The following is a 72,089-nucleotide window of genomic DNA, read 5'->3' on the forward strand; positions in this document are numbered from 1 at the left end:
CTTTATTTCGTTTGAATTTTCTTCCTCGATAAGGTCTCATCATTTTTCTGAACCGTTTGGCAAACAATGCTATTTCCTCGTCATCGTCATCGTCATTCGAATCACTCTCATCTTTTGTGGATTTGAGAGCAACTCCAATATTTTTCTTTTTCTCCTTCTCCTTTGGTGTCTCGTCAATCTTGTCGAGGTCCACCTCATCTTCGAGCATCATTTCATGAGTGAGGAGTGACCCAATTAGCTCTTCAAGAGTTAAGGACGTTAAGTCCTTAGACTCGATGATTGTCGTCTTCTTTGATTGCCATGATTTTGGGAGGGAGTAAACTAACTTCCTCACAAGCTTTTCATTTGAAATGATCTCTCCATATGATTTGAGACCATTGACAATCGTTGAAAATCTATCCGTCATAGCTTTGATATCTTCATTTGGTTTCATCCTGAAATTTTCATAGCTATGCATTAGAATACTAATTTTAGATTTCTTTACCTCATCGGTACCTTCATGAGTGACTTGAAGTTTGTCCCATATTTCTTTGGCGGTTGTACACGATGAAACTCTTCCGTATTCATCTGGTCCAAGAGCAAAAAAAATGATATGGATGGCTTTGGAGTTGAGCTGGAATATTCTTGTCTCTCCTTCACTCCACAACCTTGGATGAGTGAGAGGTTTGATGTATCCTTCTTCTACGGCATTCCATGCTCCCATGTCACTTGCTTGAATGAAGTACATCATTCTATTCTTCCAATAGGAATAGTTAGCTCCATTGAAGAAAGGAGGCTTGTTGACGGGCATCGAATCGAGACCGGAGTCGAAGTTTGAAGCGGAGGCCATTGATGACTTTGATTATCGATATAACTCTTCCTGAATCGACTCAAGAGGTGATTAAACCTTAAAATGAGTTAGGCTTTGATACAAATTGTTGAGTTAATCGATTGACGGAATCGGCCAAGAGGGGGTGAATTGGCAATAAAAAATTTGGTGGAAGCTTTTGCAGAAAATTGAAAGAAATTGCACAGCGATTTAGAGTGGTTCGACTTTATCAACCAAAGTCTACGTCCACTACCTTAGCTATCTACACTAAGGATTTTCCAACAAATTCACTAATTTGTTCTATCTTTTGAGGCCAAAGAGATAACCTTACAACTCCCTCAAGAATATACCACAATTCTTAAGAACACTCTTTTCTCAAAGAGAAATACAAATTTGCAAACTTACAAGAAAAACCTCACAAGGAAAATATGTTTGCATAATTCTAGAACAAAGAAAGAACACTCAAGAATAAATACAATTGAGCACAATAAGTGTTCTTGAAAGCAAAATGAATATTGAATGAAAAATAGGCTTGAAATGCTCAAACTTGAGGTTTGATGCTTTCTCTTTGATTCTCTCTTGATTCTATTTGCTTGATGTTTCTTATTGTTGATCAATGGCTTCTAAGCTTGCTTAAATACACCTTGAATCACTTCTGAACGTTGGGGATGATTAGAGAAAATAATATAGCCATTTTAGTGTGAAAACAATTAATAAAACAGTTTGGAGCGTGGGGGGAATCGGTTCCCTAAGTGTAAAATTCAAATATTTTGACCGTTATACAAGGGGGGAATCGGTACCCCCTGGGGGGGAATCGGTTCCCTCCGAGCATTCTGGATTTCTCAGAGCCAAACCATTCAGGGGGAATCGGTACCCCCTTGGGGGGGAATCGGTTCCCTCTGAGCAATCTGGAAATTTTGGCTTTGAAATGGTTCGAAATACTTTGTAAAATTATTTTGGAATTGTTTTAAGATTAAAACTTAATTTTACACTTGAGTAAGGATTAAAAATGATCTTTGAAATATTTGGAGTAATTTTTTGATATTCGAATAATTCTATCGAATATACTTAGAAAATCATTTGGAAAAATCTTAAAATTCATTTAACTTAATTTGTTATATCGAAATATCAAAATGTTTTCAACAGATATGAAAAGAGTATGAGAACTTGAAGAAAAGATATGATATATGTTACAAGGAGATTTTGATTTGTGGATGAGTAAAGGGATAAGGAAATTAAATGAAAAATGAAATTAAAGGGTTAAGTATGATAGAGGTTATATGAAAGTGTAAATGATAAATTCGATATAGAAATACGAAAAGTGTGCAAGGTGATGTGAAAAGATTGTTTGACTCCATAAAGTATATGTTTAATCACAATTGAAGAAGATTTAATGTCGTGTTTTGGTCAAATGATGATGGAATAAAAGTTTGGTATTGTGATAAGGTAATTATAGATTAATGAAGAAATAGATTTATTTATGATATGGAGTGATGAAAATGGATGTTACGGTCTACGTGATGAGTAACATTGTATGAATTTTAGAAAAAAAAATCAAAGGGAAATGCATAATCAAATGAGAGAAAAGAAAGAAATGGATGAGGTTACTAGTTACTGTTCATATGATAAACGACAGTAGATGAATGAATAAAGGAACAAGTTAGTTGAAGAACTAAAGGAAGGAAATATTAAATAAAGGAAACAACATGAGAACATTAGAAGATATGTTCTTATCAATGTGTGCAATGAAAATTCGAGGAAAAATTTTCTTAAAAGGAAAGAAGATTTGTAACATCCTCAATATTAGGTTAGTGACTAAATTGTAAAATTTTATAATTTGGGGATAAAAGTAGAATAGTTGAATAGTTCAATGATTTATGTGGAGATATTTCCTTAAAGTTGTTAGTAAATATTAAAGGAGTCAAATGGCAAATGAGTCATTTAACAAGGAAAATAATTAAATAATAATTAATGGGTATTATAATACCCATGTGGAGCATGATTGAAGAGATAAGTTCCAGACAATTATCTTCTTCATCTTCTTCTCTTCTCCACGTGAAAGCTCAAGAAAAGGTGAGTTTCTTAATTAGTTGATTGTTTGTTGAATTAAAGGTTGGGTTTTTATCATTAGATGATAACTAAGCTTAAGGAAAGCTTAAGTTATCTTAAAATCAAAAGATAAAGGAGTTATGACATATTAAAGAAAATGAGTTTTTAAGTGAAATTTTGAATAAGAAGGTTTAAATGAATTTGGAGGATAAATTTGACTTGTCATCTATTAGAATAAGAAGTTAGAAGTGTTAGAATTAAGTTTGGATAACATGGAAAATTTGGTATGATTCTTAGCCCTAAGAATTTGGATGAAATATGAAAGATTATAAGGGGTTGGAATGATAGGAATTGGTTAAAGTTGTTATAGATGAATTTAGTAGCATAATAAGGATTTTATACATGAATATTTGGGTGAAGTGTTGATGATTTTTTGATGAAATAGTCTATTCTGGGAAGGTGCATCGATGCACCATGAGTGTGTACCGATGCACTAAGATAAATTTTGAAGGTGCATCGATGCATTAAGGGGTGTATCGATGCATGGGAATTTCGAAGCTATTTTGTGTACCGATGCACCCATTGTGCATCGATACACCCCTAAAGGAAAAAAAATGGAATCTTGGTTTATTAAACTAGCTTGATTTATTAATATCAAGTTATAAGGTTTAGGCTTTTGATAATTGTCTCGAAAATTATGTTTATGTAGATATTGAGCCTAAACAAGTTCCAGAACAATCAAAGAATTAGGATCGAATTAAAGCAAGGCTAAGGTGAGTGCAATTTTAATTGTACTTATGTTATTGAACGAACATTGGCTTGCGATGAGCCAGTGATAGAGTTACTATGGTAAGAAGTAACTCCTAAAATGTTATTTGATTTGTGATTATGATATGTGCATGAATACATGAAAATGGGTATAGTATATTATATGTGACATGATATACATGCTTATATGAATATGCAATATGTATTACATGTTATATGAAATGACATAGATGTTTACACATACATATGGTATGTGACAGAAGAAAAAGTAAATGTGATCACAGGAGAAATGACATGAGTACATGAATATATGAAACATAAGAATAATGCCCATGGTATATGAAACGAGAGCTATAGGTATAGTTGGCGTGCCAAGAGTTGAGGGTTCTACGTGGTCCTTCGGGACATATATGTATCATTTGGAACATTTACAGGGTCTTTTGAGACACATTTGATCCATTGGAATATGTATATGGTTCTTAAGGAGTGGTCATTCGGGACAAATACATTATATAGGTCATTCGAGACAAATTCATATGCCCCTAGTAGGACCCTATACGAGCTATGGTGACATCACAACCTCAATGTACTCGAATACCTTGAGTTCTCAGTAATGTACATGGGCTTACAAAAAGGTATAAAAGTGTTTGCATTATTACATGTTATCATACTATTATTATTTACATGGAATCATATGTGACATGATTGAATGAGTAGATGATATGTTCATATGGATATGAAATGCATTATTTTTATTATATGTTTTATGTGCCTCACTAAGTCAATGACTTAGCGTGTGATTGTTTCACACGTAGGTTTCGAGAAGAGGAAGATTGATAAAAGTTATGCAAGACAGGTTAGTTTCTCCTTTCCAAAGATCAGATCAGAAGAGAATTGAATAGTATGCATTTTGTAATAATGATAGTGGTTGGCATGTAAATAAAGGTTTGAAACGATATGTTTTAATCGGTTTTGTTAAAATCATATGATAGAGTTTTGTAATATTTTAAACATGTTTATGTAAATGGCAAATGTATAATAATGAACGGTTAAATTTTTACGAGTTTTATGAACGTTTTACGAAAGTTACTGTAGTAGTACTGTAGCAGTGCATCGATACACAATTGATATTTGAAATTTTTCATTGTTTATGGTATTGTTTATACCGTACAGTACTGTTCACAAATACATATTTTTTTTCAGATTTTTATAATGAAGTATAATTTTAATAGAATATTATTGTATTTTCTTAAAATAAGTTCAAATGTTTGATATTTTATAATAATATCATTTTAAAAAGTCAATGTGACATCTCATACTTGTATTCGGGTCGGATACGAGTTGGGGTGTTACACCAAAGACGTGTTGGTTGAGTTTTATGCTCCTTGGTAAGCATTTGGTTTATTTTCCTCATGCATGTAACAAGTTTTGCTGGTGAAATTCTTCTGCTTCAATTTTATTTTTCTACTGAATGTGTTTTAACTTTTTCCTGCTAGGTGTGGCCATTGGAAAATCCTTGCCCCTGTAAACATCTATATATTTGCTTTATAGAGTTGGCTGAAGTAGCAAACTATTCTAACCCTTTGTTTCTTCTTTGTCTATATAGACCTATGAAGAGGTAGCGACATCATTTAAAATGGATGATGATGTAATAATAGCTAATCAAGATGCCGATAAATACAAAGATTTAGCGGAAAAGTAAGTGTACATTTGGCCAATAAGTTAGGATTTCCTTTATAAAAGGAGGATTCTGTTGATGCATATTAATGCCTATGCTTTATGAGTGCAGGTACAAAGTAACCGGATTTCCGACATTGAAATTCTTTCTCAAGGGCAACAAAACTGGTGAAGATTACAATGGTGAAAGAGATTTGAAAGCTTTTGTTGCTGTAATCGATAAAAAGTTTTATTGTTATACATATTAAGGCCTAAAAAATAAGGAGTGGAGTCCCCAACTTCTATGCAGTTGCTTTGGCACTTGGTGACTTGGAGTATACTTAAATGCTTAATTTATAGAAGTTTTGCTTCTTATAAGAATAGTTCTTCATTTGCAAAAATTTTGGTCAAAATAATCCTTTTGCTCTCATTTGATGCTTTATCTATGTTTATCTTCAGTTTAGTAATTTTCTGTTTTCTGATGACTTTCAAACATGAATTTATGTTATCAAGCTGATAATATTAGTAGCATACTAGCATTATGCTTGTTGGGTTTAGAAAATGAAATAATGTATGATTATATATTGACAACAAAAGTTTACACATACTGCTGGATCGAAAAGCTTTGCTCGTGTAGCTCATGAACATGTATTATTTTTTTCTTTTTATTATGATTATGACTATTTTAAGTTGGTAGCATATAGTAATTAACATTTTTTCTATTATTTATTACTTTTTTGTAAGTATTAATTTATATTCTACATTATAGGAAATCACTTCCGAAAATAGAGTTGACGAATAAAGCTCTTCGAAATGACACATACAAAAAAAGATGGCTCTCCTATGGAGCAGAGAAGCAGAGAGAGCAAAGAGAGAAGCAACATTTCAAAAAAAATATGAAGAACTTCAAAATTAAATTGAGGCTATAAAGCAAATGGTGCATCATAATCAACTGAAGAATTCATCATCCTAGGTGTTTTCTTAGGTTAATGGTTTGTTTATGTTTTTGAAAATTGTTGAACTACATTATATTTAACTTGGATGTTTGTAAACTTTAATTTATTTATGTTTTTATGTATTATTACTTAATTCGAATCATAATTAAATTTAAGATGGTTATTGGATATTGTTACAGCTTAAATTTGGGTAATACAAAATAGGAAGAAGATATATTGAAAATTAGTTTCGATTAACGGTGTTTTAGGGGCAAAATGCCACTAACGGAGTGCATATTTGGTGGCGATTTTAAGAAAAACGTTGCTAAATTACCAACCTATTACGGCGTTTGTGCCATAAAATGTCGCTAAATGTCGAACCTGTTGTGACGTTTGTATACTAAAATGCCACCATATAAATTGACCTTTAGCGGCGTTTTAGTATACAAACGCTGCTACATAACTGGACTTTTAACGGCGTTTATTAGTAGAAAATGGTTGCGATATTTGTATTAGTGGCGTTCTTTGCGGCGTTATTTTTTGCACCTGTAGTATTTTTAGCAGCGCTTTTAAACGCCGCTATAGGATAAAAAAACAGTTATAAACCAATTTTGCTGTAGTGAGGTTAGATTGTAACATTCTTTATCTTGTCAAAAAAAATAACAAAAGAATAATTAAGTGGAAAGTAAAAAAATAATTTAAAAATGTTATATCAACTTTGCCGTTAATTTTTTTAATGATAGAGTTAAAAAAAAAGTAATGTTAAGTATCATTTTTAAAAAAAATTAAATGACTAAAATAAAAATGAAATAATAGATAAGTGACTAAATAAATAATTTAACATCTTTTATATGTAAATTTACAATTTTAGAGCCTGGACAAGAAAGGTCCTGGGCAAGCGCCCCTTTTGCCCATGCAGAAGGACGGCCTGAGCTTGAACATTATCTTCTCCATCGTAAACAAAAAGTACATAAACAATAATATTAAGAAATGGAGTCATGATGAACTTCAAAAACACCAACATGAATAAAGCCCATAACGATTCTTTAAAATTAAAAAAAGAAAAACATGATGATTAAAAGGCAGTTCAACAAATATTAAGGGTAATCCATACCCCTTACAAGTCTTTTATGCTTAATTCAGTACCTAATAGTTTGTGCTTTACGGCCAATGGCTCAACTAAATATTTGATGAATATATTAACTGCAAACCATCATCGTACTAAAATCCGAATTGAAGATAAACTCAAAGCTTAGCAATTATCCCGTTTTGGACAGGCTTGGTCGCAATGTCGTCCTTCAGCTCCAGATCGGCGGCGCTAGGAGGAACGTCAACCGCCGGCGAGCAATTAAAGAAACCGTGTGGCTGCATTATGAATATAAGAGGGTAAGTTTTAAATGTCTGGGAAAAATCAACGATTTATCAAAAAAGGAAAACGTGAAGTTACCATGAGCATGAAACCGATGCGTTCCACCGGCATAACAGGCCAGTCTTCCAGCCGAGGAACGTGCGTCACACCAAAGACATACCTGCACATAATTGCCAACATAATCCGGGTCCAAGTTCGATTATTGCTATCGTTCTTGAGAAAAGCACGATTCGGAAACTAACCATAGGACTATATCAGCTTCTTCCAAAGATCGATTCTGCTTAACCCAAGTAGCTAATCCCTCCCCAACACGCGGATTTTGATTCGGAAACTCCCCTCCAGGATACATTTCGTCACGCGAATAGGCTGTGACCCAAAGATTGTGTTTCAAGAAAGCTGCTCTTCTAAGAAATTTTGCCTCAGAGCCAGCCAGTGGTAAACAATTTGAACCAGGTACCAGTTTGAAGCCTGTCAGCTGCCCAGTCCTGTTGACATTTCGTGTGTTTCGAACCTAAAACCTCGAAAAGTACAGTTGAGGGATCAATTTATTTGAACATGCATGTACAAAAAACATAAAAGAAACCTCTTACATGTAAAAGGTAGTGCAATTTGGGCAAAGAAATGTTAGAATATTACTTACAATCCAGTGGCGTGCAGACAAAGGATCACAATCACACATTGCCTGTAGTTCGGATCGGAGTATTTCCTCTTCAGCATAGAATGCATTGTTATGAACATTACTCTTCCCTGGTTCTTCAACTTTAAGATTCACCTCAACTACCTGTAAGAATGTGAAAATGTTTTATAGGAGCAAACGACAGTTAAAAGACATGACCATGATCAATATTACAAGCAAAAAATATTACTGTGGTAAAGGAGCTAGAGCACTATAAAGGAATAACCAGACAACTTACTTGATTAAATGCTTCACCAGGTTTACAATCAACTGCCATGTCCATGCGAGCCACAAAAAAGTGTTGATGAACAGGAGCATATAATCCGGGAGCAATGGTAGTGCCGTATTTCCGTATTTCACCAGGCTGCAATGCTCCTAAGCTGAGAATTCCAGTGAGTTTAACCTCAGCTTCAATTTTACCATCCTATAACATGCACCCATCATTCAGATTTTAAGTAACACAAACCACTAAAACCAAAGGATCATTAGATACAATAAGTATATTCATGCAAAGCAAGCGAACACGATCCCGGCAGACACCGACTTGCCTGATAGAAATGCCAGGAAAAACCATATTCATAGTTAGCTACAGTGCATATAAATGACACTGTTAATCTTCTCGACCGTCGGACTTCTGCTAAACCGGTTCTCCAATCTTGATGCTTCCATAAGATCCCGTGATCCTCCTCGTGCAAACAAACACAATTCTCGATTGCTTCAACACCGCCAGTGAAATTTGTAAAATGAGCATCAAAGTACTTGATATATCCCAAACAATCACAACCCTGCAAAAGATAAAGGGGAAATAAGGGGAAATGACAACTTAAATTATTGATATGGAAGATCTAAATGAAACTCGACATGAAAACAAAAGCACAAAAGAAGAGACAAACCTTCTTAAGAGAATGTGCATTTTTACCCAGCCCATCTTCTCCAGCATCAAATGCATTCTTCCGATAATGCGGATCATTTGGATCTCCATAAGGAACTACCATTTCAACAAAACTTAATCTATGGGCTATAGGCCTCCGACCACGACTACCATCAACATAAGCAACGGAATAGATTACAAGACCCTCCCTAGGAGTGAAACCGACTCGGAAATTCCACTGAAACCAGAATTACAAATAAAATAATCAGTACAACTAGAACTGATCAAAGTTATAACTAAAGTTTCAGAACCAAGCACCTTTTGCCATTCAACAAAATTCCCACTAACACGGAAACTGGGACCTTCAGGTTGAATGATCTGTAGTGGTTTCACATCACTTCGATCAACACCTCCACGTGTTTCACCGGGAGTGTAATTTCTTAACGGATCAGCTGGTGGAAGGGGAACAATTTTACGGTCTTCAAATTCAATCACCACCATATTTTGCATATCAACAAGGACATGTATTCCCTCAACCGGACGAGCGTAACCATTCTCTATGGGGCAGTCACTCTCAGTTCTGCAGAAGATAAGTGGTTTAGCAAGTCTTCGGCTAGGGGCATCAGCATCGCTATGATATCCCACACACCTATAGGAAAAGGAAAGGCACCAGAATATGAAAGGGTAAGACACCTGAAATATAGAAATGATTTTGTAGAATACACAGGTATATGAATCTAAGAATAATCGCTTACCAAGGATCAACCATCACAAGATCCATATCCTCAATGCCCCTCTTTTTCATTGCCTCTCGAAATGGAGGAAAGTTCTTAACGACAGCCTCACATTCAGCATATTCCATAGCATCCTATAGTTTGAGAATAACAACATTGATGGACAAACATGCCGGTTACAGATTCGTCATATATGCTTGGTGTAAAAAAACCATAACAGAGGATAAACACAACATAGATGAACAGCTATTGATTGTTCCAATCCATATGATAGCTAATAAAGTCACTTATTAAAGGTGTTCTAATAGTATTTTGTGCACAGCGATGCAACTGTAGTCGGCACCTACAGGCTACCTATATAAATTCCAAATGAATCAATGGAAGCCATTTCAACACATAATTTACCATGGGAGGTTGGACATCCGGGACAACTTTAGATGAAATGACTTTGCCCCGGTGGTGGCCGCCTCGAGTTGCAGCATGAACTTCCGACAATTCAACAATCCATACAGTGGTCTCATTGGACCTTTTGTTGTAAACGATAAGTCTCGCTTGGCGCAGAGGAAGCTTAGTAGGAATCACAGGCCCACCCTTTGTCCTGGGAAGTAATGAAGGCTGGAAAGGGGGAAAAAAATATGCGTCCGCCAACGCGATAACCTGCTTCTCTGGTTCCACCAAAACCACCTCAATAAAGCGCATGCTATCTCTCACCTAAGGAAACAAAATACACATCATAAACAGCCACTGGAATGAAAACAACAAAATTGATGCATCAATACAAGTTAAACCAACAAGGTATACATACACATCAATTAATTCATGTGAAAAAAAAGCTACTAAAATGATAACATCAAAACTGAAGAAATTAAAACTTTCTTCTTTTACCTCAGGGGTTGCTCCAGCTGACCTTACGGTTGCCACTGCAACAGAGATTTCAGCAGCAGACAATGGATCCAATGGATGGCTGGTTTGAGCCCTTGTCATGATTGAAATACCTATGTAACATAACATAATCATAAATTTGTACAAGAAACATATATTCAGAGTAATGCCAGCCAAGAGATTATCCAACAAATGATGAACAAAAAGAGAAGTTTGAAACCTTTGGTGGTGGCAGAGGTCTTTGTAGCTGGAGGATCCGGTATGGGTTCAACAGGTCGGATCAGGGTCGCCATGGGAGCTCTCTTGGGAACGGTATCCTCGGACGGATCAGACCCGGAGGCGACGGCGACACGTAGCACCTGAGAAGATGAAGACGGATGGACCTTGGGAATAAAACAAGGCGTCGTTTTTTCCTGAGTTGAGGCCATTGCAAGGGGTTAGCAACCTCACCGTAGTACTTAGCACTGTAGTACTCTATTGACATACAGCACAATACTGTATATATGTGTGTTTACTGTTATCTATTTCTTCTTCTTTTTCTTTTATTCTGTTTTGGGTTCTGAGTTTCTAACCTTTGGCTTCAAATGGCTTCCCCCGCCAACCCAGATTCGGAAATGAAGGATCAATTTGCCTTACCAAGACATAAACAGGGTTTAATTATTTTACAGTGGAAGACGAAAACAGAGGAGGTGAGACTTAGTTTTGCGGTGGGTTGGTCGGCTTGATTTTAAAGTGAAATGCACACACTACGAGACATCGTGCAAAAAAAGAAAACTATACATGGGCAGGTAATCCCTTTTTATCTATTTCGTAAAACATAAACTATTTAATATTTTAACATTAGTAATAAATTGGGTAAATTTAACATTTAATATCTAAACTATTAATTTTGTTCTATTTCGGTACTCAATCTTTATTTCTTTCCAAAATCATTCTAACATATATTTATGTTTCATTTTGATACCCGCCATTTAAAACTTAATGGTGATGTTGAAGTGCCACCATAAAATAATGTCACACCATTATTAAATTTTTTTAAATTCCACATCAATAATTTTGTTAAATTTTAAATGAAAAAGTATTAAAATGAAATTTAAAATAAATATTAAGTATATTTTGGAAATTAAGATCACCAAAATGAAATAAAATTAATAATTTATGTAATAAATGTATAGTGTACCCTATTTTATAATGTTAGATTGTGGGACATCCACTATCACTGTGAAAGATATTTTATTTAAAATATATATAGGTGATGTGATGGAGGTCTATAAACAACTTCATTAATAAAAAAATAAAAATATCTTTGTTAATTATGTAATTTATTTTTTAAAATAAAAACACTATTATTTAATAATAATAACATTTTAATTATTTTTCATTGTTTGAAATTTTAATTAAATCAATAACATCAATTTAATCTAGCAGTTGATAATTAAATTAATGTTCCATTAATTTATAGTGCTAATTTGATCCGAATATAGATAAACTTAGGAATTTAATATTTTTATTGTAGGATTTTCTTTTGTTTGAAAGAATTTATTATATTTTAAATGAGTAAATTTAAAGATATCCAAAAAAGATATATTGTTAGAAGAACTATTATGGGAAAGACATTATTAAAAGAGATTTTCAGAAAAGATATATTTTTTTCTATCAGTTTTAAGGTTTTATATTGATTATTTAAACTGATCAGCATCGCACAATTGATTTTGGTAGGTGAGTTTTCTTGTATGGATTTTCTGTATATACAAAGACTCGAATATGATATATTATTTAAACGGAATCAAACTGCTTACCACTTAAACCAACCCCTGTTGGTAAATATGCATTTTTTGAATAGGTATATTTGGTTGGTTAATTAGTCGTTCATCTTTATTTTTTTATATTCCTTTAGATTATGAGCTATAACTTCTAAATCCACTAAGAACACTTTTTTTTCTTAGAGCTTTTTTTATTTTAGAGAAGATTAAGATTAGATTTAAAATTTATTTAAAGAGAAAGAAAAAAGAAGAAGAAAAGCTCCTTATAACCATAAATAAGAGTAACCAAAAACTAAGTATCTACGAAATAGTAAATTCTTCAATAATCTAATGGAGCAAGTGATTGAAATGCTTTAGTTGAACTTCCATAACCAATTCAAAATTATAATGTATCAACCAATAAAATAAGAAATTAATATTTTTATCATTTATTAATATTAATAAAAATAATATTTTAAAAATGCATTTTATAATAAAAATATTTAATTATTTTATTTTTTATAATTTAAGTGATTATAAGTATTTTTTTCATAATCTTTCTTAACCACTGATAATGCAGACACCGTACTACAAATGTAGTTGTTTGAATTCAATACTTTAAAAGTAAATAACACTATTTTTTACTACTAAAACCACTCAATAGGTTCATTATTTTCATTATTTATAAACAAACAATTCATTTACTTAAATAAAACAAATTTAGCTGATAACAATGGTTAATTCAAAAATATATTGGAGGGTGGATATATATATATATATATATATATATATATATATATATATATATATATATATATATATATATATATATATATATATAATTTTTTAAAATGTGTATAAATAAAACTTTAAAATGAAAATAACTCATAAAATAGATAATTAACTGAATTTTTGTATCCACTCTAAATGGATCCGCCACTGTTTGACAAAACTTCAATTTAAATGATAAACGGATAACGTTAATATCTTCTTTAGTTCAACTTTAAAATACAACTTCGAAAAGAAACAAATTATTTTAAAAGAAAGGCTGTGATACTTTACCAACTAGCAATTTAGTCATTATTGATATACCATAGGCTATAAACTTAAATAGTAAGTTATATAATTAGAGTTACTTATTGCTTCGATATTTTTTTAAATATCCTCTCCTTTTTGTTTTTTTTCCAAAGAGTTGCTAGAAGTACTTTAATAGCACGGGATAGACGTGTTTATCCATCCATCGGTGTTTATCCTTTTAGTCTTGATTGTTGTGGTACAAATTCATTTAGTCTTGATTGTTGACATGAGAATAACAGTCAAATTTGTTCACGACAAAATAGTACGAATGGGATGTAAAAAATTGATAAGACTTGAAAATTGACAGAAATTGATTTGTGTCAAAATTATTTATGATCTGGTGATTAAAATTAATTTGAGTTTAAACTTGTGTTGATCTAAATTCGAGTTGGACCTGAAAATTTATGACATGAACCCAAACTGAGAACGACCTGAACCTAAATTGAATTTGATAATGTGATAATCGAACTCGACCTACACTCAACTTGATATGAACCTGAAACCAAGATTAACCCGGTAAATAATTTATATTACTCGACATGTTATCAACCTGACCTGTAATAAACATGATCTGTAATTGACTTAACATGTAAATGATCCGACTTATTATTAAATTGAACTGATATTTACTTGACTTATAAGTTACAATTTATAAAGTTGTGATATTTTAAATTTATAATAAATCATGATAGTTAATATGAGTACTTTTTAAAAGTTAAAACAAATCGTTAGTTATGATAATTTTTTTGACAATTAAATAAAGGATGATAATTAAAATGATTACTCTTTAAAATTTAACATAAATTATTAGTTATGATAATTAAATTAATAAATTTACTTTCTATATTAATTGTAATCCTTATATTATAAATCTTAATTATAATCAGTAAATTAATTTCATTAAATAATTTATTTATTGAACATAATTTTATTAGATTATATGAAATTAATTTAAATATTTATAAGTTGAATTTATTTATTCATATGCATTAATTAATAATTTAAATATAATTTAACTTAAAATTTTAAAATATATATAAAAAATAAATTTACTTGAGATTGAAAATTTTAAATTTTAAAATTTAAACATTAATTTAAAATAAACAATAAACTTTTATATATATATATATATATTCACATGAGTGGTGAGAGAATTTTTTAAAAGAAAGATTGTTTTTAGGGAAAATTAATTGTTTAAAAATTTAGAAGAGGGAATTTCCAAACTTTGACAAATTAGATTTTTTTGCCAAAATTTAGAAGATGAAAAAATTGATTTTTTGAGAATTTAAAAGAGGAAAGAGGAAAAAAATGATTATTTTGGGAATTTAGAAAAGGGAAGAGGAATTTTTTTTTAATTTTTTTTGACAAATGTTGGTGTCTTTTTTAATTCCCAATAGATATTTTGGGTTAATTAGAAAAGTGGTCATCTAACAATAAGTGGTTTTTTATTTTGTAATTTAGTTTTTAATTTCTTTCATTTTAGTCATGGTCTAATTATAAATCTTTTCTTGAATTTTTCAATTCAATGCAATTTAGTATTGTATACATTCTAATTACTTTTAATTTTCTCTTCTTTCTTTAATGTGCACAATTATTAAATGTGAATATTAATTTTAGAATTTTTTATTTAGTCACTTATGTTTAATGACATATATATATATACACACAGACACACTTGTGTATATACTTATATACATCATACATATATACATCATACATATATACTTATATACATCATACATATATACTTATATATATTTATATACATATCTATATATAGATACTTTTATATATGAGAAAATAACCTCAGTGACCAAAAATTCCTTATAATATACGATTTTGACCAACTTTTTTTCGATTTGGCAAAATGACCAACAAAATCGCAACACGATCCCTAGTATCACAAATCAGTTTCCAGATTCGCAACGCGATTTTGACTATCGCAATGCGAATATGTAAATCGCAACGAGATTCTGACTATCGCAACGCGATAATACATAATCGCAACGCGATTCTGACTATCGCAACGTGATAATACATAATCGCAACACGATTCTGACTATCGCAACGTGATAATACAAAATCGCAATGCGATTTTCAAAGTGCCATTAGTATCGCAACGCGTATTTTATTTTCAAATTCCAAACACGAATATTAATATATCCCGTAATCGCAACTCTTAACCTAAAACCCTAAATCACGACTCAGTCTCATCTCCATCTCTCACTCTCTACGGCGACATCCGTCCCCATCTCCGACGAAATCATTCCCCATCTCCGGCAAAATCCGTCTATCTCCATCTCTCAGAGCCACCCTTACAATCATTCACTGTCAGAAATGGAAAATCAACCAAATCAACCACCGATGGTTAGTTTTTTTAATTATTTTTATTTTGAAATTTTTGCATTATTATTAGGTTTTTCATATTGAAATTGATGATAAGTTTACTGGTAATTTCAATAATAGATTAACCATTTCACTTAGATTGCTTATTAAATTCATTTGATTGCTGCCAATACTGCTAAACTGTTTAGTCTTTAACCCTGTGAAGTTAATATTTGTCTTTGTTTTGTCTTTTGGTTGAAGTAATGCAATTCATTCAAGTTTCAATTTTAGACAATGACTATTTGAAACCGAGGATCGCAACGCGAAATGAAAATCGCAACGGCAAAATCGCAACGCGATATTAGTTTCGCGTAGCGATTTTCTCGTTGCGATTTTCATTTCGCGTTGTGATTATCTCGTTGCGATAGTCAAATTCGCGTTGCGATAGTCATTTTCGTGTTGCGATTTTCATTTTCGTGTTGCGATTTTAAGTTTCAGAAACTATTCTTCTTCTGCAAATTGAAACTTGAATGAATTGCATTACTTCAACCAATAAACAAAGACAAATACGAAATTCACATTGTTGCAAATTTAAGTTTGAAGAATAAACTACTACTACTCTTTATGTTTATTATTGTTTTTGGTATATCTTCAAAGTGTAGTTTTTGGTATATCTAACTTGGTATGTTTATTGTTTGTGTAGAACTTTTTTTCGGCTCAATTGACCTTAAGGAATAAAATAAGCCTAGTCACTACAATTGCTTCGAAGCTTTCACCTGTACAAAGAAAATTGTTTGAGGATACTTGCTTCGGGCCATGGCTGAAAGTACAACATCCGGGTGGAGATGCTATGTTGACCCATTTGTGGCTTCAGACCATGACTAGCGATCTACCTGAGAGTATAAAATGTGGTAATGAAGAGATATGGTTTCATTTTCCACCGGCGTATACGTGTTTTGGGTGGGAGGAGTTTTGCTTAATCACCGGTCTACGCTTCGGACACGATGATGTAGGTCGATACACTAGTCATATTACCTGCCCATCATGGTTATCCTGGGTTTTTCCTGAGTTGTCAATGGAGAAGCTGAATTTACACTTCGACGACTTGACGAGATTATTTAATAAAAAAGATGGTTTTACTCGGATGGATGACGTCGATGTTGTCCGAGTATGCCTTTTAGTACTTTTGCATGCCGGCTTTTTAGTTAGAGATGCAAGACAACTTATTCCTAAGGACCTAATATTATTGGTAGAGGACCTAAATGCATGGAACCTGTTTCCGTGGGGTTTGTATCTATGGAAAGCTACCTGGAATAAGTTGTCGTCTGCCTTTGATGACCGCAAAAGTTTGCGTGGCGATGGTTCCAAATACACTTTGTCAGGTTTTATTTGGGCCTTTAAGGTAAGAATTTATATATAATGTTTCCAAAATTATAATTAATTATTTAACAATTACTAATGTTTGTGTATTATATTGTTTGTAGATTTGGATATTTGAGGCTTTTCCCGACATGCATACATATGCATTAAAAACTTCAAATGATATTCCTAGGGCTCTTTCCTGGAAGAGGAAACGGCGACTGTTGATTTGGGAAGAGTTACTACGGTATACGACAATAAATGATGTAAGTTAACACAAATACTACCATATATAAACAAGTTATTACTAGTACACATTTAACTTTGTTTGAGCTTTTATATTGTTAGGAGGCCAACACTCCATTACAGAGGCTGACACCCACGGAGGTTGAGCTTGCCACTGATTGGTGGCAAGCTAGTAAGCTTTTTTTTGATGGCACGGATGATGAGCAGCCTCCACTTCGAGAGCCATCACCTCACCCAGAGCCATCACCTGATTGACCACACTATACACCTCTACAACGAGAGCCATCACCTATTTCGTCACATCATCGAGCCTCTTCTCCACCATCACCTCATGATAGGCGACCGACAAAGATGCCATGACATTTATCTCCCTGTTCTCCACCTCCACGGGATGTGTTAGGGGAGTTACGTGATGAGGTCAATGCCTTGCGTGAGGAGGTCGGTACTTTACGCGATGACAATGTGCATGGCGTGACGAGGTATCTACTTTACGTGGTGAGGTAGCGGCTCTACGTGAGATGGTAGTATCGTTGTAGAATGAGGTTCATACTCTACGCAACGAGGTAAGTTTAAGATTTTTCATATTTAACTTGATTTACTCGTAATTTCACTTATATTAACCATTTCACTTAGATTAACCATTTCACTTATATTGCTTAGTAAATTCATTCGGTTGCTGCCAATACTGCTAAACAGTTCTAAAATAACCCTGTGAAGTTAGTATTTGTCTTTATTTTGTCTTTTGGTTGAAGTAATGCAATCCATTCAAGTTTCAATTTGCAGAAGAAGAATAGTCGCAACCCGAAACTTAAAATAGTAACGCGAAAATGACTATCGCAACGCGGAAATGACTATCGCAACGCAAATTTGACTATCGCAACGGGATAATCGCAATACAAAATAAAAATCGCAACGTGAAAATCACAATGCGAAAATAAAAATCGCAACGCGAATGTTATCTGATGCATTTTGTGAACTATGATAGAATAATGACGTGGGTGAATACTGTGCAAGTTTGAAACATATTTGTCTTTGCTTTCACTGTTTAATATCATGTTTGTTTATTTACTAATTTATGTATTAATTTATTTTTAGCGGCCCGATAAGGTGGATGCTTTACGTCGGGTTTTTCTTGTACGACAGGGTTCACACATCAGACGGCGTGCACGTGCCATTACGTCTCCATTCACCCCAATAGTGCGAAGACTCTGTAAGAAGAAGCCCGACTCACTTGTCATCGTTCAAGAGGCCTCTCTTATCGTTCAAGAGGCCCCTATCATCCCTCAAGAGTCCACTCCCACCGTTCAAGAGGCCCCTGTCATCGTTGAAGAGATCCCTCCCACCATTCAAGAGCCCGATTCACACGGTGTAATATGTCGAATTATTGAGAAACCCTCTCACGTGCCAGACATGTTGGATGATTGTTGGCTTTCGTATGAGTTACCGGCCAGTACCATTCCGACAGATAAAGTGGAGAAGAGAAAACTACCGGAAACAATTCTGGATAATACCCTTTAGGCTAAGACCGCAGTTGATTTTTATCTACATGAGCGGAGCCAGGGGTGTTACGCTGACATAAACAAACTCAACGATGATATGCATTTGTTGATTAATCGGTCTTGGTGGGGTATGTTATTAGGGGTTGAAGACAAAGGCTATTTTGATGGGGGGTAAGTCTTATATTTTTTTTATATTTCATTTTGATTAATTTTTTTAAAATTTATGTAATTCACTAATATATGTCTTTTTTTGTAAAACAGTATATTGATGCATGGGTGTCACGTCTTCTAATGATAAGGAAAATGAGGAAAAATAAAAAAATACGCGATATACAATTATGCCGACGTCTTTTCACATAGTTCACTTGAAGAATCAACGACAGGACTCATATGTGTTGGCTAATGGACAAGCTAAACTTTATCCTGCATGGTGGGAGGTCGATAAGGTTAGTATTTATTTTTTAAATATTTTAAAGGTGTTCATAATTAAGTGCGCAATTGAATTATTACTTATGATTGCAGGTGTTTATCCCTATTTTGGAACGTACTCATTGGCTTCTCGTCGAGCTTCAGCTCCTATCCCTAAAGACAATAGTATATGACAGCATGATAAATTACATATCATTGTCTGATTTGAGAGATATTATTAAGGGATGGAGCTCTCATTTGGTTAAATTCTTGGATGCGATTAATTATTGGACTTATTCTGAAAACAAGAAGCCAAAGAAGTTCAATGTTACAGTTATCAAAGACGAGACCGCGCCACAACAAACGCAGGAAGCCAGAGGGGATTGTGGTCCTCTCGTATGCATGTGCTTGGAGTGTTTGACGACATGAAGTACACAGTTTCTACCTCCTACCGATAGAGATAGAGGTGCAGTAGGCTTGTGGTTTCGGCATTTTATGGCTAGAGCGATATATGCGAGACGCTGCTTACCTGCATCCGTGTTATAAAAGTGTCCATAAACAATTGGTAAGTCAAATGCAAGTGTTGTTAAGTACTTAGAATTCAATAATTTGTTGTTTGTTGGTTTTAGATGTGTAGAAAGTGTTGTTTGAGCAAATGTTTGGTTTCTGCAGGTTAATCCTGAAGTGAGCTGCGTGAAATTGATGTATAGGTGCATAAATAGCTGTCTGGGGTACACTTTTTTTTATTGTTTAATTGATTCTTAAAAGTCTGATTTGTTTAATTGATGAGGAAAATAAGAATTATTATTATTTTTTGCTTGTTTAATTGATTTATAAAAGTTGATTTGTTTAATTGATGTGTAAATAATTATTATTTGTGCTTGTTTAATTGATTAAAATGTAAAAGTTGATTTGTTAATTTCAATCTGCATCATATTGAAGGCAAAAGACCTGTTGAAGGTACACTTTCGCAACGCTAAACTCAAAATCGCAATGCGAAAGTCAAAATCGCAATGCGAAAGCCAAAATCGCAACGCGAAAGTCAATTCGCGTTGCGATAGTCTAATACGCTTTGTGATTTTCTCGTTGCGATAGTCAAATTCTCGTTGCGATAATTAAATTCACGTTGCGATAGTCAAATTTGCGTTGCGATAGTCAAATTCGCGTTGCGATTTTTGCGTTGCGATAGTCAAATTCGCGTTGCGATATTCAAATGAATGTGTAATAAGTGATAACAACTGAACAGATCATAGCAATGTTCAAACTCAAGTTACTAATACATGCCTAATTGAAAATGTTAAAAGTTTACACATAAAATACACATAATAGTCAAATTCGCGTTGCGATATTCAAATGAATGTGTAATAAGTGATAACAACTGAACAGATTATAGCAATGTTCAAACTCAAGTTACTAATACATGCCTAACTGAAAATGTTAAAAGTTTACACATAAAATACACATAATACAACGTTTGCATTTAAAAATCACCTAAGTTAATAGTCCCAAAAGGTGAAGCCGGTTGTGATTGGGATTTTGATTTTGATTGCGATTTTGATTGCCTTTTTCTTGACACCATATGAGCTTTGGATTTTGATGAGGATCCATATTTTGGTAGAGGAAAAGATGATTGTGATGGCACTGGTGATCTACATGTCAACCTTGTATGACCACTTTCCTTGCACCGACTACATGTCTATCTCTTCTTCTCTTCACCCTTAGACGGTATACGATCGTGACTTTTTGGTTGGCCAGGTAGCCTTCTGTCCATGGCTGGTGGCAAAACTGTTTGTAAGCCATCTGGTATGTCCCACTCAGAAAGATGTGGAATAGGGTAGATAATCTCGGCATAAGTCTGTCGATATACTTATGTAGTGTAGCAATCCATAGCGTATGCGCTTGAATCATCTTGGTTTAGATGAAGAGCAACTTTTATAACATGGCCACACGGATAACCAGATGTTTGCCATTTCATACAACTACACGTCTTTGCATTTAAATCGACAAGCCCATTTAAGTTATTATCCAGTAATTCAAATAAAGTGTTTGAACATGGTTCAACTCTCCATAACGTTGACTTTACAACACGTTTCGTTATCTTTTTTTCATTCCATGGTGTAACACGATGTTCCAATGTTCCTGTAAATTTAAATAAATAATACTTAGTAAAATATATGATAAGTTACGAATTTAAAGAAATAATACATGCATGGTTTCTTTTCTTGTAGTACCACTATTGAATAGAGGCTCGAAAAAACTCCATTAACATAGTAATGGGTAATTTCCGGGAATGACGACTTAGAGCGTTGATTGATTCTGCACTATTAGACGTCATGAAACCATATCTTGCTCCAAGTTGATGTACTCTTGACCATCTTTCAAACCCGACATCTTCTAGTGTTTGAGCACACTGAGGCAAAACACGTCTTAAACAATTTATATGCTTATTAAAATCCACTTCCAGATAAGCATTTACAGCCTTCCAGTATGTCCATTTGTGATTTTTTATACCAACAGACCTTGATTTTAGATTTTTATACAAATGAACACCACAAAGTCCATGAAAAGCATCTGGGAAACACCTTCTAACAACGTTGTCAATTGAGTTTGCCCTATCGGATATGATTGTCAGATTGCTAATAGGACCTATGCAATCCTTAAGATGCCCCATAAACCATGTCCATGAATCAGAGGTTTCAGATTTGCCAACCCCGTAAGCTATTGACAATATCCCATTATTAGCATCCATGACTACTGCTAATAAGTTTACTCCAAGGTATCGACCTTTCAAATGTGCTCCGTCAACTATAATAACTGGGTGCATGCAAGTAATAAACGAACGAATCTACAAAATAATATACACAAGAAATATAATCATTTAAATGTAAAATGCATGTAACTAACAAAAATGAGTCAACAAAATTATATTAATTTACTAACAGCAACACCAATGGCGATAAATAGCAACTCAAAGTTTCCATCTCTATCTATTTTGATATGAGTTACCGACCCAGGATTTTTCAGCTTTAAATTGTGACAATAAGCCGACAGTTGGGCAAACGATGCTTCTGGCGACCCCCTCAACAATTCCAAGGCATAACATTTGGCTCTCCAAGCTTGAGAATATGAGATACTAATCTTGAACCGAGCATTCATGTCAGTCATAATTTCATGTCCCCGATATACCCTTCCATTCAAAAACATTAACTCAGCCAGAAAACCACCCAACACCTTTTTGTTTGCCTGTCTATGGTGAGAAAAAACTTGGGTTCTTGAACATGTATGTTTATCAATAAAAGTCCTAACTTGAAACATTTCGCAATCTTTTATCCTCTTTGCAATCATACGCCACGTACAGTTTTTGTCAATCATACACCTTGTTTCAAAATGATATTTGCTTGATTTGTTAACTTTTAGTTGATAGCCATCTTCCATACATTTCGTATACAAAGCTATCTTCAAGTCTTCCTTTGTATCAAAACAATCATCTTTCTTGATACGAATAATTTTTGTGTAACAATCAACTGCTATCTTTACCAACTCTTCTTCCGGTATCTGAAGTAATTCTGGCATATTCCAGTTATACTCCCGTGACATTTTCTTCAAGGACTTTTCTTCGGGGATTTCTTCTTCTTCTTTTTCTTCTTCAGGGTTATATGAATTACAGAAAGGATGTTCAACATGTTCATTTACAGTCGTAACTTCCTCCTCATTATCATCAACAACATCTTCCTCGGCAGCAGCTGTTTCATCATCAAAATTCGGGTATTGACCAATATCAAAATCATTACACGCAGGGTCTGTTTCTTCTTCTGAAACATCATCAAAATCCGAGTATTGACCAAGATCAAAGTCCGGGTATTGACCAATATCAAATTTCGAATACTGACTAGTACTCACAATTTTTTCTGTTGGCTCATCATCGTCTAACTGGTCAATACAAAAACCGAAATTTGGTGCTGAAAGTTGATTTGGATTTGGATTAGGGAAATGTTGTGGGTTTTGAGATTGTGTTTGATATTGGAAATGTGGTGAAACAAAATTTGCTTGGTGATGAAATTATAGTGAAACCATTAAATTTTGAGCACCATAAACTGGGGTTGGAAAACTTAGTTGATTACTACCCGCTACTGACCCAACTTCACTACTTCTAGGTTCAACAACATACAATGTAACATCATCTTACGAAACACTAATGTAAGCAATGAATCGTTCAACATCTTCATTGTCGGTTAACAAATAAACTTTACCTTTTCTCTGATAAGATAGCCTAAATCCACTTAGGGGCTCTAAATTCAATTTATTTACAACACGTAACACTAGAGTTTCATAAGTTAACTTTTTTAATGACAGTTTTAGTTGAAGATTCATGGGTAAAAGCATATATTGTAAAACACCATGAACATTCTTCCATGACCCTCCAAAACACAAATCTATCCAAACATGATCAACATTAGATGATTTCATTATTGTAAATTAATTTACTAAACAAACGAGATGCGAAACTAAAACCTGTTGCCAGATGGGGAAGGATACCGTTGGATATAGGAACGGATGTCGCCGGAGAGAGTGATAGATGGAGATGGAATGAGTTGCGATTTAGGGATTTAAGTTATGAGTTGCTGCTGCTGCGTAGTTATATACCCAAAATATTTGTGTTGCAAAACTAAAACCTGTTGCGAATTTGAAATTCAGTGTTGCGACAGTCAGAATCGCGTTCCGATAGTCAGAATCGAGTTGTGATTATGTATTATCGCGTTGGGATAGTCAGAATCGCGTTGCGATTATGTATTATCGCGTTGCGATAGTCAGAATCGCGTTGCGATTTAGATCGCGTTGCGATTTTGTTGGTCATTTTGGTAAATAAAAAAAAAACTGGTCAAAATCGTATATTATAAGGAATTTTCGGTCACTGAGGTTATTTTCTCTTTATATATATGTGTGTAATTATATATATATATATATAGGTATAAGTATATATATACTTATAACTATAATGTATAGTTATATATATTATATATTTATATAAATATATACTTATAATATATATATATATATATATATATATATATATATATATATACTTATAATATAAGTATAGTGTACATTATAATATTATCATAACATTCATCATATATATATATATATATATATATATATATATATATATAAAATTGATTTAGTTTTTTCCTCAACTTTTAAAATAAATGCAACTCAATCCATTTCTGTATTAATTTCATTTTCATATTTTATAATTATTTTGGATTTGGTCCTACATGTTATTAATTTATTTAAATTTTAATTTGTAATTTCATATTTATTCAATTTAAACCTTAAAAATATATTTGTATATGAAATCGACCCATACTTATCTATATTTTTGTATACTTCAACCTAGTTATTAAAATTATATTTGTATATGAAATTGACTCATACTTATATATATTTCGATTTGATGCCTCGTACATTCGTGTTGTTTAATTTATTTAAAATTTTGTATGTAATTTCTTTTTTGTTCAATTAAGTCTTTAAAATTATATTTTTATTAAAATTGTCTCACAATTATTTATATTTTTTGTAATTTACTCCAATCATATACCATTAAAAATTACAATTTGTCGTTCATGAAAGACAAAAAAATAATTAACCCAAAAAAGACCCGACCTGAAGTCAATTCGTACCCTGTAAGATCCGACCTAAATTTTGTATGTCAATGATGTTACCCGATTTAAACGAGATCCGACCTGAATTTCATCCGAACCTGAATTAACCTGGAATTTAACTTATTTGGACCTTAACCGTTTTGACTTGAACTGGCATCAATCTGAACTGAAATTAACCCGATCTGAACCCGAACTGAATCTGATGGTAAAATCAACCTGAAAATGACCCGAACTGATTTGACCTCAACCCGACCTAATCTGAATCAAACCATCAAATTGACTTGATACGAGCTATATATGATTTGACCTGACCTGACAAATCCCGACTTTAACCTAAACGATTACATGATTTTACATCCCTAAGTAAGTACAATTATTTGACTTCATTCATCCTGCATGAGTGTAAAAAGCACTAAGTCGAAATCACATCGTCATTAATAAAGAAAAAAACTATTATAAAAATAAATATATTTTCAAGGATTGAAGAATAATAGACTTTATACCTATCTTGTGGTTTAATAACAAAAAAAACTTTTATTAAACTAAAAACTCTATTGATATTAGAGCATATGCTTTATTCAAGATAACTTCTTCCTTTTTTTGTTTATATAAAAAAAAAACCCTATCATCTTAGGAAAACTACATATAGGTAATATTACTATCATTTAAACTACTTTAAAACTCTAATTTTAAGGTTTTCCAATCATATTTTTTTTTCTCTTTTTAGTTTTTCTTTTTCTTTATCTTTGTAATCGACAACGATATTAACTACACTATTATTATTAAGTAAAAGAAAATCACCAAGTGAAGTCACCAAATATTAAACCCATTACACAAAAAATATCCCAAACTAGTGGGCCCATATGGAAGGCCTGTGTACTCAACCCAAAGCAATTAGGGTCTTTTCATAACCCTTGGGCACCGTCAACACGTGAACCATTATATTTAGAGGTGATCTAACGACGCAAATGCATCATCAAACTAGGGTTTTGTAACCATTCTTCGTGCAACCAATTTTAGACAGTTAGATCTGGATCTCATCCAACGGTTTAGATCAAGTTTTATAATTAGAGTTTTAACCCAAATGCATGTCCAATCACCACCAACCATGTAACCCTCTAGATCCATCCTATATGTTATAACTAGATCTAACATATTATTTTAATTTCCCAAAACGTTCTTCATTACTTTAATATCAGAAAATATCCAAGGCAGTAATAAAACCATAAATATCACGCGTACATAGAAAATATCAAATAACCAATATCGAAATAATAAAATATTAGTAATAATACAAAATAAGTTATAAAATAAGTATCTCAAAATATAATCACATGTCACCCAAAATAAAGATAGTCTAGAAGATGAAAACATTACAACAATATACGATACTGAATGTGTTGATCCTCTAAGTGCCAAGTTCAGGGTGCCTATCCAAAGTTATCTAGAAAGGGAAACTTGGGGAGTGAATTAAGGAGTTTAGTGTATTCCAATAAGTGCATAATAAAACATACTAGTAAATTTCATAAAATAGTGTATCCCTAGAACTACATCCATAAAGACTTACCTTATACCCAATTGGTATAGAAGCCTATCTTAGTGAGTACCTTGGGGCCTATGGGCCTACCCAAGGGTCATCTTAGGTCCATAAGGAATTACCAACTTGATCGAAGCTGAACGTGCAGAACTTCAGAATACATCCAAGACAATACCCCAATAAAACAGTTTCATGTAATAACCAGTAGTATCATGATTCCATAAATTAAACATTTTTATATTTTTCAGTAAAATCGATAAACAAAGAGCATGTATCGGGCAAACATAGTTTATAAACAGTAAATCAGGAATCAAGATATTGATAAGATAAAATATTCATAAATCAAATCAAATAAACAATCATATTTTAGAACAAATAAAACAATCATATAAAACACAAGGACCACACCTTGCAAAAAGGGATCAGTCTAGGAAGTTCATTGAGCATCGATCTCCCTACTATCTACTACACTGCTCGAACCTAAACCATATCGAATTTGGGTTACTATTGAAGAAATATTTAAATCTAAGTATTTAAAGGGTTTAAAAAAGCCATACGGGTAATCACAAGCTCGCGCGATCGAACGGATCGAGAGAAGTTGGGTTAAGTTGACGAATGATCAGGAGAATCTCGAGTACCTTCAATAATCAACATCATAAACCAATCCTTAATCTTAATTTAAATGCACTTAAATAAAATACTTAAATGCATATACATGTTATTCTGAGGATTTTGGGTTAGAATTTAGTGAAACAAACCACAAAATTAGATGAAGGAAAAACTTAAAATTTGACTTTTAGAAAAAGTCAAATATTTTGTCAAAGTCAATCCTAGTGAAAGCCGACTCTAGTTAACGATCAGGTCAATAGTTCAAACGGGTTTGGGTTGACTCAGACCAACATCTAGATGGTTCTCGATGGCGGAGAAGCCCACATGCTAGGACAGCGTGTGACGACGTGTGCAACGTCAAAGAGTCGGTGGAGACGGTTCAATTACACCCTGAGCATCCACATACCATTTATCAACTCATATTAAGCCAAAAACCAACCAAATATGGAGAGAATATAATCGGAAAAGAATGATCAGAAACTTACCAATATGTGGCGGTGAAAGTACAACAGAGAAGATGGTAAAGTGGACCGATGATCGAGGCGACAAAATAGAGGCCAACGATTTGAGTTCTCGCCGAAGGTTTGAGGCTTTCTCCCAAACGAATGATGTTGGTTTCGTTGTGGGGGCGATGAAGGTTACGGCTGGTCGGGGAAGGGTTCAACGGTGAAGGCGGTAGAGAAAGACTTACAAAATTTGGGGATTTTTTTATTTTAGGTATGGGCTCGATCAAGAGGGGGATTTGGGGATTTAAAATCTGATCTTAAAGGTTTAAAATATTTTTATTAACTAAAGCATAAATAGTGCCCTAACATAGTAACAGAGGCATGGGCTCTTTTACCTATTCAGTTTTTTTTTTCATTTTTTTCTAGGCTGACACAGAATGAGAAAAATCAAGAGTTTGGTCCTTGACCTTCATGAAATTTCAAAAACTGTCCTAACATTTTTAGGATCTTGCAATATGGTCCCCAAAATTAAGATAAATTGATATTTTTTAAATTGGGTAAAAATATGTGTAAAGACATTGCAAGATATTATTTTAAATACAAATTTCTAAACATGGGTGTCTTAATTGAATTTTTTAATAACTAAAATAGAATTAATATCATAGTTTAATGACTAATAGATAATTTATCCTTATATATTATAAATATAAAACTCGTTTTTCGGTTAATTTAATATAAAATTTTAAAAATTAATAATCAATTGAAATAACCAACAAAATTGATCTTATAATGAAAAATTACCCAAATCGAAAGAGTAGGTTTAAGCAATTTTTAGTCTAAACCAAAAAGAAAAAATGTCCTTCCTAAAATTAATCATCTTGAAGAACAAATAAATTAATAAATAAAATATATTGAAATGAAACACATACTAAAACTTAAATTAATATATTTGAAGTTGAACACAAAAGTTTTTGGTATCTCATTTTCTATTAAACTCAGTATTAGTTAAATTAATTTTATATAAATATTATATATTCATATCTTTATATAATTTTTTAATATATAAGGTAATTAAAAAGTAGTATATTTTTACAATATTTTTAAATCATTAACAACGTATATACATCGGGGCCGAATTTCATGGGGTTAAGGAGAGCTTTGGCCCCGCCAATTATATTTTTAAGTATTAATAAAAATATATATTTGAAAAATAAATAAAAAGATTTATTAAGGTCTCCTCAATTAAAAAATAAATTTGTAAAATGTAAAAAAATATTTTAACCTTACTATAATAAATTCCTAGTTTCTCCTCTATATATATATCATACAAATATTTATACTTAAAACCTCAAAAAAAAAATACTTTGTATAAAAAGGCTAGATTTCAGTATATGAAATATCATTGTAAACTTTAAAAATCCAAAAATTGGAAGTATGTAGAAAAGACAAGAAACCAACACTTCAAAGCTATCAAATCAATATCATCTACACCACAAGTTCCTTTCCGGTCCACTCTCACATCTAACTACTTATGTTCTATTAAAATTATTTTTTATTTATTTTTATATATTTTTTTCTAAATTTTAATTATAATTATCTAAAATAATATTAATAATTAAATACTATAAAATATATATTTAAAAAATATTTAAGTGAGTTTTTAAAATATATTTTTATTAGTAAAAATTTTAAATGATGAAAATTTAAAATTAAAAAACTGACGAAATTAATAAAAATAGAATTTATTAAGACAAAGAGTATTTTTTTTAAAAATATTTTAGAGATTAAATATCATAAAAATAAGGTATTGGGATAAAATTTTAATTATATAAAATAGTAAATGGATAAATTTTAAATAATTTTATAATTTTCTTTATTTTTATAGATCATGCAAATATAACTTTTAATACATTTTAATAATTATTTTATATTTTTTAATTCTTAAAAATTAATAAAAAATAACATCCGATTAAACCTCAAATATCATCATTTTTATATCAATTGTCTCGTCATTTACCATGTTACTTATAGGGGGTGATTGCATCATAAAATTCAAGATTCATGGTGGGAATTTTTTTTCCAGATTCAAATTTTCGTGTTTGGATGGGAAATATTCCCTATAGGGAGTAATAATATATTCCAAAAAGTAAAAAAATTTCTCTTTTTACCGGGAATGTTAATCCCTTGCTTTTCTTAGGTATTCTTTTATTCCTCTGTGCTAAGGGCTAAAATACCCTCTTTTCCCGTTTGCCTCTGCGATATCTTCTTCTCCCATGCGTTCTTTGTTCTTGAACTCCACGGCACAGATTGGAGGAGTATCCGATTCTCGATAAAAAATTTACCCTTTGCTCTTCTTACTCACTTCATATTCTTTCAGGTTGCTCATTTTCCTTCAACCTTTGCTTATCTTTATTCCTTTTTGGTTTGGGTGTTTGTGCTTTTTTGGATTCCTGTTGAATCCATTTTTTTTAATTTGATTTTTGGGCTTTAAATAACAGTTAATAGAATTGAAATTTCCAAGTAATCTGTTCTTTTTTTGGTTGCAAACGAATCTTAAGTTTTAGTATTGAAATTTCCAGCTCTTGGATTGAAATCTGCATCAGTGGGTAGGGTAGTGTAGTTGTTAACTGCTTTCTTCATACAAGGTTTGTTCATAGAATGATTTTCCTGGTAATAGCAGTTGAAGTCCACCGCTTATAGTGTTTGTGTTTGAATTTCGGAAAATCTAGGTAGTTTTGGTGGGTTTATCAGGATCATAATCTTCATAGTTGGGTGAAGTAGTGTAACTATTAGCTGCTTTCTTTATCTAAAGTGCTCATAGAGTGGCTTTTCCGGGTGACAACAACCGTTGTGTGCAACATGTAGTGCATGTATTTGAATTTGGAAGCTTTAGGTAGTGGAGTTGGGCTATTAGCTGCTTTTATAGTATTGCACATAGAATGGTTATATTCCTCCAACATTGGTAAGCGGATTGTGAGGGCTGGCTTAGCAAAGGCACAATAGATCGTTAGCTATCCATATTTAAACAATATAACGATGGATCCAGGGGACACTATGCACTTGTTACACAATGACCACGTAGAGAAGCAAGGTCTGTACAGGGCAAAGAATAGGGAGGTGAAATATGCTTGTAATAGTGTTTTTATGTTTCTAGTTTTTAGGGTGTGACATATTCTAGTTTTGTAAATCCATGCTTTTGTTCATTTTTCTCTACTGTTGCTTGATAGATGATGGATCTTGAGGGGGAAATCCCATGAGATAATCTCAAGTTTCTTTTAGAGAGAATAGACCTAAAAGTGTAAGTTGAATGAAGTATAAAACTTTTGTATGATATTTAGTTCTGTATTTTCTTTTAATTCAAAAAGGAAATAGATGTTACCCTTTATTTCATGCACCTTGAAGTAACTATCATGAGAATTTCTTTTGTAATTTTCGATCTCTGTCAGATGTTATGTTTTACAAGCTCAATTCTGCATCCATTAATTTCCTTTTACATGAGGCTTTGAAAATAACTGGTGTCATCATCCTAATTTCTACTGGAAGCCTTTGAAATCTAAGGTGAGCGCTTTATAATTGGATTATATAGACTCTTTCATTCTAATTATGGAGTTTTTTGTTTTCTGCGTCCATGGCACGCAGAGTTGTGGTTGTTATGTTTCTGGTATTGGATTGGGAGGTTCTTTTTGGTTGTAAAAATTAGAGGAGAAGGGGACTTGAGGATAGAGATGAAGGGAATGGAGGGGATGAGGTGGAAAATACTTAGTAGTATCCTCTATGAATGGTTCCCAGGATTCTAGGCTTGATGATATTTTTTCTGAGTAGTTTCTAGAGTGATTATACTTTATTCAGTTTCCATATTCATTGGTTTTGTTGTGGGTTTTCTTGAAGATATGTTTCCTTTCTTACAACTTGAGGTGAGGTGAGGGAAAAATTAATAACTTAAAAAAATTGGGAAGCGAGTAAAATAGTTAATAGGGTTGTTTTTAAGGGTGAAACATGATGAGGTTTAAAAGCAAACAAAGAAATGTGTGGCTACCTACTTGTTTGATCTTTCAGAGCTCAAAGTTCAGGATGGGATTTCCTCTATTGATCTTCATTCAAACCAGGTATGCGGCTCTCTCTCGAGCATTTTAAATAACCAAACAAGCAACTTCTTGGAGGTTATAGATGTGTAAAATAATCGCATTTCTGGTACGCTACCAGAATTCACCGAAGGGTTGAGTTTGAAAGTGTTGAATATAGGAAGCAACAAGATTGCAGGCCAGATCCCAAGTTCAATCTCAAATCTTGTTGAACTCGAAAGGCTGGATATTTCAAGGAATCTGATACCTGGTACTATACCAATAAGTTTGGGACAATTTGTGAAGCTTCATTGGCTTGATATTTTCATCAACAGTCTCACTGGAAAAATACCAACTAGCTTGTTGGGCATTAAGATTATGAGACATGCAAGCTTCAGGGCAAATAGACTATGCGGAGAGATCCCACAAGACCGACCTTACAACATCTTCCCTGCTTCAGCTTATGCTCGCAATCTCTGCTTATGTGGGAAACCAATGCCACCTTGTAAGGGAAAGAAACAAGAGACAAGTCGGTGAAATGTTGACTCAAATATGCCCAAAGTAGAAATATTCATGTTTTTACAGCACTAGCAATATTTTTTTTTACCTTTTTCCACTAGTAATTTCAAGCACAATTTTACTAATAACTACTACGGAAACAAACATTGTTTCAGTATGAAGTTTTAACTATATCTATGATAAATAAGTTATCTTTTTATTACTTACCAGCTTTGCATAACCATTACATTGAGACAATTAATGCTATGAAAGAACACTTTTGTCTTCATAAATGTCGACACAAGAAAATTTGAGGACCACCTCTAAAGATGAAATCTTGTCATCATCACAACTGCTAATTCATGAAACTTTACTTTAAAGCAAAAAACTCGCTTCAGCCTTCTCATGTCAAAGAAGACAATATAACATGATTGCCAAAGAAAGGAAAAAGTTTCCTGTCAAAACCCTAACACCTACCAGAATCCATTACCTTCAAGGGGATGAAAAATGCGTATCAACCTCACAAAATGAGGGATGGATCCTTGGAAAAAACACTATGCCACCAAGGCACTGCCTAACAATAATTATACTTCCTTTTCAACAACATATGTTTCCTTCTCTGAACCTCTTTCCTTCTAAACAAACAAGAAAAAGTTGATGATATCAGTTGTCAGCATATTTGATAAACGAGAGACCAATGGACCACTTGATGAATCAAATGCCAACTCTTAAAAATGAAGCCTTCCTAGTTACTTGATCATTTTCTTTGTTAGCACTGTTAGCCTCTTAAGAAAATGGTTTATGGTCAAACACATCACTTATAATTGGTTTAAGTTAATTAAATTCTAGCTCCAATGAATACTAATTTTAAATAATGACTGAATATCAACGACTTACTTCTTCCGACAAACCCATTTTAACAACTTTCTTTTGCAACCTAAATTTCATAGATGAAATGCTTAATATCTAAAAATTAAAAATAAGAACCATCTGAATCACTGCCAACTTAAACTCATGGATTTAAGCCAAAAAAGGCTAACGGAAGTGTCCTTACATGAATAAAAAGAAAGCAGTAGGAAGATGTTTAGGGGAATTAGGATCTTCTTTTCGAATATGATAATGATGAATGACAGTGAAATATAAAATTATAGACAATATGATTTTTAGTGTTATATTTTCTTACTTATTTGAATTATGTTTTTGAAATATAAATTAATGAGATAAATAATAATGATAAAGTATGCAGAATTAAGTATAAATATAAAAGATAAATAAATAAATTATTGTATATAGAAGATATAATAAATATTATATCTTACATAACAAAAATAATTTACATCTTTTTATTATTATGAATATCTATGAAGAATTTCCACAATGTAAACATTTAGTTAAATGTTGATGTAAAATTTTAATATATTTTTACATAAATTATGTAAAATTTAATATTAATTAAAATTAAAATAATACATGATATATTTAAATACTCAAGTAATATATTATCAATAAATAGAATTTTTATATAAATAATTTTTATTTAAATATTTAGAATTTCACTTGTTAAAAAACAAATATATAACAAGGACAATTTGGTAAAATACACATTCCAGTAATCTTTTATTCCTCCAACCAAACACTGTAATCTTACATTCATGCCAAACCAACCAAACACAGTAACGTAACATTCCCAGTAATCCTATTCCCTGGTAATATTTTATTCCCACTAGTAGTAATCTTAAATTCCGTGAACCAAACGCACCCATAATATTACCCATTAACAAATCATTGAAAATACCTACGGAGAATGACTCAATTAATTTTTTTAAGTAAAAAGTTATCTAAGGTCTTTGTACTTTTGTCAATGTACATATTATATCAAATTATCATACTACTAAAAAAATTATACATCTTAAAATTCATATATTCACATAAAAATTTGAAGAAACATAATTTATCTAGTCTTTTTCATTTACCAATAATTTTACAAAACTTGCATATAACCACAAGAATAGATCAATTTAATTTTATAATAAATTCACATAATATAAAAATTTAATCAATAAATTTTAAAATTATTTTTATATTTATATAATCAAGATATTTAGAGGAATTTTAAAATATTTTCACACACAACACATAGACGCACATATATATATTCTTATTTTTAGAGAAGAAAATTCATGAACCCACATAATAAATATAAATATTTAAAATAAAATCATAAATATAAATTAAATTAAATTATTTAAAAAAATATTTTTAAATAAAATAAAATATTTGATAAATGGATTGAATTATCAACTTAACGAGATAAACAACTCAAAGAGGATCAACAACCAAACATGAAAAAAATATAAATAAATTTTTTTATACCTTGAAATCATAAATTTGTTACAAATGTGTCGCAACAGTCCTTCGGGTGGTCCAGGGTTCGAGCTTTGACTTGGAATCGTGATAAAGTCGTTGCTGATCACTTTCTAGTTAGGTGGATCAGACACCTCATTTTTTCCCATTTACCAGATCTGCATCTTACCAGAGAATTGTCGGATTCGGTAGTAGGTTACAACCAGGGAAAGATGGTCACCCGGAATTGCCCTTTCGGTACCACACAATTACCCAATTGTCTTAATCGTGAAAATTTAAAGTTTAAATAAAATTTAAGTTCGATCCAAGTTTCTTACCTTTGATTTAATTTCTGAACTTAAAAAAAGATCTTAAAAATAAATATTAGTACAAAAAAAAAGAATGCTGCAAAATAAAAAAAGGTTCAATGAATCACTTTAAATGAAAATAAATAATAAAAAGATAAGGATCAAATTGAGTTAAAATTGAAATTCAAAGGCTAATAACAAGTAGGGACCAAAGCAAATTACGCATCAAAATTATAGGGACTGAGGAAATAATTTAATTATTTCCTATTTGCACAAGGTCCTCGACATATGTATGCCTTAAAATCCATTTTTCATTTCATTTTAACACTTTCTTTCAAAACACTCACCACCCAAACTTTCTCATCCCTCTCCCAATCCGGTTATCCTCCTCGCCGAGCCCCTACTGCTCTGACCACCACCAACAATGCCCCGAAAACCCAAAGGCCACCAAATCAACAGTCTTTCCCTTATGAACCCTGATTTACTCACGAAATAACCATGCAAAGAGCCTTCTACCATAGATCTGAATAAAGGCTCTCGGCTTCCTCACATTCTCCGGTGACTTCTCGGTTCTCAACATTGTTTTTTCTTCTCGGAAACGAGAGCCCTCGAAGCTAAGTGGCCTTCTCACTTTGTTTTTTGGTTTATTCTTTTTTTGTGTGGCTTTTTTTGTGCTTCGAAAATTTCCAACTACTGATTTCCCCTCTTTCATTTTTACAGGAATCTTTTATAGGCATGTAACACCCCCAACCCGTATCCGACCCAGATACGAATATGAGGTGTCACATTAACTTTTCAAAACATTAACTTTTACAAATCTAATAAGATTTAAAACTTTTATTAAAAGAACAGTACAATAATTTACATAGATCTCCTAAAGAAAACGCGTTATTCATTCTCTGAGTTAAAGAGGCAGGAGGTTGGAACAGCGTTCAACGTCCTGAAGAAAATATCTTGATCTCCTATAGCCACTCCAGAAGGTGCATGTTCTTCACCTTGCCTGGCCAGGGCAGGTGAATTACTACTTTCAGCGGGCCTATCATCTCCCGCTACACTTTGAAAACTATCATGTCCGAACATCTAATAAGACATAACCATATCATTCTATTAGCAAAACAACATACTCACTATTTGGTGGGCGTCGAATCCAACAAATAATAATACTTGTTTTTGGAAATATAAAATTGTAGTAGCAATAAGCAAGGTCGAATCCACAGGGATTGGGTATATTTATTTTAATGAAAATTAAAGCAAAGAAAAGGGGTTTTAAAATTAAGAAAGATAAAAAGAAAAAACAATTATAATTAACTAAGAATTTAGAGAAATTAATATTAAGCAAATATCCAACTAAAGGTGTAATTTCAGAATTTGTTCAGAGAATTGATCATAGATGCAATGATAAAATCTTCTACTTTTCACTAAATTGGTTATGGTTATTGAGAAGCTCTAACAACTTGTCTCTCCTTAGTTTCTCGATAATCAAGAGAAGCTCTTTAATTATTTCCCTAGTTAATGAACAACCCTAGACAAGCTCTTAAGATTTAATCCACCAACAACATTAATCGCTAGAGGGACCACCAATTCTAGCCAACGAATACACAAACTCGATTCATTTAGAATAGGTTATATACCTTCATAACATAATCATAATCAACCATGTTACTTTACCACTAATATTAGAACGTTTAAACAATTACGGATTTAAAGTTCTAAATGGCAATTTATCAACTTGATAATTGAACAACGGATCATTTGCACAATCAATCAAGACAATAATTCTTAATAAAAATAGAAGATATATAAATAGCAAAGAAGTAAAAGAACAATGAAAATTATTTAGATCTCACAATCCTTGAAGAACCAAAGCTTCAATTATCCTCCAGTTGGAACAAAAGTATTTAGCTACTCATAATTGAAAGAAAACCAAAAGAAAATAAAGAAAACTTAATGTAAAACTTGATGTAAAACTAATGGCCCTAGCTCCCCTTTTATAAGGATTTTCCTATTCTAGATAAAGAAGTTTCCCTTAAAGAAAATCCCACAAAAATAGGAGTTTTAAATGCCCTCATCTTTTTCTAAAGATAAGAATAATTCAAAAGAGTCTTCCAGCCATCATTAAACTCTTTTTCCATTGTAAATTTATAACCCTAATTTAGGGTTGTACGGGCTGGTAAGGCATGCCCACGCCTTAACTGAAGACTTCTTATGCGGTAGTTAAGGATGAATAAGTCGTGCCCACTCCTTACGCGAAAACCTCTTCTGGTCTTGCTAGCCTCTTGAATTCTGATTTTTCCTCATTAATTCGGGATTTTGTGAAGATCATGCTAATCATAATATTTTGAACTTGTTTTATCCAAATCTTCAACCTAATCCACAAAATATGAAATATAATCAAAATCCATAATTTAATCAATTTTAGTTATTCAAATAGAGGAAAATATCATAGAATATATGTCTAATATGCATCTTATCACTATTCTATCAGATCAGAAGTTCTCACTATTTTGTTGGCATGCATACATTTAAAGTCATTATAAACTTCGGTTTATGCCTAGAACCGACTAAACCTTAGCTCCGATACCATTAAATGTAACACCCCAACCCGGATACGAATCCGAGGTGTCACATTGACTTTTCAAAATGTTTACTTTTACAAATCTCATAAGATTTAAAACTTTTATTAAAAGAACATTACAATAATTTACATAGATACTATCAAAATGATTACAAAATCGATCAGAGCATATATGATTTAAACTGTAATTACATGCCAACATAATTATTACAATAAAATGACATACTGTTTTAAATCACTTCTGATCTGATCACTACAATGGAGATGTTGTCTTTCTAACCTTTAACTCTGATTCTTCTGTTTATTGGTACATACGTGTAAAACACTTCAACGCTAAGTCACAGACTTAGTGAGGCCTATTATAACATATAACAATGAATTCGTGAAACATGTACTTTTATAAATTCCATACTAACCTTGTCATTTACATATATTTCATCTACTATAGCATGCAAAATTACAAAATGCACAAATGAAACATATCATCTTATGAGGTTTTTAATTCAGTTTTCATCATTTGGAATGCCCATGTACATTACTAAGAATCTGAGGTACGTGAGTACACTGAGGTTGTGCACATATGCTATCACCACAGCTCGTATAAATTCCCACTAGGGGCACTTAAACTTGTCCCGAAGGACCACTTATAACCCTCGACTCTTGGTATGCCAATTATACCTACAGCTCTCATATCATATACCATGGGCTTAAATATGAATACATGTCACATTTTCAAATCACTTCTCATATAAACACATCACATGCACATATATGATCATTTGTCTTATCATACATAACTTGAAATTTTTCTCTTATGGTTGCAATCATCACATATTATATCATATTAAAGCATGTATGAATTATGCATGTGGTTTCTACAATGTAATGACGACGAAGAAAGATCGAGAGCTAAAAAAAGATAAAAAGAGGCAAAGCGAGAAGCCAAGAAAACAGTGGCTAAAGAAAAGGATAAGGCATACGAGGAAATGTACAAGAGATTAAACACCAAGGAAGGACAAAACGACATCTTCAGGCTTGCAAAATTCAGGGAGAATAGGAAAAAGAATATAGGTAATATTAGGTTTATTAAGGAAAACAATGATGTTCTTTTAGTGAAAGATCATGATATTAAGAGGGTTTGGGGTAGTTATTTCTTTAGCTTAAGCAATGACGGTGCCTCTCCCTGTAGAGATAGTACCATTGATGAGTTAGCCGACCATCATATTACGACCAATGACTGCCCTTCAAGTAGGATTGGGATTGAGGAAGTCAAAATGGCTCTTAGTAAGATGGGGAGGGACAAAGCTGTCGGTCCAGATCAAATTCCAATCATTGTGTGGTTGGCCCTAGGAGAAGAGGGAGTAAAGTGGTTGACCAACATCTTTAATATTATTTTAGAGTCTACGAAGATGCCAGAGGAGTGGAGAGAGTTTACGGTGATACCAATCTATAAGAATAAAGGAGATCCCCAACGTTGTGGTAACTATAGAGGTATTAAACTACTTAGTCATACCATGAAGCTATGGGAAATGGTGATAGAGGCTAGGTTGAGACAGGTTACTAGGGTTTCGGAAAACCAATTTGGCTTTATGCCAAGCAGGTCTACTACAGAGGCGATTCATCTACTTCGACGGCTAATGGAGAAATATAGGGAAAAAATAGAGATCTTCACATGGTGTTCATTGACTTGAGAAGGCGTATGATATCGTCCCCCGCGATACGATCTGGAAGGCCTTGAAAACGAGACGTATCCCAACTGCTTATATCCGGGTGATTCATGATATGTACTGTAGATCTACTACATACGTCAGGACTAAGTTGGCGAAACCGAGGCATTCCCGGTGGAAATCGAACTCCACCAGGGGTTATCTCTTAGCCCTTACATCTTCGCCTTGATTATGGACGACATCCATTGTGTGAAACCAGACGGTGTTTCATGGTGTATACTTTTCGCTGACGATATTGTCCTAGTTGCTGAAACAAAAGCTGAGCTGAATAGTAGACTAGCTACCTGAAGACTGCTTTGGAAGAAAAAGGTCTAAGGATCAATATTGAAAAGATATAGTATTTATGTTTAAACTTCAGTGGGAACCAAAACGATGAAGATGTAGAAGTATGCATAGAATGACATGTTCTACCCTCTAAGGATTGAAGTACCTAGGGTCTATGATATATAAAGAATGGGGGTATAGATGATGACGTTACACACCGTATAAAGGCGGGATGGCTAAAGTGGAGGGCTGCTACTGGAGTTTTGTGTGACAAGAAGGTACCTCTAAAACTTAAGGGAAAGTTTTATAGAATAATAATAAGACCAGCACTGTATGGATCAAAATGTTGGGTAATCAAGAAGGATAACATAAGGAGGATGGCCGCAGAAATGAGAATGCTTCGATGGGCATGTTGTAGGACTCTATGGGACATGACACCAAACTCTGTAATTAGAATGTCCTTGGGGGTGGTGAGTGTATCCAAAAAATTGAGGGAGGGAAGACTACGATGGTTTGGGCATGTTCTTAGGCGACAACCGTTGGATGCGGTCAGGAGGGTAGAGTCGATTACAACCGATGGTTCCAGAAGGAGAGAAAGACCAAGGAGGAAGTGTGTAGACTGCTTGAGATCTTACTTGAAGGATTTATCCCTTACCGAGGACATGACCTCTGATAGGAAAGTATGGAGACTTAAGACCAGGGTAGCCGAGTAGTGTGGGTCATAACCATATGGTGTAGCTTCTCTATCTTCTTTTTAATGCCTTTGTAGTAATTTCCATGACTTCTACTTTTTATACGTTTCTGTCATTGGAATTTATGAATGCTTAGAAGGCTTAGAACTAGGGTAATGGAGTAGTGTTGCCTCTGTTTAGGTTTTAACCCATTTGACTTTATTCTTTCTCGTAGCTTGTTATCGCTGACTTCTGTGTATCATTCTCTTCACTTTTACTCTTTTTAAATTTAACCAGTCTTACGTTTCTGTCTATATACAGAGATTTTTACGCAGGGATTTATTTGCAGGGATTACTTCCCATTACAGAAGCACATATGAAGACTGCATATGAAGGCTGTTCAACTATGTATTTATTTATTTATACATGCATTATATTTTATCTTTATTTTAATTTTCTGATTTCCTGAGGTCATCCACAGAAGCTGCTCTCAACCTGGCATTGGGGGTAGCCTACTACCCTACCTCCCCCTTACCCCATTGCATATGGGAATAGGGTTTTGTTGTTGTTGACATTATAATCATAGCATACACATGTACATGACTATGAAATCATGAACTCAACTATAGGAAATAGACTTATCACAAGTCTTATTTCCAAAAACAATATCTATGCTAACTATGGTATGCACTCACCTGAGTCTTGCTTAATTCCTAATTCACTTATATGATTCTATCTCTTTGGATCGATCCTAACTCTGTAGTTGTTCTGGAACTTGTTTGTGCTCAATATCTATACGAATATAATCTAATGAATATCGGGATTTGAAATACTCGAAAAGGATTTATACTAATTTAAACTAAATAAAATACTAATATCAACTTCCCTAACTTAAGTAGTATCGGTACTACAAGCACAGTACCGATACTTCTATTATATGGTACCGATACCCACGGTATCGATACCAAAATTAGATTCGATGTTTTCTGATATCGATACCCTTAACCTGGTATCGATATTACTATACTATGGTATCGATACTACCTTCCTAGGTATTGATACCCTTTGAATATTCTTACCAAATTTAGACCAATAGTATCAATACTGTTCGACCTAGTATCGATACCCCTATAACAAATATCCCTTTTTCTCTTGAAGTATCGATATTGGATGAAGTAGTACCGATACTCAAGTCTAGATTTTCATATTTTTGCCCCAAAAATTTACCCATTTCAACTCAAATCCTTCAGGTCTTAACCCCTTTAATACTCTTAACTCAAATATACATACTCAAACCAATTTCTATGTATTTAACATCTCTTTATCTTCAAAATTCTATCATCTATATGAAAATCAAGAATCATACCAAATTTTCAATATGTTCTAATTTCAATTCTATCACTTCATATCTCTTAATTCAACTAATGACAAATCAAATTTAGTTTCAAATTCCACTTATCAACTCTTTTCTAAGATTTCACTTAAAGACTCACTATCTTTAATCTCTCATAACTCCTTCATCTTCTAGTTTTAAGATAACTAAAGCTTTCTTTAAGCTTAAGTATCACCTAAGGATCATAAACCAAACTTAAATTCAATGAATAATCAGCTAACAAGAAAACTCATCTTTCTAATGGCATTCACGTATGAAGAAAGAAGAAGAAGAGAACTCTGGAAACTCAACTTTTCCTCCCTTTAATTCCATGTGGATTTAAATATAACAACTACTATCTTTAATTATTTTCTTCACCAAATGACCATTTTGCCCTTCTATTCATCCTTCTTTTTAATTAAATCATACACAACATTTCCCATATAAGTCCCTAATCTTTTCAAGTTCTCTACTTTAGTCTCTAAATTCTAAAATTTTATAATTTAATCACTATCCCGATATTGAGGATGTTACAAATATCCCCCTAAAGAAAATTCATCCTTGAATTTTCATTGCACAAAGAGATGGGGGTACTGATTCGTCATGTCCTTTTCACGCTCCCACGTTGTTTCCTGTACCTTCTGATTCCTCAATAATACTTTGACCAATGGAATATTCTTGTTCCTTAATTGTTTCACCTTATGAGCTAATATTTGGACCGGTTATTCCTCATAAGTCAGATCAGGCTGAACCTCTATCTCTTCTGGTGTCACTATATAGGAGGGATCAGATCTATAGCTCCGAAGCATTGAAACGTGGAAAATATCATGGATCTTCTCTATTTCAGGTGGCAAAGCTAATTGGTATGCCACTAGTCCAGTCTCTTTACAATATCATAGGGTCCAATAAACCGAGGACTCAACTTTCATTTTCTTCCAAACCTCAATACTTTCTTCCATGGAGACACCTTTAAAAATAATTTATCTCCAATTTGAAACTCAATGTCTTTCCTTTTCAGATCAGCATATGATTTCTGTCTATCAACTGCTGCTTTACAATTATCTTGGATTACATGAACTTTCTCTTCCACTTCCTAAATCAATTCAAGACCAATAACTTCTCGATCCTTAAGCTCGTACCAGTTCAAGGGCGTACGAAATCTTCTTCCATATAAAGCTTCATAGGGAGCCATTTTGATACTTGACTGGTAACTATTGTTGTAAGCAAATTCGGCAAGTGACAAATATTTTCCCACGATCCTTTGAACTCTACCAAGCTCTTAACATATCCTCTAGAATTTGGATAGTCCGCTCAGACTGTTCTTCCGTCTGAGGATGAAATGCTGTGCTAAAGTTCAATCAAGTTCCCAATGCTCCATGCAAAGTCTTCCAAAATCTTGATGTGAATCTAGGATCTCAATCAGAAATAATGGAAACAGGTACCTCATGCAATCTGATAATCTCCATGAAGTACAATTCAACATACTTATCCATTGAGAAATCTGTTCTTACTCGAATAAAATGGGTTAATTTAGTCAATCTATCCACAATCACCCAAATTGAATCTCTTTTGTTCAAAGTCAAAGGCAACCCCGTCACAAAATCCATCATCACATTTTCCCATTTTCATTGAGGAATATACATTGGTTGTAATAGTCCTGACAGAACCTGATGCTCAGCTTTGACTTGTTGGCAAGTTAAACAATTGGATACAAATTCAATAATATTCCTCTTCATTCCAGGCCACCAATATTGACTCTTGAGGTCCATATACATTTTGTTTCCTCCAGGGTGCATCGTCAATGGACTAAAGTGAGCTTCTGTTAACAAATCCTTCTTTAACTCATTATCATCTGGAATCACTAATATCCCTCGGTAATACAAATTCCCATCAGACTTGATCTCATAATCTTTTATCTCTTCATTCTTTACTTGTTGCAACTTCTTCAAACACTTTTTATCTTTTACTTTCAATTCCTTAATTCGATCTACCCATGATTACTTAAGAGTTAATTCGTACATATTGTACCATCTCCATTTAATGACAATCTGGCATCTAAAGCTCATAAGGCCACAAACATATTTCGACTTAAGGTATCCAATACTACATTTGCTTTTCCTGGACGAAAATCAATCACCACATAATAATCCTTTAGCAATTCCACCTATCTCCTCTGCCTTAAATTCAATTCTTTCTCTGTCATCAAATACTTCAAGATCTTATGATCGGTATATAAATAACAACGTTCACCATACAAGTAGTGACACCAAATCTTAAGAGCGAACAATACTGCATCCATCTTCAGATCATGCGTTGGATAATTCTTCTCATGCGGTTTTAATTGTCTCGACACATAAGCCACCACCTTGCCTTTATGGGACGCATCGCTATATATTAGTTCTTTCCAGATTCAGGTTGAACAAATACTGGAGCTTTTGTCAAAATCTTCTTTAACATTTCAAAACTTTCTTGGCATTCCGGAGTCCAAGCAAATTTTACATCTTTCCTCATCAACCTAGTTAAGGGTAAAGCTATCATCGAAAAGTTTTTTACATCTTTCCTCATCAATTCTAGGGAGGGGATACTTATTCTTGATAGTCACCTTGTTGAGCTTCCTATAATCAATGCAGAGACACATTGAAACATCTTTCTTCTTGACAAATAAAATGGAGCTCCCCAAGGTGATACACTTGGTCTAATAAACCCTTTGTCCAACAGTTCTTGTAATTGAATTTTTAATTCCTGCAACTATTTTGGAGCCATTCTATATGGTGCAATTGCAATGGACATATTCCCGGCATTATCTCAATCTAAAATTCCACATCTCTATCCGGAGGTAAGACTGGCAACGCTGTAGGAAATACATCTGAGAACTCTCTGACTATGGGAATTTTTTCAATCCCTTTTTCCTTGGTTCTAATATCCAGCACATTAGCAATGAACCTCTGACATCCCTGTAGTAGTAACTTCTTTGCTGACATCACTGATATAACATTTGCTAATGGATTCCATCTTTCACTGAACACTATTACTTCCACTCCATCTGAACTGATTAAAGTTACCATCTTCAATCTACAATTCACGTTTCAATGATAGAAATATAACCAATCCATTAATAATACACTTCAAATTCGTAAAAGGGTAATTCCATCAAATTAGCAGGGAATTAAATTCCCTGAATCCGTATGGAACACCCTTGACACACCCTTTTTATCCGAGCACTGTGTCCTAATGGATTTGTCACTATCACATCATTACTAGTAGCTTCTAACTGAATTTTCAATTCCCTCAACAAGTTACTACTAATATAAGAATATATAGAACCCGGATCAATCAGCACTTAAACACTCTTATCATATAACTAAAAAATACCTATAATAATCTCCGGATCATCTCGATCTTCATTGGTCTTGAGATTATACACTCGAGTAGTGAAGCGTATTTCCTGTTGAGTAGAGGACCCTGGATGACTTCTTCCTCTACCTCTACCCCTTCCCCTCTGAGTCATAGAAGCAGACCTCTCCGGCTATGTAGACTCTCGGCTATCATTGGACAGTACCGTATAAAATGTCTGGTGGCCCTACATTTAAAACAAGCTCCAGAAATCATTCTACAAATTCTCGGATGATTTCTTCCACAATGTGGACACTGTCTGGCTTGGCCCTGGTTAGATCTCCCCAGTTTCAGATCCTACAGACTGAGTTTTTCTAGCTCTCATCAGATTTGGTCCTTTAGTAGATGATGCAACTGACTCCGATCTCGCCTGGGGTCAAGAGCCAGCATCTCTGTCCCTTTTTGATGGTGCATAACTTGAATAATTGCCCATTATTTTATACATTTGGGCTCTTTGATCTCTAAATCTTTCATTCTGAGCTCTTTCCAGAGCTTTGGCATGATTTATTACTTATTGGAATGAAGACAGATTCAACACAATCAACATATCCTTCAATCAAGGACGTAAACCCTCCATGAACTATTCACAAGTATCATTCTCTGTCAAAATTAGTTCGGCAACAAATCGACGTAACTTGTTAAATTCACACACATATTCATACACTCTGTGATTCCATTGCTTCAAATTCATAAACTCTTGCTTCATCTGTCGGATAAACTTATCTCCTATATACTTATGCTTGAATTCCTCTAAAATCAATGACCAAGTTACCTGATCACTTGTCATCCTCAGTGTAATATTGGTCCACCAAATTCTCACTTGCCCTCGGAGCAACGAGACCACTCCATCTAGCTTCTCTAAATCAGAACAATGAAGTCCCTCCAGCATGATTTTCACATCATTGAGCCAAAGGTCCGCAGTAACAGAACCTTATTTGGCTTCACCTTTAAATTCCGGAGCTCCTAATCCCTTCAACTCTTTCGCAACATTCATTCTCTGAGTTATTCAAATATGAGGAAAATATCATAGAATATATGTCTAATATGCATATTATCATTATTCTATCAGATCAGAAGTTCTCACTATTTTGTTGGCATGTATACATTTAAAGTCATTATAAACTTCGGTTTATGCCTAGAACCGGCTAAACCTTAGCTCCGATACCATTAAAGGTAACACCCCAACCCGTATCCAACCCAGATACGAATCTGAGGTGTCACATTGACTTTTCAAAATGTTTACTTTTACAAATCTCATAAAATTTAAAACTTTTATTAAAAGAACATTACAATAATTTACATAGATACTATCAAAATGATTACAAAATTGATCAGAGCATATATGATTTAAACTATAATTACATGCCAACATAATTATTACAATAAAATGACATACCGTTTTAAATCACTTCTGATCTGATCACTACAATGGAGATGTTATCTTTCTAACCTTTAACTCTGATTCTCCTGTTTCTTGGTACCTACGTGTAAACCACTTACATGCTAAGTCACAGACTTAGTGAGGCATATTATAACATATAATAATGAATTCATGAAACATGTACTTTTATAAATTCCATACTAACCTTGTCATTTACATATATTTCATCTACTATAGCATGCAAAATTACAAAATGCATAAATGAAACATATCATCTTATGAGGTTTTTAATTCAGTTTTCATCTTTTGGAATGCCCATGTACATTCCTGAGAATCTGAGGTACGTGAGTACACTGAGGTTGTGAACATATGCTGTCACCACAGCTCGTATAAATTCCCACTAGAGGCACTTAAACTTATCCCGAAGGACCACTTATAACCCTCGACTCTTGGTATGCCAATTATACCTACAGCTCTCATATCATATACCATGGGCTTAAATATGAATACATGTCACATTTTCAAATCACTTCTCATATAAACACATCACATGCACATATATGATCATTTGTCTTATCATACATAACTTGGAATTTTTCTCTTATGGTTGCATTCATCACATATTATATCATATTAAAGCATGTATGAATTATGCACGTGGTTTCTATAATGCAATGACGACGAAGAAAGATCGATTGCTAAACAAAGATACAAAGAGGCAAAGCGGGAAGCCAAGAAAATAGTGGCTAAAGCAAAGGATAAGGCATACGAGGAAATGTACAAGAGATTAAATACCAAGGAAGGACAAAACGACATCTTCATGCTTGCAAAATCCAGGGAGAATAGGAAAAAGAATATAGGTAGCATTAGGGTTATTAAGGACAACAATGATGTTCTTTTAGTGAAAGATCACGATATTAAGAGGGTTTGGGGTAGTGATTTCTTTAGCTTAACTAATGAAGGTGACTCTCCCTGTAGAGATAGTACCGTTGATGGGTCAGCCGACCATCATACTACGGCCATTGACTGCCCTTCAAGTAGGATTGAGATCGAGGAAGTCAAAATGGCTCTTAGAAAGATGGGGAGGGACAAAGCTGTTGGTCCAGATCAAATTCCAATCAATGTGTGGTTGGCCCTAGGAGAAGAGGGAGTAAAGTGGTTGACCAATATCTTTAATATTATTTTAGAGTCTGCCAAGATGCCAGAGGAGTGGAGAGAGTCTACGGTGATACCAATCTATAAGAATAAAGGAGATCCCCAATGTTGTGGTAACTATAGAGGTATTAAACTACTTAGTCATACCATTAAGCTATGGAAATGGTGATAGAGGCTAGGTTGAGACAGGTTACTAGGGTTTCAGAAAACCAATTTGGCTTTATGCCAAACAGGTCTATTGCGGAGGCGATTCATCTACTTCGACGGCTAATGGAGAAATATAGGGAAAAAAGAGAGATCTTCACATGGCGTTCATTGACCTTGAGAAGGCGTAGGATATCGTCCCCCGCGATACGATCTTGAAGACCTTGAAATCGAGACATATCCCAACTGCTTATATCCGGGCGATTCATGATATGTACTGTAGATCTACTACATACGTCAGGACTAAGTTGGCGACATCGAGGCATTCCCGGTGGAAATTGAACTCCACCAGGGGTTATCTTTTAGCCCTTACATCTTCGCCTTGATTATGGACGACATCTATTGTGCGAAACCAGACGGTGTTCCATGGTGTATGCTTTTCACTAACGACATTGTCCTAGTTGCTGAAACAAAAACTGAGCTGAATAGTAGACTTGTTACATGGAAGACTGCTTTTGAAGAAAAATGTCTAAGGATCAATATTAAAAATACATAGTATTTATGTTTAAACTTCAGTGGGAACCAAAACGATTAATATGTAGAAGTATGCATAGTAGGACACGTTCTCCCCTCAAAGGATTGTTTCAAGTACCTTGGGTCTATAATATATATAGATGGGGGTGTAGACGATGACGTTACACACCGTATAAAGGCGGGATGGTTAAAGTGGATGGTTGCTACTGGAGTTTTGTGTGATATGAAGGTACCTCTAAAACTTAAGGAAAAGTTTTATAGAATAACAATAAGACCAGCGCTGCTGTATGGATAAGAATGTTGGGCAATCAAGAAGGATCACATAAGAAGGATGGCCGCAGAAATGAGAATGCTTCGATGGGCATGTGGTAGGACTCTGTGGGATATGACACCAAACTCTGCAATTAGGATGTCCTTGGGGGTGGTGCCTGTATCCAAAAAATTGAGGGAGGGAAGACTATGATGGTTTGGGCATGTCCTTAGGGGACATCCGTCGGATGCGGTCAGGAGGGTAGAGTCGATTACAACCGATGGTGCCAGAAGGAGAGGAAGACCAAGGAGGAAGTGTGTAGACTACTTGAGATCTTACTTGAAGGATTTAGCCCTTACCGAGGACATGACCTCTGATAGGAAAGTATAGAGACTTAAGACCAGGGTAGCCGAGTAGTGTGGGTCACAGCCATATGGTGTAGCTTCTCTGTCTTCTTTTTAATTCCTTTGTAGTAATTTCCATGACTTCTACTTTTTATACGTTTCTGTCATTGGAATTTATGAATGCGAAGAAGGCTTAGAACTAGGGTAATGAGTAGTGTTGCATCTGTTTAGGTTTTAACCCATTTGACTTTATTCCTTCTCTTAGCTTGCTATCGCTGACTTCTGTGTATCATTCTCTTCACTTTTCCTCTTTTTAAATTTAACCAGTCTTACGTTTCTGTCTATATACAGAGATTTTTACGTGGGGATTTATTTTTAGGGATTACTTCCCATTACAGAAGCACATATGAAGGCATATGAAGGCTGTTTAACTATGTATTTATTTATTTATACATGCATTGTATTTTATCTTTATTTTAATTTTTTGATTGCCGGAGGTCTTCCACGGAAGCTGCTTTCAACCTGGCGTTGGGGGAAGCCTACTACCCTACCTCCCCCTTACCCCATTGCATATGGGAATAGGGTTTTATTGTTGTTGTCATTATAATCATAACATACGCATGTACATGAATATGAAATCATGAACTCAACTATAGGAAATAGACTTATCACAAGTTTATTTCCAAAAACAATATCTAAGTTAACTATGGTATGCACTCACCTGAGTCTTGCTTAATTCCAAATTCACTTCTATGATTTTATCTCTTTGGATCGATCCTAACTCTGTAGTTGTTCCGGAACTTGTTTTTGCTCAATATCTATACGAATATAATCTAATGAATATCGGGATTTGAAATACTCGAAAAGGATTCATACTAATTTAAATTAAATAAAATACTAATATAAACTCCCCCAACTTAAGTAGTATCAGTACTACAAGCACAGTACCGATACTTCTATTCTATGGTACCAATACCCCCGGTATCGATACCAAAATTAGATTCGATGTTTTCTGATATCGATACCCTTAACCTGGTATCGATATTACTATACTATGGTACCGATAATACCTTCCCAGGTATTGATACCCTTTGAATATCCTTACCAAATTCAGACCTATGGTATCAATATTGTTCGACCTAGTATCGATACCCCTATAACAAATATCCCTCTTTTTCTCTTGAAGTATCGATACTGGATGAAGAAGTACCGATACTCAAGCCCATATTTTCATATTTTTGCCCTAAAAATTTACCCATTTCAACTCAAATCCTTCAGGTCTTAACCCCTTTAATACTCTTAACTCAAATATACATACTCAAACCTATTTCTATGTGTTTAACATCTCTTTATCTTCAAAATTCTATCCTCTATATGGAAATCAAGAATCATACCAAATTTTTAATATGTTCTAGTTTCAATTCTATCACTTCATATATCTTAATTCAACTAATAGCAAGTCAAATTTAGTTTCAAATTCCACATATCAACTCTTTTCTAAGATTTCACTTAAAGACTCCCTATCTTTAATCTCTCATAACTCCTTCATCTTATAGTTTTAAGATAACTAAAGCTTTCCTTAAGCTTAAATATCACCTAAGGATCATAAACCAAACTTAAATTCAATGAATAATCAGCTAACAAGAAAACTCATCTTTCCAATGGCATTCAAGTATGAAGAAAGAAGAAGAAGAGAAATATGGAAACTCAACTTTGCCTCCCTTTAATTCCACGTGGATTTAAATATAACAACTACTATCTTTAATTATTTTCTTCACCAAATGACCATTTGCCCTTCTATTCATCATTCTTTTTAATTCAATCATACACAACATTTCCCATATAAGTCCCTAAACTTTTCAAGTTCTTTACTTTAGTCTTTAAATTCTAAAATTTTATAATTTAGTCACTATCCCGATATTGAGGATGTTACAAATATCCCCCTAAAGAAAATTAATCCTCGAATTTTCATTGCATAAAGAGATGGGGGTACTGATTCGTCATGTCCTCTTCACTCTCCCACGTTGCTTCCTGTACCTTCTGATTCCTCAATAATACTTTGACCAATGGAATATTCTTGTTCCTTAATTGTTTCACCTTATGAGCTAATATTTGGACTGGTTCTTCCTCATAAGTCAGATCAGGCTGAACCTCTATCTCTTCTGGTGTCACTATATGGGAGGGATCAGATCTATATCTCCGAAGCATTGAAACGTGGAAAATATCATGGATCTTCTCTATTTCAGGTGGCAAAGCTAATTGGTATGCCACTGGTCCCAGTCTCTTTGCAATATCATAGGGTCCAATAAACCGAGGACTCAACTTTCTTTTCTTCCAAACCTCAATACTTTCTTCCATGGAGATACCTTTAAAAATAATTTATCTCCAATTTGAAACTCAATGTCTTTCCTCTTCAGATCAGTATATGATTTCTATCTATCAACTGTTGCTTTCAAATTATCTTGGATTATATGAACTTTTTCTTCCACTTCCTGAATCAATTCAAGACTAATAACTTCTTGATCCTTAAGCTCGTACCAGTTCAAGGGCGTACGAAATCTTCTTCCATATAAAGCTTTATAGGGAGCCATTTTGATACTTGACTGGTAACTATTATTGTAAGCAAATTCGGCAAGTGGCAAATATTTTCCCACGATACTTTGAACTCTATTACACAAGCTCTTAACATATCCTCTAGAATTTGAATAGTCCGCTCAGACTGTTCATCCGTCTGAGGATGAAATGATGTGCTAAAGTTCAATCAAGTTCCCAATGCTCCATGCAAAGTCTTCCAAAATCTTGATGTGAATCTAGGATCTCAATCAGAAATAATGGAAAAAGGTACCTCATGCAATATGATAATCTCCCTGAAGTACAATTCAACATACTTATCCATTGAGAAATCTGTTCTTACTGGAATAAAATGGGCTAATTTAGTCAATCTATCCACAATCACCCAAATTGAATCTCTTTTGTTTGGAGTCAAAGGCAATCCCGTCACAAAATCCATCATCATATTTTCCCATTTTCATTGAGGAATATACATTGGTTATAATAGTCCTGACAGAACCTGATGCTTAGCTTTAACTTGTTGGCAAGTCAAACAATTGGATACAAATTCAGTAATATTCCTCTTCATTCAGGCCACCAATATCGACTCTTGAGGTCCATATACATTTTGTTTCCTCCAGGGTGCATCTTCAATGGACTAAAGTGATCTTCTGTTAACAAATCCTTCTTTAATTCATTATCATCCGGAATCACTAATATCCCTCGGTAATACAAATTCCCATCAGACTTGATCTCATAATCTTTTATCTCCTCGTTCTTTACTTGTTGCAACTTCTTCAAACACTTTTCATCTTTTACTTTCAATTCCTTAATTCGATCTAGCCATGATTACTTAAGAGTTAATTCCGCACATATTGCACCATCTCCATTTAATGACAATCTGGCATCTAAAGCTCATAAGGCCACAAACGTCTTTCGACTTAAGGTATCTGCTACTACATTTTCTTTTCCTGGACGGAAATCAATCACCACATCATAGTCCTTTAGCAATTCCAATTATCTCCTCTGCCTTAAATTCAATTCTTTCTGAGTCATCAAATACTTCAAGATCTTATGATCGGTATATAAATAACAACGTTCACCATACAAGTAGTGACACCAAATCTTAAGAGCGAACAATACTGCAGCCATCTCCAGATCGTGCGTTGGATAATTCTTCTCATGCGGTTTTAATTGTCTCGACACATAAGCCACCACCTTGCCTTCTTGCATCAACACACTTCCCAAACCATTATGGGACGCATCGCTATATATTAGTTCTTTCCATATTCGGGTTGAACAAATACTGGAGCTTCTGTCAAAATCTTCTTTAACATTTCAAAACTTTCTTGGTATTCCGGAGTCCAAGCAAATTTTACATATTTCTCATCAACCTAGTTAAGGGTAAAGCTATCATCGAAAAGTTTTTTATATCTTTCCTCATTAATTCTAGGGAGGGGATACTTATTCTTGATAGTCACCTTGTTGAGCTGCCTGTAATCAATGTAGAGACACATTGAAATATCTTTCTTCTTGACAAATAAAATGGAGCTCCCCAAGGCGATACACTTGGTCTAATAAACCCTTTGTCCAACAGTTCTTGTAATTGAATTTTTAATTCTTGTAACTATTTTAGAGCCATTCTGTATGGTGCAATTGCAATGGGCGCTATTCTCTGCATTATCTCAATCTAAAATTCCACATCTGTATCTGGAGGTAAGACTGGCAACTCTGCAAGAAATACATCTGAGAACTCTCTGACTATGGGAATTTTTTCAATCCCTTTTTCCTTGGTTCTAATATCCAACACATTTGCAATGAACCTCTGACATCCCTGTAGCAGTAACTTCTTTGCTGACATCATTGATATAACATTTACTAATGGATTCCATCTTTCACTGAACACTATTACTTCACTCCATCTGAACTGATTAAAGTTACCCTCTTCAATATACAATTCACGTTTCAATGATAGCGATATAACCAATCCATTCATAATACACTTCAAATTCGTAAAAGGGTAATTCAATCAAACTAGCAGAGAATTAAATTCCCTGAATCCGTATGGAACACCCTTGACACACCTTATTTATCCAAGCACTGTGTCCTAATGGATTCGTCACTGTCACATCATTACTAGTAGCTTCTAACTGAATTTTTAATTCCCTCACCAAGTTACTACTAATATAAGAATATATAGAACCCGGATCAATCAGCACTAAAACACTCTTATCATACAACTGAAAAATACCTACAATAATCTCCGGATCATCTCGATCTTCATTGGTCTTGAGATTATACACTCGAGCAGTGAAGCGTATTTCCTGTTGAGTAGAGGACTCTGGATGACTTCTTCCTCTACCTCTACCCCTTCCCCTCTGAGTCATAGAAGCAGACCTCTCCGACTGTGTAGACTTCCAGCTATCATTGGACAATACCGTATAAAATGTCTGGTGTCCCTACATTTGAAACAAGCTCCAGAAATCATTCTACGAATTCTCGGATAATTCCTTCCACAATGTGGACACTGTCTGGGTTGGCCCTGGTTAGATCTCACAGTTCCAGATCCCACAAACTGAGTTTTTCTAGCTCTCGTCAGATTTGATCCTCTAGTAGATGATGCAACTGACTCTGATCTCGCATGGGGTCAAGAGCCAGCATCTCTGTCCCTTTTTGATGGTGCATAACTCAAATAATCGCCCATTGTTTTATACATTTGGGCTCTTTGATCTCTAAACTTTCATTCTGAGCTCTTTCCAGAGCTTTGGCACGATTTATTACTTATTGGAATGAAGACAGATTCAACACAATCAACATATCCTTCAATCAAGGACGTAAACCCTCCACGAACTATTCACAAGTATCCTTCTCTGTCGAAATTAGTTTGGCATCAAATCGACTTAACTTGTTAAATTCACACTCATATTCATACACTGTGTGATTCCATTGCTTCAAATTCATAAACTCTTGCTTCATCTATCAGATAAACTTATCTCTTATATACTTATGCTTGAATTCCTCTAAAAGCAATGACCAAGTTACCTGATCACTTGTCATCCTCAGTGTAACATTGGTCCACCAAATTCTCACTTGCCCTCAAAGCAATGAGACCACTCCATCCAGCTTCTCTAAATCAGAACAATGAAGTGCCTCCAGCATGATTTTCACATATTTGAGCCAAAGGTCCGCAACAACAGAACCTTCTTTGGCTTTACCTTTAAATTTTAGAGCTCCTAATCCCTTCAACTCTTTCGCAACATTCATTCTCTGAGTTGAAGAGGTAGGAGTTGGAAATGCGCCAAGACAATGTCCAACGTCCTGAAGAAAAAATCTTGATCTGCTACAGGCACTCCAGAAGGTGTCTGTTCTTCACCTTGCATAGCTAGGGCAGGTGAATTACTACTCTCAGTGGGCCTATCATCTCCCGCTTCACTTCAAGAACTATCATGTCTGAACATCTAATAAGACATAACCATATCATTCTATTAGCAAAACAACATACTCACTATTCTATCAGATAAAAAGTTCTCACTATTTTGTTGGCATGTATACGTTGAAGTCATTATAAACTTCGGTTTATGTCTAGAATCATCTAAACCTTAGCTATGAGACCATTAAATGTAATAACCCCAACCCGTATCTGACCCAAATATGAATCTGAGGTATCACATTAACTTTTCAAAATGTTTACTTTTACAAATATCATATGATTTAAAACTTTTATTAAAAGAACAGTACAATAATTTACATATATACTATCAAAATGAATACAAAATCGATCAAAGCATATATGATTGAAACTGTAATTACATACCAACATAATTATTACAACAAAATGACATACTGTTTTAAATCACTTCTGATATGATCACTGCAATGAAGATGTTGTCTTTTTAACCTTTAACTCTGATTCTCTTGTTTCTTGGTACCTACGTGTAAACCACTTACACTCTAAGTCACATACTTAGCGAGACATATTATAACAAATAACAATGAATTCATGAAACATGCACTTCTATAAATTCCATAATAACCTTACCATTTACATATATTTCCTCCACTATAACATGAAAAATTACAAAATACACAAATAAAACATATCATCTTATGAGGTTTTTAATTCAGTTTTTATCTTTTGGAATGCCCATGTACATTATTGAGAATCTGAGGTACGTGAGTACACTAAGGTTGTGCACATTTTCTGTCACCACAGCTCATATAAATTCCCACTAGAGGCACTTAAACTTTTCTCGAAGGACCATTATGTCCCGAAGGACCACTTATACCCCTTGACTCTTAGCATGCCAATTATACATACAACTCTCATATCATATAACATGGACTTAAATATGAATACATGTCACATTTTCAAATCATTTCTATCACTTCTCATATAAACACATCACATGCATATATGATCATTTGTCTTGTCATACATAACTTGGAATTACATATAAACACATCACATGCATATATGATCATTTGTCTTGTTATACATAACTTGGAATTATTCTCTTATGATTACATTCATCACATATTATATCATATTAAAGCATGTATGAATTATGCACGTGCTCATTATAATCATAACATATGCATGTACATGAATATGAAATCATGAACTCAACTATAGAAAACAGACTTATCACAAGTCTTATTTCCATAAAACAATATATATGATAACTATGGTATGTACTCACCTAAGTCTTGCTTAATTCCAAATTCACTTCTATGATTCTATCTCTTTGGATCGATCCTAACTCTGTGGTCATACCGAAACTTGTTTATGGTTAATATCTACACAAATATAATCTAATGAATATCGAGATTTGAAATACTCGAAAAGGATTCATACTAATTTAAACTAAATAAAATACTAAAATCAACTTCCCCAACTTAAGTAGTATCAGTACTACAAGCACAGTACCAATACTTATGTTCTATGGTACCGATACCCCCATCGGTATCGATACTAAAATTAGATTCGATGTTTTTTGGTATCGATACCCTTAACCTGGTATCGATACTACTATACTATAGTACTGATACTACCTTCTCAGGTATCAATACCCTTTGAATATCCTTACCAAATTCATACCTATGGTATCGATATTGTTCAACCTAGTATCGATACCCCTATACCGAATATCCCTATTTTTCTCTTGAATTATCGGTATTGGATGAAGTAATACCGATACTCATGCCTAGATTTTCACATTTTTACCCCAAAAATTTTCTCATTTCAACTCAGGTCTTAACCCCTTTAATTCTCTTAATTCAAGTATACATACTCAAACCAATTTCTATGCATTTAACATCTCTTTATCTTTAAAATTCTATCCCCTATATGGAAATCAAGAATCATACCCAATTTTCAATATGTTCTAATTTCAATTCTATCACTAATATCTCTTAATTCAAATAATGACAAGTCAAATTTAGTTTCAAATTCCACTTATCAACTCTTTTTTAGGATTCATTTAAAGACTCTCTATCTTTAATCTCTCCTAACTCCTTCATCTTATAATTTCAGATAACTTAAGCTTTCCTTAAGCTTAAGTATCACCTAAGGATCATAAACCAATATATATATATATATATATATATATATATATATATATATATATATATATATATATATATATATATTTCAAACTATATATATTTTTTAAAAATCATATATTATATATATTTTTTTAAAACTATACTATACTATACTATACTATACTATACTATACTATACTATACTATACTATACTATACTATACTATACTATACTATACTATACTATACTATACTATACTATACTATACTATACTATACTATACTATACTATACTATACTATACTATACTATACTATACTATACTATACTATACTATACTATACTATACTATACTATACTATACTATACTATACTATACTATACTATACTATACTATACTATACTATACTATACTATACTATACTATACTATACTATACTATACTATACTATACTATACTATACTATACTATACTATACTATACTATACTATACTATACTATACTACTATACTATACTATACTATACTATACTATACTATACTATACTATACTATACTATACTATACTATACTATACTATACTATACTATACTATACTATACTATACTATACTATACTATACTATACTATACTATACTATACTATGCTATACTATGCTATACTATGCTATGCTATGCTATGCTATGCTATGCTATGCTATGCTATGCTATGCTATGCTATGCTATGCTATGCTATGCTATGCTCTGCTATGCTATGCTATGCTATGCTATGCTATGCTATGCTATGCTATGCTATGCTATGCTATGCTATGCTCTGCTATGCTCTGCTCTGCTCTGCTCTGCTCTGCTCTACTCTGCTCTGCTCTACTCTACTCTATTCTAGAAATCCTTAGAAGGCTCTCGGACGAAGATGAGTGTCTACAGCTGTCTCTCTTTATTTATCGTAACGGCAATAGGGAAAAGATAAAAAGACACGATTTTTCATCTGGTTCTCAAAATAAACGGATCTCGGACGCAAGGTTAATCCTCTAATGTTGAGTCATCTAGCCTTTCCTCGGGGATCGAGTTGAATTTATACGAATGATCATTAGTGCGATAGTTTCAGCTAGAGACTAGTTTTTCATTGCTAGACTACAGTTGATCTTAAAATCTTGATTGAAAAATAGTTCTTTGTTGTTAAAAAAACGACCAATAAGCTTTTGAGTTGAATGGAATATAACTAAAAGGTTTCAGTTAACTTGAACTCTGACAGAATCTGGGCTGGGAAGTAGTTCATCGTTGCTACCATATGATCAATGTGCTTTCGAGCTGAACGGAGTCAAACATGAAAGATCTAATCCTTGTTCTTCTTCTCGACCTAAAGACCTCGATTTGATGCTTGATCGAAAAGTAGTTCCTTGTTTCTACCATGCAATTAAGGCGCTCTCGAGCTGAGTGGAATCAAATTTAAAAGCTTTGGATTATAGATAGCTCTTCTCGGCTTAAGCTAAACTGTAAATTAGGCTGGGAAATAGTTCATTGTTGCTAAATTGTAGCCAACCTAGGTTTTCTTCTTGGCTTAAAGACCTCAGTTTGAATTTTGATTGGAAGGTGAATTTCTCACTGCTACTGTACAATCACTGTGACCTCGAGCTGAGTGAAATCGAACTCGAAAGCTTTTGCTCGATAAATATCTCTTCTTACCTTAATCTATGTCAAATTTTGACTGGGAAGTGGTTCCTTGGTCTTCTCCTTAGCTTAAAGACCTCGGTTTGAATTTTGTCAAATTTAAGATAGTTCCACGATGCTACCAAACGGTTGATTTGCCCTTGAGCTGAATGAAATCAAACTCAAAAGCTTTGGTTTACACATAGATCTTCTTGGCTTAAGGTATGCTGTAAATTAGACAAATTAGGTCTTCTTATTGACTTAAAGACCTCAATTTGAATTTTGACAAAAAAGTAATTCTTCGCTGCTAAATGCAAGCGATGTGCTTTCGAGCTGAACAGAGTCAAACTTGAAAGCTTTAGTTTACAAATAGCTCTTGTTGGCTTAAGCTATGCTGTAAATTAGGCAACCTAGGTCTTAATTTTGGCTTAAAGACCTCATTTTGAATTTTTACCGGAAAGTAATTCCTCGCTACTACCAAGCGGTCGATGTGCTTTTAAGATGAATAGAGTCGAACTTGAATGTTTTGGTTGATAGATAACTCTTCTTGGCTTAAGCTATGTCGTAAATTAGGTAACCTAGGTCTTCTTCTTGACTTAAAGACCTCAATTTCAATTTTGACTAGAAAATAGTTTCTTGCTGCTACCATGCGGTCGATGTGCTTTCGATTTAAGTGGAATCGAACTCAAATCGCAGACAACCTAGGTCTTTTTTTTGGCTTAAAGACCTCGGTATTGACGTTTGAGTGAAGGGTAATTCCTTGCTGTTACCATGCAACCAATGTAGTCTTTAAGCTGAATGGAATCGAACTTGAGAGCTTTTGTTTATAAATAGCTCTTCTCTACTTAAGATATGTTGAAAATAAGCAACTTAGGTCTTCTTCTTAGCTTAAAGACACCAATTTGAATTTTTACCACAAAGTATTTCCTTACTACTGCCATGCGGTCGATGTGCTCTCGAGATGAGTGGAATCAAACTCAAATCGCAAACAACCTAGGTCTTCTTCTTAGATTAAAGACATCGTTATTGATGTTTGACCAAAGGGTAATTCCTTGTTGTTACCCTGCGACCAATTTACTCATCAAGCTGATTGGAATTGAACTTGAGAGCTTTTATTTACATATATCTCTTCTTTACTTAAGCTATATTGTAAATTAGGCAACCTATGTCTTCTTTTTTGCTTAAAGACTTCGGTTTGAATTTTGACCGGGAGGTAGTTCCTCGCTGCTACCATGCGGTTGATGTGTTCTCGATTTGAGTGGAATTGAACTCGAATGCTTTGGTTGACAAATTACTCATTTGATTTGAAACTTAGGCGGGGAGATAATTCTTCGTTGTTAAATTACCTCTTGTTTGGGCTTTCTTCTAGACTTGAAGACCCCAATTCTAGTGCAGTACTCTTTATTACAGACTCGAATAACCTGCAAAATGGTATATATATAAAACAATGAATGTGATGATCTTAAGTATGTCTAAGATGTATGCAAAAATTTATTGTTTCTTATTTTATTTCTTGGATGAAGTCTTTGCCCGCTGGCTTTGTCCTTGGACTCGATCATCCCCCAACACTGACAACTTCATGGAAAATATCTAATCTTTGCTCATTTGCTTGCTCAATATAGTGATATTTTCTCTTGAATGTGTGGATCAACTTTAATCTTGAGATTCTTAAGCGCTTATTTGGCCTTGGTTTACTAGAGAGAGTAGGGTTTTATTACGTTTTGATTGATGATCAACTACTGGAACTGGTTGAATCATCATCGTAGTTGACACATCAATATTCAGTGAAAGACCTCCTTTCATGGCTTTAATGAAGGCTTCTACAACCAAGGATACCTCTTCCAATGTCCTCAGTGCTTTTTTTGAGTTCTCAGGCTCTTGTACTCGCAGAGTACCTTGAATTGCTTGTATGGGAAACTTAGCAGCAACACTTATATCCGTTTTAAACGTCTTTGAGTTATAAGGGTGTCTTCCTTTCATGCTCATTTGGGCTGTCATTACCATCAAGGCTTGCATTCCTATTGTTTCTCTTCGATATGACATCATCAAATACATCATTAAACTCATGCTTTTTATTCGGAAGTGATCTAGTAGTGCCAAAACTTTTCTAGCCATCATATGCAAAATTATTTCCAAGCAACTCATTGTTGTAGGCCTCTTGCACCTTCCCAGACGACCATCTTCATAGTAAAGAGAGACATTGTAATAGAAGAAGTAACCATCTGTACTGTCCACATTCACTTTGAAATTATTAGTTAAAATAATTATCTTTTGTCCCTTTGATCCAGTATCATGTCTGGCCATGAGTTGTAATGTTTCATTCTTTTTCGTAGTATCAGGCTCTACTTTGATCATGAGGCACAAGTGATGAAGGGGAAAGAGATTGGAGTTCTGGAGATACCCCAACATTTCAAGTTCTTCAACCGGTTTTTCGAGAAAATATGTATTCTCTAAAAGATGTCTCTTTTTAAAAGGTTTGACGTAAAAATGATGTCAAAGCAATTGAAGCAAACTATCAATTCATTGAATATCAAATAAACAAATAACACAAGTTGATTTAAAAATTATAGCCCTTTAAAAAATGTCAAGATCCATGGGTGATCTGAGAAGGCAATGTGATTTGGTTTTGTCTTAATAGGGTTTTATGGTTTTAAACATCAGGATTTCGTGGAATGTTTTCAGAAGCGGACAAAATAACTTAACTAGCACATTTGAATGCAAAACTTTTTAGAGAGCATTTATGTTTCAATTATCAGGAATCCTCCATTTGTTTAAGTTACATATGCTCATTCAGCAGAGATAGTGAAGAAATATCGATCTAAAAACAAAACCCCTGAGTGCTTTTGTTTAGTTTACTATAACAGATGTTTCCTGGCTCCATTTGTCCACTTCCATCGAAACTCATTATCAATCCATATTTACTTTAGGCCTTACCGCATTTCTTCAAATTACAATTCATTAACCTTGATTTCCTCACTTTTAATTTTTGCTGGGAGATTCATCTCAACACATAGAGACTAGTGTAATGATCTGAATATAATCGTATTCATAAAGTTAGGCTAATTGACATGACCCATTACTTTAGCAGAATACCCTTAAAGGATTCAAGTGTCAAAAAGTCTTCGACTTGACAAACTCGAACGAAACTCACTTCATAAAGCTCAAAAATTACCTCCATATCTACTTCAGACATTAGCTTCAAAGATTAACAACATACCACTTTCAGCGGAGTGCCCCCAACATTATTAAAATTATCATTCATTAATATCACATTAATTCTTGAGTTTTCGATTTCAAGATTTTCTAAGCTCGCTAAGAAGAATATGTTATAGTATGAGTGTCAGTGAAAGTCAGGAAATTTCATCCTTAGAGTTCAATTTCCAAGCAACTGATCTAAACTAAATTCTTCTATTCCACCATTCTGATTGTAAAGATTGTATATCGTCATTGAATGTCCTTAAAAGATATGCAAGTTAATTAGTCTTGTATTGTCATGCATATAAATACCCTACTCTATTCGTTTTCACACTTACCTGAATATCTGATGGCTTCATTATGTAGGGGAAATTTTTTGTTGTTTTGTTTTTCAGGGGTCAATAAATGGACCTTGTCTTTCTGGGAATTTGATCTCGTCATATGTCAAAAGTCTATAAGCTCGATTCAAATGTATATTTCATTATATTTGATATTCAATGAATTTCAGAAAAATGCGTCATTTCTCAAAAATAAAAAAAATGTTCAGACATGTATGAAAGAAAAACTCAAACAAGACATATTATGTTATAGGCTGCATAACTCTGTGATCGTTTCTTGTTTCCTCACAATGATGCCCCATTTGATTTCCACCCCATTTCTCGATCAATTATTGATTTATCACTCTGCAAGTTTATCGATTTCCTCTATGAGTGATACATATCTTCTAGTAGGGTAACCATATACAGATGGATTAGTCAATAACCTTGAAGGTTTAGGAGTGAGATATCGTCGTTTCATCAAATGTGGAAGAAAATCGGGAATAGGTACTTGAAACACCTCGAGAGTTGCGTTTGCCCAAGAACTCTTCCATGGTGAATACTGGAACTGAGTCATTTTTCTGTCGTTTTTGTCTATTTCATACTGTTTAATATATGACCTCGGGATTGAAACCATTTGCATTTTCTTCTTCCCTATTGGATGACACTTTGACTTCTTTGATGTTTCTCTTGTTATCTTCCATTTTCCCACAGTATCCTCTAGGAATGACGTCGAACTCTGCCTTAGAGTGTTTTTCTCTTTGTAATCTTTTGAGCGTTTAGCAATGTCTCGTGAACTGGCCCTAAATCTTTATTTATCATAATCTTTCTTTTGGCATGTGCAACCATCATGCTCATCAACTTAGAGATTAGACTCATCGATTCATCTTCGAACATTTTCGATTGAACGCTCATCCCCATTAAGTTCAGGCCATATATACAATGTCTTCATGATAAATATATGCAAAATGATTAATGAGATTCATAAATTAAAATGCAAATATTCAAGATGCAAGAGGTGAGTTGTTGATCCCTAAAGTGCTTATCATAATGAATAACCTTCATTGGAGCTAAAGTGTTATTACAATGAGACCAAAAACATTTAAAGGTACATTTGAGCTAGATCCTCTGAACTCTAGACAACTTCTACTAGGTCGATAAGTATTCATACTTCACTGGTCACGGGCTGAATGCCCTGTTTCACTGCCCAACTTCTCTCGTCAAATCCTATAGTGATGATTTACTTTGCGGACTTGCCCCAAGAACTCTCATATAAGTGTTTCACTTTTGTTAGGTTCTTTCCTTAGTGAAGTCCTCTATCTGGTGTTTGCTCATTGTTTTACCTTTTCCCATAACATTTTACACTTTTTCAAGATTCCAAGCTTAATGTCTTCTTTAATATCACCATTTTTTGACTCGATCTACTCTCGCAGTCTTCTTTATGTATGAAATAGATTCAACCCACCATGGATCATGTCTTCATTTTTATCGTGAACTTCAAAATTATGCTAGAGCTGTAGAACTGTATTAACACCTCCTTTTGTGTTTTCCCTACATGTTTCACAGCTTCTGGTCGTCATTATGCTCAATTGATGTGAAGCGAACTAACATAGTCATCTTATGGTCTTGTTTTCTTTTAGGTCTTCTTGGATCTGAACCGTGCCTCTGCGTTCTTAACCTCTTGCGTAATAACCCTAGATTATTCAGAGTTTGTCAAGAACTTTTTGGATCAAAACCTCTTATGAAATGATGCAAATGACAATAAAAAGAAATAAAAAAGAAAATAAGTTAGTACGTTGAATTCATAATTGCAATAAAAACCCATAACAGTTCATACCTCGAACATGTTTCCGTTCTTACCCGGACATGGTTTCTAATCATGTATGCTTTTCAATAGACAATAACCTATCTACATGAATTTCTAGTTAGCATACTTTTGAACAATAAAATAAAGGTAAGAAATAAAACAACAACATCCTAGGGTTTGTATGAGGTTTAGGGGTAGGCTCTAATTCTCACAGCGACATGGTTTGGGTTCTAGAAAGGGAACCCAAGTTGTCTTTGCTGGTGCTCCCTTGGGCATGTTAGACCCTCGATCCTAAACCCATCATAGGCTTATGCGGATTGAGTTCAACTCAAGGGGACACATTCCTCTATGCCCATGTGAAGAATAAATTCTTACAAAGACATAGAGTATGAATCCCGAAAGCTAATTACTAGGCCAATGCGAGGAATAAATTCCTATGAATGCATCACTTTCACCTCCACTTAAAAGGTTTGGAACTCGGGTATAGTGCTTGATGAATTTTCTAAAAAATCTAAAAACACTGAAAGCACAAGTCAGTACAACTATTTATTTGGAAAAAAAATCAAAGGTAAATAAAAAATGGATCGAAAATAAATTAAAATTTAAACTTAAAATTTTTGCCTAAGAAGACAACTGGGTAATCAAATTTTGCCTGACTCGTAAAATCCCTAGCAGAGTAGCCAAACTGTCACAACGGTCATTCGAGTTGTCCCGGGTTCGCGCTTTGACATGGAATCGTGATAGAGTCGCCACCAATCGTTTTCGAGTTAGGTGGATCGGACACCTTGTTTTTTTCCATTTATTGGATCTACATCTTACCAGAGAATTGTCAGATTCGAGAATCCATTACAATCGAGGAAGGATGAGCACCCCTCTAATTGCCTTTTTGGTACCACACGATTACCCGGTTGTCTTAATTGCGAAAATTTAGTTTTAATAAAATTTAAGTTCGATTCAAGTTTATTACATTTGATTTAATTTCTGAACTTAAAAAAAATCTTAAAAATAAATATTAGTACAAAAAAAAATAAGAATACTGCAAAATAAAAAAGGGTCAATGAATCACTTTAAATTAAAATAAATAATAAAAAGATAAGAATCAAATTGAATTAAATATGAAATTCAAAGGCTAAATTACAAGTGGGGACCAAAATGAATTACGCAATAGAATTCTAGGGACTATAAAAATAATTTAATTATTTCCTATTTGCACAAAGGTCCTCGATATATATATGCCTCAAAATCCCTCATTCATTTCATTTTAATAATTTCTCTCAAAACAATTACCACCCAAACTCTCTCAACCCTCTCCCAATCCGGTCATCCTCTCCAGCGAGCCCTTACCGCTCCGGCCACCACCTACGGTGGCCGAAAAACCCAAAGGCCACCAAATCAACCGTCTTTCCCTCGTGAACTTCGATCTACTCTCGAAATAACCATGCAAAGAGCCTTATACCGTACATATGAATAAAGGCTCTTGGCTTTCTCACATTCTCCAAAGACTTCTCGGTTCTCGGTAATGTTTCTTTCCCCCGAAAATGAGAGCCCTCGAAGCTAAGTGGCCTTCTCACTTTCTTTTTTTTTGGTTTTTTCTCTTTTTTGTGGCTTTTTTTTGCATCGAAAATTTCCCATCTTTCGTTTTTGCAAGAATCTTTTATAGGCCTCCCATGGGTTTTTTTTCTTCAGTGTTGTAGGGATTAATATCCCTTGATTTAAGGGATTTAGTTATTGTTTCCGATTGCATGTCATTTGTGCTCGATTTTATCTTTAATGCTGATTTTATCCATATATTTTGATCGTTGCCATTTGCAATCTGTTTATGTTTTGATTTGTTGCCATTTCTTGTTTGTGTTCATTGCTTAGGCAAGATTTGAAGTTGATTTAGATGAGATCTTTCCTTTTGTGCTGATCCGATTGATTTTCTTGCCAAAACTGATCGATCGAAATATGAAAATGGGCTCTCATATGGTGTGTGTCTGTCATGCGTCGATCCATGGTTTTCAGTGACTCTTGATATCTTCTGGAATATTCCAGATTAGTTCCTGACCGTTAGATTAGGCTAGATTCAACGGCTTGGATCTGTGTGATGATTGGCTTCATATGATTAGGGTTTTGCAACCCTATTTTACTTCGATCTTAACCGTTGATCTATGTTTTGATCTGATGGATCTAGTAGATGCGACCCTAAGCTTGATTTATAAAACCCTAATTTACATATAGGCTGGGTTAGGCTCGTATGTTTGGACCTCTTCTGGATCCAATTACGGACTGGACTTGGACCTAAAATAGTAAATAAAGAAAGTAAAAAGTAAATAAAAAATAAAGATGAAAATAAAATAAAATAAAATAATATACTATACAATTCAAAATACTATATATATATATATATATATATATATATATATAGATATTGCATTTAAAAATATTATATATATTTTCAAATATATATATTTTAAAAACCATATAATATGTTTTCAAAACCATATTATATGTTTTAAAAAATCATATATTATATATATTTCAAAACTATATTATATATATATTGTATAATAGAAATCCTTATAAGGCTCCCGGACAAAAATGGGTGTCTTCAAAATGAAAATGAATTTCATTCAATTAAAAACAAAACAATAATACAAAATGGATGTTAACTATTCTTAATAAATGTTACTTATGTATTTTTAAAATTCTAAAATAGTATACATGATTTTTAGATCAACTAAATTTAATAACTTATTATAAATATATGTTAAGGGGTCAAATTTAGTAATTTAATATATATATATATATATATATATATATATATATATAAGTATTTTTCTGTTTTTGATATTTTTGGCTGGGGGAGGGGAATTACCCCTCTAGTTCTCATAGCGTGTTCTACTATTGCTGACGTGAAAGTCCATGATGACTAGTGACGTGGTTGATGACATGATAGATAGATTAAATTGATTTTTATTGAGTATGAGGGCTAAATTGATTTTTGTAAAGTTTAGGGGCTTATTTTGTAACACCCATATTTCGTATACGTCTTAAAATACAAGTTACAGATGTCACACTGACTTTTATACATTTCATATTTGAAAACTCATAAAATTTTGTTTCATTTTAAAATTTCAAAATTTCAAAATTTATCAATTAAAACTTAAAATAATGCCCAATATATTAAATTAGTTTTTCATATTCGTTTTTCATATTTTACTTTCATTGCCCAATGTATGTGTAAACGAATGCAAGGTACGTGAGTCATACATAATATGTGCACTAGGCACAACACAATGCCAATCATCATCATAAGATGCACTCCAAGTGCAAATCATATCATATGCACCAATAGTGCTATACGTAATGTACACGAATGTACCATAACTTAAATTAACTTGAACTTTACTCAACTTCTTGGCATGCTAAGTGTACCTACGACTCTCAATGCAACATACAATGAACTTCCATATCATATTATATTCATATAATAATCAACATTTCCATATCAAAATTAATTTCAACTTATCATCATAAAAATCATAATTTGGACAATTTATACCAAAATCATCCATAATTAGAATATAGATATTATGTAAAATACCTTGCATATTCAACTATCATTTCTGAAATCGTTAAAGAAATATTTCATCACTAAAATTTTAGATCATTCTTTAACAATATATTCGAAAATTCATTCGAATATCTTTTCAGAAAATATCATATAAAAACGAATTGGGTAATCTCATACCCAAATATTATTCATAAATATCTATAAAAGCATTATGGAAATAATCCATATTTATAATTAAATCATACTTAAAAATTCATACTTTAAAATAATAATATGAGGTTGACTTATCGCAAGTCTCCCTCAATCAGAATAATTAATTAATTAGTTGCACTCACTTTTGTCTCACTACTAAACTTTTTCTATAATATCATTTAACTCAGATGCTTTGCCTTTCGTTTTCAAGTCACTGGGACCACAAGATTTGTCGTAATCTGTACGACATCATATGCATGACACGATTTTCAAACTATATGTTAGTATTCTACTAACATAATCTTATTTTGATAAAATAAATTCTATATTATTTTGATAAAATAAATTCTATAAAACATAATCAATACTAAATCAATATAAAACTAAATAATAATTCAATCATAACTTTAAACTTTCCAAAATAGCTATTTGATTCCATAAATGTTCATTTCCATTATCAATCCTTCAACTTTCACAAACTTTGCATTCAAATCACTATTATGAATTCTTTTTAGAATTCATATCAACTTTTCCATTTAATTCACAATGGTCTTTCATCATCATGCTTAGTTCAATTTAAATACTAAAATTTTCCAGCACATAAATAATATCCAATCCAATACTGTAACATTCGAACACTTACAATTTCATCCTAAATTTTCTTAGCCTTTTCGAATTCAACACCAACTTACCAAATTTACAAATTGGGTCCCAAATTAACATTCTAATTTAAAATTCAGCGTTGCAAAATAAATTTCCAACATTGAATACCCATGATTGCAAAATCTCTCAACAATGTCTCATAATTTCCAAAACTTGCAAAATGGTCCTTTTACTATCTTAAGGTTCCAAATTGATCCAATTCAATCTCCAAAGCCTGTAGAACACATCTAATATCAATTCTAGACCATACGGACATTTTCAAATATTTTCCCCATAATTTCCTCTTATGGCCGAATGTCCTTAGTAATCTAGGGTAAACTTTTCTTTCAATTTCAAGCATCAATTCAACCTCAAAACAACATTTCCATGAAATTATCTTAATTTCATTATATGATAAATGTCATAATTATCATGCCAAGATGAGAGAGTTGTCTCATTTCAAACAATTAAGGTAACATATAACGTAAGAGTATCATAAAATACATAATTTTCCTTAATTTCATATTCTGGTAGTTTGCACTATCCTCAAAGAAATATTATTATGTATTAATCTATGCACTTAAAATTTATTCTGTTTGTATCATTAGAAGCTAGATTCGAATATGATCAAACCATATAAGACATTTTTTCTAGTTCAACATTTACATTTTATTGAATCCATTTTGAGCATAATCTGCTACCCTAATTTCTGACATGTCATCAGTTAAAATTTCATTTTTTACATACTCCTCGAAATCAGTATCCGTTTGTTTTAAATGAAACTAGACTGGTATACAAATCCAAAGGTATAAAAATCACCCTCTAATCATTTCTATAGAATTTATAGTGATTTTCTAAATTTGCTGTTACCAAAAACACTAGAACTCCTTAATTAAAAGGTTTGATTTGAGACAATTATACGAATGAAAACAGTTAAATCCAGCTACAACTTGCAACTTTAAAAAAATGTAAACATCTGAAATATACTATAGCTAAACACTCAGTACCTGGCATTGCTTAAAACCCTACATGCAATTGGTTTGCCTACTAGATGGCTCTCAAGAGATCATATCCTATGATGCAGACCACCGCTTATTTTATAATTTTTTTATATTTCATAACTGACATAAACCACTACCGCCCTTCAACAATTCTTTGCCAATCCACATGCTAATTTCCTTAGTATTAACAAAACGAAGAAAAATAATTACCAACAAATTACAGAGACACTTCAGCTAATTTCCTAATAGAGAACCACTATAAAATAGATTTCATGTCCATAAACATCGGGTAAAAGTAATTAAAGAACATGCTCTTTGTCCTGATAAACATTCGACCTTTTTGATGGCTTTCTATTCACTAATCCTTTGTAAATATATTAATAAAATTAGTTCACTGTCCTTCATGGGAATTTCACCTTATTAGGATGTTTTACAGGGGGGAAACCCAACTTTTTCACACATCAAGGTTCTGGTTTCAATCTTAATATTCAGTCATGTTGCTCACTAGGAACCTCAATTATTATAAAATCAATAAGCTAATCATCGACTGCACTTAAAAAAATAATTCTCATCTTTGGGAAACTTCACGGCCATGGAGAAGAGAAAGATGATCTCTCTTGTTTTTTCTTAAGAAGAATCTACTAATACTTGTCTTATAATTAGTTTTTTAATGAATTAAAAATTCATTTAGAGCAAAAAGATCATTTTGCCCTTAAAATCTCATGATAATTACCACCATACCATTACTATGACATCATATACCTTACATAATTTTCAAAGTCAAATATGAACAAACTATTTCATACTTTTCCATTTTACCTTTGTAATTTTCAAAAATTACAAACTAATCATTGTAATTAACAATTTCGGTTTAACATGGAAAATCTATCTAAATTCCAAAGATCCATGTCAAATTTCACCATTCTAAAATATAGAAATAATATTTCTAACATTTTTCCATCATCCTTCAAATTTTTCTAATTTCCCGATTCAATTCAATTCAATTATTAAAATATTTTACCAAACTTTATTTCTTCATAGCCTTTCACTCAGTTTGTGGGTCAAAATCTAAAGGAAACATAAATACCATTCTTAAGGTTGAAATTTTCATTTACAGGGACAAAATAGATAACTTTTTAAAATTACATTATTTGTCTCTAAACTTTTTAAAATTTATACTTTGACCGCTAAACTTTCAAAACTTACATTTTGGCCACTACTAAAAATTTGGGTTATTACATGTTTAATGTTTTTTATAAAAAAAATATTTTAAATGTAAAATTTAAAATATACATATATATGAAAAATTAATTATAAAAATACTAAAAATAAAAATAAAAAGTACTAAAAAATTAAAAATATATACTAAACAGAATGATTGGATTGTAGTTGTAATTGTTATATGATTTATTGAATTCTGATGTGAATTCTAATGTAAATGTATTTTATTAGTAGTAAAATTATATTATTATCATATGTTTATACATGTCAATTCTAATGTGAGTTTTATTATATTTTGTAGAGACAAATTTGTTATTCCTTAAAAAATTAATATTAGGAGTGATAAGAAACCTCAAACAAGTGGAATCCATATTCACATTGACTTTATAGAGTTGTATGTAGCATAAACTTTTAGAGTAGGCCATTTTCTTATTTTTAGATCAAGTTTAGGTGAATATTACTTCCCTCTATCATGTTATATTCACTAAAGACTTTTTTAAATTGTATAACTATTTTTAATATTTTTAATTATATAGTTTCATGATAATTTATACATAAAATTTAATTTTATAACTTTTATATTTCATTTTTATAGGACTTTATAATATTTATTTTATTTAATTTTATAAAAAAAATAGAGGTAAAAAAATCAGGTTTATATAAAATAAAATTTGTGCAGGATGAACAAGTTCATGTTTAAATAAAATGTTTCATGTTTAAATAAAGTGTGTGTATTTTTTAGTAATTTAATTTTTTAATTTTAATATTAATTTTTTTTTAATTTTTTTTTTTTTAAAAATAAATAATCTCTTGAGCTTTTTATAAAAAATAAATTTAGCTCTCGAATTCGACTAAAAAAATAAATTTAGCTCATTTGTCACGTCATTTTTTACGTCGTCAGCCATCGTGAATCATCATGTTAGCACCATAGATTGTCATGTCAATATCATAAAGTGTCACATTAGTATTATAACGGTTAATGATGAAAACCGTTGATCAAAGGACCATATTTGATTTTTTTCTAAGTTTGAGGATGACATTGAGTGTAAAAATAATTCGAGGGTCACATTGTTTTTTTAAGTACAAGGGCTTTAGTTACATTTTTTCTTTTTTTTAGTAGTTTGTGGTTATAATAAGATAGTATTTGTTCATAATCTTTCTTAACCATTAACAATGCATATACACCTTGCAAATACAACTGCTCGAACTCAGAACCATAAAAGAAAACAATACTTCTTTTAACTATTGAGGAAAACAATAACTCAATTAAATTTAAATCATAATTCAAATGATTTAATCAGTTGTTAGTTTTTTTTATTAGATACCTATTATTTTCTGAATATATTTTTACTATTTAAGGGGGAAAAAAGAAATCAGAAGGCAACATGTTCAGATGTCAGCCATGAGGGGTTTGGTTGTGTAGTCAATTTGATGTTTAGGTTTATATAGATAAGCGGCTCTATTGATAATATTTGGTTCCATTTCCATATTAAGACTTGGGACTAAAGCTTTGAACCGTAATAATATCAAAGTGCTTGTCTTTATGGTACAATCTCTTCTATGGAAGATTCCACAAAATTAAATTTGGGATTGAAGCTTTGGTTTTAGTAGTAAAATTCGACTTTTGGAATATATATATTTGAATATTATTTTGTTTAAATCAATTTAAATTTATTTTATATATATGTGGAATTTTTATAAATTTATTATGATTTATACCTTATTATAAAATCTAAAAT

General features: G+C 33.1%; 2 protein-coding genes and 1 long non-coding RNA gene across 3 annotated transcripts; 2 read left to right on the forward strand and 1 right to left on the reverse strand.

Annotated features, from left to right (window-relative positions):
• Nucleotides 1-7,350: 7,350 nt before the first annotated feature.
• LOC120121958 (copper methylamine oxidase-like) lies at nt 7,351-11,388 on the reverse strand. The gene is made up of 13 exons (XM_039141221.1): nt 10,969-11,388; nt 10,752-10,861; nt 10,272-10,577; nt 9,888-10,000; nt 9,451-9,781; nt 9,155-9,370; nt 8,810-9,046; nt 8,500-8,685; nt 8,226-8,366; nt 7,828-8,096; nt 7,664-7,745; nt 7,462-7,581; nt 7,351-7,430 (listed from the first exon to the last, which is right to left on the reverse strand). Exons 1-12 carry the CDS (start codon nt 11,174-11,176, stop codon nt 7,462-7,464), a joined length of 2,319 nt encoding a protein of 772 aa, XP_038997152.1. The 5' UTR covers nt 11,177-11,388; the 3' UTR covers nt 7,351-7,430.
• LOC120121959 lies at nt 7,661-29,894 on the forward strand. The gene is made up of 3 exons (XR_005516028.1): nt 7,661-7,772; nt 23,730-23,737; nt 29,883-29,894. It is a non-coding gene; the product is annotated as an uncharacterized LOC120121959 (long non-coding RNA).
• Nucleotides 29,895-30,695: 801 nt separating this feature from the next.
• LOC120122163 (DNA damage-repair/toleration protein DRT100-like) lies at nt 30,696-32,257 on the forward strand. Its single transcript, XM_039141386.1, has 2 exons — nt 30,696-30,750; nt 31,863-32,257. Exons 1-2 carry the CDS (start codon nt 30,696-30,698, stop codon nt 32,255-32,257), a joined length of 450 nt encoding a protein of 149 aa, XP_038997317.1.
• Nucleotides 32,258-72,089: the final 39,832 nt, after the last annotated feature.

This window comes from Hibiscus syriacus, unplaced genomic scaffold, assembly GCF_006381635.1.
Source record: "Hibiscus syriacus cultivar Baekdansim isolate YM2019G1 unplaced genomic scaffold, ASM638163v2 tig00110384_pilon, whole genome shotgun sequence".
Lineage (NCBI taxonomy): Eukaryota > Viridiplantae > Streptophyta > Magnoliopsida > Malvales > Malvaceae > Hibiscus > Hibiscus syriacus.

Bases quoted from the DNA above. Each gene is read 5' to 3' on its own strand.
- LOC120121958 (XM_039141221.1), bottom strand. From the start codon at position 11,176: ATGGCCTCAACTCAGGAAAAAACGACGCCTTGTTTTATTCCCAAGGTC. The intron at 10,001-10,271 runs GTAAATTATGTG...CTCAAACTATAG, and splicing joins CGGATGTCCAACCTCCCATG to GATGCTATGGAATATGCTGA. The intron at 9,047-9,154 runs GTTTGTCTCTTC...TATCTTTTGCAG, and splicing joins ATGCACATTCTCTTAAGAAG to GGTTGTGATTGTTTGGGATA.
- LOC120122163 (XM_039141386.1), top strand. From the start codon at position 30,696: ATGGATCCAGGGGACACTATGCACTTGTTACACAATGACCACGTAGAG. The intron at 30,751-31,862 runs GTCTGTACAGGG...GTACGCTACCAG, and splicing joins TGACCACGTAGAGAAGCAAG to AATTCACCGAAGGGTTGAGT.